Source organism: Aedes albopictus, chromosome 2 (assembly GCF_035046485.1).
Source record: "Aedes albopictus strain Foshan chromosome 2, AalbF5, whole genome shotgun sequence".
In the NCBI taxonomy this organism is placed as follows: Eukaryota; Metazoa; Arthropoda; class Insecta; order Diptera; family Culicidae; genus Aedes; species Aedes albopictus.
Window position 1 is genome coordinate 244064281 of NC_085137.1, and position 72089 is coordinate 244136369.

Here is a 72089-nt window from a genome sequence, read left to right on the forward strand (position 1 = left end):
AGGTGGGCTGGTGCGTATGTCCTTTGACATTCCACGAGCCACCAGAGGTTTGCTTTAGGTGTCTGGAACCAGGACACAAGTCGTGGGACTGTAAAGGCCCTGACAGGCGCAAACTGTGTCGGCGATGCGGCGCTGAAGGTCATAAGGCCCAAAGCTGCACGAGTCCACCCATCTGTATGATCTGTACCGGGAAATCCTCGAACAACAGACATCCAACGGGTGGTCCAAGGTGCCCGGCCTTCAAGAAAGCCGCAGTGAATAACAAATCACAGTGCAGGTAACGCAGCTGAACCTGAACCACTGTGACGCGGCTCAGCAACTGCTTTGTCAGGCGGTTTCTGAGTGGGAGACGGATATCGCCATCATTTCGGACCCATACCGAGTACCCGCCGGCAACGGCAACTGGGTCTCGGATGGGACCAGGAAAATGGCGGCGATATGGACGACGGGCAAATACCCCGTGCAGGAGTTGGTGTCTGCTACCTATGAGCGCTTCGTGGTCGCCAAAGTAAACGGGGTCTTCTTCTGTAGCTGTTATGCGCCTCCGCGGTGGCCGATCGAGCGGTTCACGCAAATGCTGGACGGCCTAACGACCGTGCTAACAGGGCGAAGGCCGGTGGTAATAGCGGGCGACTTCAATGCCTGGGCTGTGGAATGGGGAAGCCGTTTCACGAACCAGCGGGGTCAGATCCTGCTAGAAACACTGGCCATCTTAGATGTCGACTTTGCTAACGTCGGTACCAAGAGTACCTATAGTCGAAACAGAGCGGAGTCAATTATTGACGTGACCTTTTGTAGTCCTGGCCTAACAAGTAGTTCGAACTGGAGAGTAGATGATGGCTACACTCACAGCGACCACCTGGCGGTTCGCTACAGTATCGACTACAACAACAGCAGACAGCGGATAGAAGAAGAGGCGGCTAGGCCAAGGCCAAGCCCTCGTAGGTGGAAGACATCATACTTCGACGAAGAGGTATTTAGGGAAGCGCTCCGCCGTGAGCGAAACTTAATCGGTTTAGACGGCGACGAGCTGGTAGCGGTGCTCTCACGTGCGTGTGATGCGACCATGCCTAGGCGAGTCCACCCTAGAAATGGGAGGCCACCGGCTTACTGGTGGACCGACGCGATTGCGGACCTGCGCCGCGCCTGCCTACGGGCTAGGCGGCGAATGCAGCGAGCACGATCAGAGGAAGAGCGAAACGAACGGCGGGTGGTGTTCGCCGCTGCAAAAGCCGCGCTCAAGACCGAGATAAGAGCAAACAAAAAGGCCTGTTTCGAGGGTCTCTGTCAGAGTTCCAATTCGAACCCGTGGAGTGACGCCACGGTCTGCTATGCAGAAATGCCTGGACGAGGGAGTTTTCCCAGAAGCTTGGAAGAGGCAGAGGCTGGTACTATTGCAAAGGCGGGGAAACCACCCGGAGACCCGTCGGCATATAGACCAATATGCTTGATTGAAACGGCGGGGAAGGTGCTCGAAAAGATCATCCTCAATAGAATGTTGAGGTTCACCGAGGGCGAAAATGGTCTTTCGAGTAACCAGTACGGCTTCCGGAAGGGGAAGTCCACCGTAGACGCTATCTTGTCGGTTACAAAAACCGCTGAGAAAGCACTCGAGCCTAAGAGGAGGGGAATTCGCTTTTGCGCAGTAGTGACTCTGGATGTTAGGAATGCGTTTAATAGCGCCAGCTGGTCTGCTATTGCCGATGCGCTCTTGCGTCTGGGGATACCGGAGTACCTGTACAAGATTCTCGGAAGTTACTTTCAGAATCGTGTACTAGTCTACGACACGGAGGTGGGTCGGAAGAGCTTTCACATAACCTAAGGAGTCCCGCAAGGTTCCATCCTGGGTCCGGTGTTATGGAATGTCATGTACGACGAGGTGTTGAGGTTAGAGTACCCAGTGGGAGTGGTGATTGTCGAATTTGCCGACTACATTACGCTCGAAGTCTACGGTGAAACGATCGAGGAGGTAAAGTTGACTACCAACCACTCGATCAAGGTTGTGGAGGCGTGGATGCGGTCCAGGAAACTGGACCTGGCTCACCACAAGACAGAGGTGACGGTTGTTAACAACCTGAAGTCGGAGCAGCAGACGGAGATCAGTGTAGGAGAGTGCACTATCCTGTCAAAGCGCTCCGTCAAACACTTGGGCGTGATGATCGACGATAAGCTTACCTTCGGTAGCCACGTCGATTATGCCTGTAAAAGAGCCTACACAGCTATTGCGGCACTGTCCCGGATGATGTCCAATAGCTCTGCGGTGTACGCCAGTAAGCGCAAGCTTCTGGCTAGTGTTGCTACGTCCGTACTTAGGTATGGCGGCCCGGCGTGGGGCACCGCGCTAAGTACTATATCCTACCGACGGAAGCTGGAAAGTACTTACAGGCTTATGTGCCTGAGGGTTGCGAGCGCGTACCGTACCGTGTCACACGACGCGCTCTGCGTCATCACTGGTATGGTGCCTATCAGCATTCTTATCAGTGAGGACATGGAGTGCTTCAAAATGCGCGGCACAAGAGGCATACGCAGGACTGCCAGGATGGCCTCTATGGTCAAATGGCAGCGCGCGTGGAACAGTTCCACCAAAGAAAGGTGGACCCATAGGTTGATACCGAGGGTAGATAGTTGGATTAATAGGCGCCATGGGGAAGTTACATTCCACCTGACACAGGTCCTTACAGGTCATGGTTGCTTCCGACCTAGCTTCCGACAGTATCTACACCGTTTCGTTCATGCGGATTCTCCCGAATGCCCAGTGTGCAATGGTTTAGAGGAAACGGCGGAACACGTTTTGTTCGTGTGCCCGCGTTTTCGCACAATGCGTGACCGCATGCTTGCCACATGCGGGGAGGACACAAACCCGGACAACTTGGTCCAGAGGATGTGTAGGGATGAGTTTGGCTGGAACGCCGTTTCAACGGCTATCACCCATATCGTCTGGGAGCTACAGAGGAGGTGGTGCGTGGACTCGGAGAGTGGCTAGTCCAGATGCAGTACAAGAGGTGGTCCAGGGGTTCGGAGTCGGCTTCGTAGGTCATACCGGTGCCCTGCGGTCGAGATCGACCCTTACAACGATTATGTGGCCGCGGAGAGGAAGTCCCGGTAGCGGTGCTGTCGTGGCGTCAGTCTACTGGGTTGGATCTGAGCCCGCGGTTGGAAAGGGGTCCCCGGCAAGGGTCGGGGTAGGTGAGACCCTGCTGTCTGCAACCTACGGATGCATCTGATAGGGCCTGAAGGGTAGTGATACCCTTCCTTTGCGGGCAGGTCAGATCGGGTTGCATGTGGGCATCAGTTCTTGATGTCCGCTCAGCAGTAGGGCGCGGGCGGGATTGACCCTGCCCGCCTTCCGAGGACAAAGGGAGTGGCGAGGACCACTTGGGAAACTGGCTAAGCGCCAGCATGCTACCGTGATGCACTCTTAAAAGCGAGTCATCGATGTTCGTTGCTGCAGGCTACGCAGCTAACCTTGTGGGTGCGATGTGCACTAGCCCCTCTCTGAAGCAATACCTTCTTGGTGGTTCCGGAGAGACGTAGGGTTTGGCGACCATAGGAATGGTTAAGTGGATACGAGGAGAGAGTAGTCCTGGATTTTACTTTTGTTGTAGAAGACGGCCTGTCAGACCTACACTACCCTAACCTTCTGCACGCAAAAACGGCTACGCTCAAAAATGTGTTCGGCCTGCACATTTTTAGTAAACATCAATGCCGCACATGACTGTGTTGGAAACACACATTTTTTTAAAATTGCTCGTACGCTCACATGAGCATGTATTTTGCAATAATTTCGACATGGCAACCTCACTGGGTTTATAAACCACCTTCAAATACCGAAAAAATATAGATATTTTGCAAAAATGTGAGCGTACGAGCAATTTAAAAAAATGTGTGTTTCCAACACAGTCCCTGTGCGGCATGGGCGCTACTCAAAAATGAGAGCTTTTATTTTAGAGAGTGTTAGGGTGTCTGTTGAGCAGATTATCCCCCTATGGTTTAGAAGGAAAAAAAAACAAGGCTCCTCCGCTTGTCCGGAGTGTGCAGGCTGCGATGAGACCACGCAGCATGTGCTCTTTGAATTCCCACGTTTCGTGAAGCAAACCCGACTAGATGGACATTACAAAATTATAACAAGCTGTGTTATTTTGTTACAATAAATTTTTATAACAAGGGTTGTTATAAAACATGTACCGTTAGTAGTTAAAATAACAAAAATTCGAACAAAGTTCCCATATGAAAAGAACAAAAATGTAATAACTTTTGTTATGATCATAACAAAAATATTACAAAACCTGTTCCATGAAATATGGTAGAATTTAACAAAATTATAACAAATTGTGTTATAATTCCTTGGCTACCTTTCAGGGTAAAAACTAATTTTTATACTCATTTTTTGGGTAATTTTTTTTAAGTGTACTATTCTATTTTTAGAAGAAGTAGGTAACATAAAAATAAGTTTCCAGTACGTTATAAAATTTTCAGAGCCGAACGGGATTTGAACCAAGACACCAACCATCGGTAGCAATCTGACGCCTCTGCCAATGAGGCCATCACAACACTTGAAGAGGGCGGTGGTAGAAGCTCTACTGGTTCTACGTATTGCCAGCTTCCTCATTCAAGTCCTTGTTTGTCAGACGCACACGAGCGGGATAGTATGACGCCACATTGAGTTCGTTGACGTATAATATACTTGATTTGTGGTTAGTGATTTTGTTTTAATCTATCACAATTATATCATAAGCAGATATGATAATAGCTGTAGACATAATTTAGTTATATTCCACTTTTTTTTTAATATTAAGCAATGAAATGGAATCTATCACATAAGGGGTCATCCATTAAATTTATCGTCACGTATGGAGGAGGCAGGGAGTTTCAAATTTTAGCGTTACGTACTTAATAGATGTTCCCTAAGGTTGAAGCAAAATAGTAGAATAAACAAATTCCATGTTATAATTATTTAGTTCCAGTTTTGCTTTCTCCATGTTAACATTTACATTCATCACTTAGTGTACTTTTTGGCGAAATGAGAACAGCAGTACTATTTTGGTATTTATTGTAATCGATCTAAAACGATCGCGTGTAGAGATACGTCATTTGTGTAAAATTCAACTTAAAAGTATTGCAAGTCCGGTTACTTTCAGAAACGCTATTACAGTAGACGTTCGGTCAGTGCAAGCGGTTTAACTGCAATACTTTTTAAATGCAAGTCTGGTAAGTGCAACAAATTTGCAGTTATCGCACCGCCAAATGTCAAAATGGTGCGCCATGTTAGCCAAAATGAACAGACGTTCACTTAACGTCAGTTGATGGTTTGTTTATACTGTCAGGCGTTCCAGTTATCGGATTTTTGTTCGCTAAGGGCCGATTTCTTCACCTCGGCTTAACTGGTAAGCCAGGCTTACCCATATAGTTAAACCTGGTTTAACGCTTAAGCCAGGATAAAGAAATCGCCCCTAAGTGAAACGTTAACATGTTGCAGTTATCGAACGTCTACTGTATCTTTGACATCCTACTAAAATTTAAAAACGGTCTGATAAAAAGTTGCAAACCTTTTTTTATGTTGTTTACCCGACTATCTATCGCGTAAGAAAACAAAACTAAGGTTAACAGAGAAGAAAGAAAAGCTAATGGTGTGATGAAGGGGAAGTTTGTCAATGTTTACTTGTTGTGTTTCACACCAGACAAGACATTACAATGGATCACTAAAATAACTAAAACGGCCACTATGAAATGAACAGATAGCACCACCGTAGCCTTGTGTGTTTGACGTAACTCGACTGCTGTCACTGTGTTATCGTCCATATACGGAGGCGCTTTTGTTTTGATGTGGTGAGTATTGGAAAAGTCGGCTTCATTGATCCATTGTGCCACAAAACTAACCCAACAGCATCTAGAAAATACTGTGCTGTTGCGTCAACAGGTTCTTCGCCACAGCTTCCAGCAGAAAGAATGTTCTTTAAATCGCTACAAAGCTCTGCAACAGTATCAAAACGTACCAAACGTATTCTATGAAAGCAGCTGTTTTGTTGGTGAGGATTCTTATTCGATTGACACATTACCGGGAACTATTCCGGTTTTGGATTAGAGTTCAATAAAAGAACCCCGAAAAAATAGAAAAAAAAGATAGCTGTGAAGTATTTGATTTCCACCTATATTCCAGCTTACAGTTAGTATTAATAATAATGTTTACATTCGACAAGCCAAGGTGATATCACAACAGTTATTTTTTTAAAACACCTTCCAGCTGTAATGACATCGCATAACGATATTAGCTTTAAAGCACTGCTGGTTTGGGAAGAATTTGGTAGATTATAACTAAATTTTAACAAGTTGTTCTGTTACATGTTTTTTAACAAATATGACGCCGTTACCAAATTACGCGTCGCTCAAGGGAGAGGGGAAAGTACATCCAAGTGTTACGGTCCATACAAAAATTTTAGGAGTTTCATACAAAAAAGCGTTCTTCAATTACGCTTTACGGGGGTTTTAACATGACGACTTAAGCGTTTCGTTCTAAATGAATGCTATAAGTTGTGTTTTATGGATTTTGGTTCGAGTGATCAATATTACAATAATTGTCAAACTATTTCGCGTCAATACAAAAAACCCAACAAATTTTGAAATTATTTTGTTACAAAAATGTAGCAAAAACTACAATAAATGTGTTACGAAATTTTGTTATAGGCAATTATTTTAATATGCATAATGTAACAAATGCTGTTATATATCTGTTTGAATAAATAATACAAGTTTTGTTATAGTTTTGTGAATAAAATAATAACAAATTTTGTTTCAATTTTGTTATGGTTATTCACATATACGAATATTTACAACAAAATTATATCAAATTGTGTTATTTCTAACAACGGTTGTAATAATTTTGTTACAATCTTGTTAGGAGCATCTGGTCGGGAAGGTCGAGTATGCAGGAGGTATGCGGTTGAGTTATCACGCCTGACAACATTGTTTGAAGAATGTATGCGGGGGCGGACAAGTACGATTCCGTTACTTCCAACAGATAGCTGGATTGCACCGCACCCCCTACACCTACCCCCCCCCCCCCCCCCCAACTATATTGAAAGTTATGCCGTTTGAACCAATCGTCTTATTAACGACTAAATTGCAACCAAAAAAGCGCAAGAGGTGGAGCCAATATAAAACATCCATTCGTGATATGAACGGTTTTAATACGCAACCGATTTATAACCAAGATACAACTTATAGTCGACCTAAAAAATGGTGACCGATTCGACAACTAGTCAGCTAGTCATTACATTCGTCACTGCCAATAATAATGCTTCAACAGTTTCGTGCATGTGATTAATAAATTGTGTGCTTAAATATACCGCAGATAAGGCTGACCGAGAACGTCAGTTTGAGTGCCGTTCCAGATTTATCGGTAAGTTACGCATTTTAGCTCCGTATTCTCAACGCCTTAGTCTACTCATCATTTTGCGAGTGAAAATTTAGGCATTTATGGTAAAAATTAACTCGCCATATTGCTTCGACGGAGTGCATTTCTGCAGCTTATTTGATGCACCCGTAAAATGCTGAAAATTAATTTTAGAATTTAGAAAGATACTATTTGCTAAATCATGTCTATGGGAATGGGTATTGACAAAGTACAAAAATGCTGCACGCGGTACACGGAGCCGCCAAACTACCCAAAATTGGATGCTTTTGACGCAATCCCATAGTTCGGCCCAATAAGTCAACATTTGAGTGAATCGATTAAACTCACGCATGGTAAATTGCCTTTACCTCCAGCTAAAAAATATACTCAAGAGTAGGTAAATTCAACCCAAGACCCCCTTTATTCAACCCAAGTTTGGGTTAATCTACATTTACCCATAATTGGCTTATTGGCCTCAAGAACCCCTGTTGGATAGACGCATCTCTGTTTATTTACGACAACATCTGTGGGGGAGAGAGGAAAAACAACCTAATTTTGGGTAACTAATCCATTTAATATACTCATTTTAGTGCAGGGCATAAACAACCAAAAAAGCAGACACTTGGACGTGTACTTCCCATTTACGTCGACATGAGGCTGTCCATTTATTACATAACGAAAATTTCACGTTTTTTGTAAAAAATGTAAACCCATTGTAAAATTTTTCGTGGGAAACTCCTAATATAAGATTTTTCAAAACCCCATATATACAAATTTTAATATTATACTTCCAACAAGATTTTTTTCAATTTTACCACTTTAATTTTATAAAATTTGGAATATATCGATAAATTTAGAAAGAAAATGTTACATTTTATTTGTACATGATTTCGTTATTTTTCAAACATTTTGGTTTTTTATAGTGCATTTTATATTTTTCATGATCACAAAAACATTTTGCCGCACATTTTGGAACATCTACCTCTCCTGTCAAAATTGTTCGTTATGTTCTAAATAAGTTCCAGGTGCAACATGTTTATAACAATCAGAATCAATGTTTTGGTTGATTTGGTTTGTAAACGGTTGTAACTAAGATTCGTTGAAACAATCAGATTATACTTCAGTTACAAATTGGTTTCGCAAGTTTCGACTAATGATGACGTTTGTTTTCATTTTGCTAGTTGTTATAAAACTGTTACACCTCAGTTTGGCATTAACACCAGGATTTTAATAGGTTTTAATTTTGTTTGTTTCATGAAAACTCAGTTGCAACATGTTTGCAACGATGATCATTGCCATTTTAGTTGCAGGTGCTACTTGGGCCCCCCTCCCCCTTTACCATCCAGGAGCATGAGTTCAACAGGTTGTCTAAGTACTAGGGGAACTGGGGGTAAGACGCCCACGTTAAGGAAGAGTCCAATTTTAACCACGAAACATTTTATAATACACATTTTTTTGGCACTAACATGAAGCACCAACATGTTTTCTTCCAAATGGAAGAAACCACAAACCAGTTTTATGTTTTACTACTGAAAAATTCAAATTTGAAAAAAAGTTTGATTTTCACAACCCCTCCGTAACTTGACAGATGAGCTCAGTTTCGCGTACCTACTTACAAATCGTAGATGTCGCTACTGTTCGTAAACAACGGGTCCATCCTTCACTGACGCAACAATTTTTGTCCATGCGAAAACATCTTTTTGTTTCGTGATGAGTGGAAGCCAACAAGAGGCTAGCGTTTCGTATCAAAAGGACGTATTCAACAGAAGCGCAAAAACTAATGTTCATTAAATTGAAATTATTTTGATTTTTCTTTTTGTTGTAAGAAATGTAATAAAATCACATGTTTAAACGGTCTTCCATATTAATTGGTGACTGCGCATTCTAGACCAAACCGCAGATCAAACTCGAAAAAAAAACATCTGCAAACGATTGTTTTTAACTTCCATTTTGACTTGGCCACCAGATATGTAGCTGTAAAATGTTAACATAAGTAACCTAATTTATTACTTGCTGGTGCTTAATAACCGCACTAGAAGAAAACATGAGTTTCTTATTAATTTTATGAAAGCCGATTACTTTGCCTTTACTTGTTTTATAGATATAATTTTCGCTTCTAGTAAACAAATTCATTATGCCGCACTTAATTTGCATTTATATACCACAAAAAAAGCGAAAACAACAAATAAAGGTTTCTGTTCAATGTTTTAATATTTTTTGTTCGGTTTGCTATTGTCGGTTTTCGTCCTTTTCAAAAGTAGCGCTTGTCGCTTTGAATCTGACAGTACCACCCGGACCAAAATTTTTAGGTACGCTGACGTTGTTCGGCAGCTGTCAAGAAGCTCCCGGGTTGGATTTTCAGAACTTTAGTTTTAATGTGGGGTAAAACGCGCCACTAGCCACAGCTAACGTCAGGATGGCAAATTGTGTACATATACTTGCACGCCTGGTTTATTGTCAACTGTTATTGTTCGTGAATGGTATATGGTCATTACATAATTATGGATCACCTGTAATTATGGGTCAATTCCATGTAAACGTCATAGTGAGCTATTTTATCAGTAATTACTACAAAATAATGCATGGCCGTGTGATTAGTGAACTTATTTATAGTAAAAATGTGCCGTTGCTTGGTTCCAACTTGTATTCAACATAATTTGTGACAGAATTTGGATCTAAATGGCTATTTTAATGTAAATAACTAGGGGTGGGCATTTTACCCCACACATACCTCAGAAGTTTGGACCCTTGTAAAAAAATTGTAAGGGTCAAATTCGATACTTTTTCCGCTTGGTACACAAATAATGGGAGTGTGCAAAACAGTTTGTGGGGATAGCGGAAAAAAAAATTCTTTTAAATGATGTAAAAAAGTGCAAACATTCGACAGGCTAAAATTACATCAAAAGTAACCAAAATCTTTTTTAGAAGTTTTTGTACATTTTTTGTAGTAAAAATATGTAAACTCAAATGTAAAGAAGCCTTTTTATACTTATTATAGCAATTGCAATTGAAAAAAGTACTGAAAATAACGTGGTTTGCCTAAAACATAGGTGGCGCAACTTGCCCCCTATGGACGTTATGGCCGCAGTTCCCCTAACCAGGACCTGAGCTTCCAGGGGGGAGTGAACAACTTAAGGCGGTAGCTGGTGGAACACTTATTAGAGTGCTCATGTACGCCCCCCCCCCCCCCTTCTCGAAGTCATTCCTAACGGACGTTTTTAGTGGGTCGATCCTCATTCCTCACATAACCCGAGCAACCACCTCTTGGGATCTGATCAGCAGATTTTCTCAACCTTAAAAAAAAGGTTCGTGAGTTACTTCTGTCATAGGTACCATGCGTCTCCATCAGTGCCGGTGTTCGAATGTTATTTGTACGTTCATTATCGTGCTTTTGTATCTTTGCGTTGAGAGCAACACTCAAATAAAAACCTTGCATTCTACCTGCATAGTACGTCGTTAAATCTACGGCTCCAAAGCTCTTCACAAAGCACCGATGAAGGCATTACTGCTACGAGCAACACTGGACTCGTTCACTTTTCCTACATCCAGCAAGCAAGTTGTTCACATCCACTCGTCATGAAACTAAAACCATACAGTACTGTTGAACTAAAATTACAGGATCTTTTAAAGGCCATGCGTTTTGCTTGGGTTTACAGAGCAATAAATGCTGGCCATGTGTCAATAATGTTGACTCAGTATACTGATAAATTTGGAGAAATTTAATGTAAATTGCTCCCACAAATGCTTTGAAGTTCTGTCGTTTTAGCAAACAGAATCGAAAAAGTGCATCTCCCCGCCACTTTAATCACTCTCGAGATGTAACAACTCATTCTGTGCCGTTCGGTGTCTCATCATCATCATCATCATCGTCCTCGTCGCTGTCCCGAGTTTAAATTGAATGTGGTTTTTGCGGGTAGCCCCGTGAGTAAATGTTGCCAATGACAGGATCTGGCGAAACGCTTGGCGAACCGCAGCTCGACACATTTCACGCTGCAGTTTGCAATCAGTTCAGTGGGGGGTTTATTGATTTCAGCATTCATATTCTCGGTCCATCAGGAGGGGGTGGCATTGTTGCGCTGTACGTATACGATGATGATGCTTTGCACGCTGTCTCTTATCCTGATTACCTATCTGCGTTTCGACAAAAAACATGAGTAGTAAATGGATGTGGTTTTATTGCGACGGAACGAAATTAAGCCATTGCCAATTGTTGAGGATCATTCATTTTTTCGAATGAGAAGAATGGAAATAATCCCAATGGAAAATTTTATAATTTGATGCCTACAATGGCTGTGCTTGTATTTTCTTCGAATTTCGTTTTGGAGTAGATATATCCAGCATATACGGTTTATCGTTTCAAACTGTTACTACAGTGGAGGAGAACCACGATTGTGCTCGCAGTTGATATCGTGAAAAGTTTCGAGTGACGTCAGCTAGAATGAACAGGGGACGTGCCCCATTTTAAAGTTGAGAATTAAAGTAGGAAAATTAAAAAAACGTAATTACTGAGAAGATGATTTCTGTCCTAAGCTCAATTTTATAATTTAAACATAAGCCTATTACAATTGATACTTCTAAGGAACAGGTCACTTCAAGTGTTTCAGGATTTGGCTGACCCAATTTCCTACAATATGCAGAGTATTGTAGGAAATTGATATGCTACTCCGATTTTGGAAAATACTCAATTCGTATAGAAACATCACATACAGGTGCTCAAAAATGCGTAAATTATTCTAGTGTATCTTTACTGGCCCAACAGTTAACATGCCGTCATCTGGTTGAGAGTTTCTACTTTTTTCTTCGCACTGTTTTTATCGACTTTGGATTCCTCAGTTTTAACAAGAGAAGTTTTGCAACCATGCATGTAAGCCAAGAACTGTCGGAAAAAGTGTTTCTCTGTTCTGCTGACATGCTACCAGCTCTCATTCGATAGAAATAAGAAAAAAAAAAACTTGCAAAAGTTACTGTTGCTGCAAGCACTCACCGACCGGCGGATACCATTTTGAAAACCCAGCGAAACGAACTTTGCAGCCAACTCGAGTGCTATTTGCTCTACTTTCGAACAAACTAAATTCAAAAGAACGTTCGCCGAGTGCTGGATCTGCTGCACACATACGGGTTCGTTCGTGAGTAATGGGCAAATGTTTGTGTGGGTGTGGGTGTATGTGGGTACGGTGGACGTGTGGCTTATCTCTGGACCAGCCAGGCACCCACCCGAAGACATAATCCAATTAATTTGCACTGCTCTCGGCTACGGTGCCCCAAGGAAACTTGGTTGTTGATGCGATCCAGTTAGCTGTAATAAAGTGTTCGTATGTGTGCCTTAGTCATGAGCGAAAATGGATGGAAGTTGGTGTTTAGTATGTTGTTTCTTGAAACATGCAAGTTTTATACGCAGCAATAAAGCATATCGTGACAAATACCATATTGGCGCATTCATTAAGGACAGACTTGTTAGAATCCCAAAATGGCCGCCGCAATGGCCGACTCTGGCACCTTCTCACGATTTCGAAAGCACAAATCTCTTCGTAAACAAAACCAGCGCACCTGAGCTCCTTATTTTAAGCTTATTACAAGTGAGCAAGAACAGAATAATAAAATGCACTGTTGTTTGAAGCTTGCTTTTTGAGATTTGTGCGTCTGAAGTTCTGATGCACTGCTGAAGCTGGATATCAAGACGTTTGTCCTTAAAATGTCTGTTGCGTAATTTTTGAGAACATTTAACAAACTCAGAATGCATACGATGCAGATAAAGTAAAGTTTATGAGAGAAAACTTTTCACTGTTAGGAGTTTAATCATTAACTGCATTAGCATAGATAAGCATAGAATGTCTAAGGGTATGCGGTATAGCTAATGATTTCGCCAAATACACCTCGAAATGAAACTTCGCGGAACTCCACGGAATTCAACTATTTTGAATTTCGTTTCGTTTCGTCAAATCATAAATATTTCGCCCTCAAAAATTATATTTTGACGAAAGAAAGCGGAGTTCCGCGAATACATCTCGAGTATCGCGTGAGAATATTCGGAAATTAAGCGACCCCCTGACGTGGGTGATCGATTGTTTGCTTTCCGCATTTTAGGCATTATAAAACGAAGGTAATATTACTTATCAAAGAGAATCCCGACCCAACAACACCTTCCTGCAGCTCTGCTCAACAGACACCCGAACAGCCGTCTTTTACAACAGAAGTTAAATCCAGGACTACTCGCTCCTCGACCCACTAAACACATTCTTATGATCGTCAGGCCCTTCGTCTCTCCGCAACCACCAAGCAGGCATTGCTTCAGAGAGGGGCTAGTGCACATCTCACCCTCAAGGTTAGCTGCGTAGTCTGTAGCAACGAACATCGATGACTCGCTTTGGAGAGTCCATCACGGTAGCATACTGGTGCTTAGCCAGTTTAACGAGTGGTCCTCACTACTTTGTCCTCGGAAGGCAGGCAGGGTCAACACCACGCCCGCGCCCAACTGATGCCTACATGTAAACCCGATCTGACCTGCCCGTATGGAAGGGTATCACTACCCTTCAGGCCCTATCAGATGCACCCGAAGGTTGCAGACAGCAGGGTCTGACCTACCCCGACCCTTGCCGGGGATCCCATTCCCCATCCCTATCCCCAATGACGCAGAGAGCGTCGTGTGACACGGTACGGTACGCGCTCGCAACCCTCCCCGACCAGATGCTCCTAACAAGATTGTAACAAAATTATTACAACCGTTGTTAGAAATAACACAATTTGATATAATTTTGTTGTAAATATTCGTATATGTGAATAACCATAACAAAATTGAAACAAAATTTGTTATTATTTTAATTACAAAACTATAACAAAACTTGTATTATTTATTCAAACAGATATATAACAGCATTTGTTACATTATGCATATTAAAATAATTGCCTATAACAAAATTTCGTAACACATTTATTGTAGTTTTTGCTACATTTTTGTAACAAAATAATTTCAAAATTTGTTGGGTTTTTTGTATTGACGCGAAATAGTTTGACAATTATTGTAATATTGATCACTCGAACCAAAATCCATAAAACACAACTTATAGCATTCATTTAGAACGAAACGCTTAAGTCGTCATGTTAAAACCCCCGTAAAGCGTAATTGAAGAACGCTTTTTTGTATGAAACTCCTAAAATTTTTGTATGGACCGTAACACTTGGATGTACTTTCCCCTCTCCCTTGAGCGACGCGTAATTTGGTAACGGCGTCATATTTGTTAAAAAACATGTAACAGAACAACTTGTTAAAATTTAGTTATAATCTACCAAATTCTTCCCAAACCAGCAGTGCTTTAAAGCTAATATCGTTATGCGATGTCATTACAGCTGGAAGGTGTTTTAAAAAAATAACTGTTGTGATATCACCTTGGCTTGTCGAATGTAAACATTATTATTAATACTAACTGTAAGCTGGAATATAGGTGGAAATCAAATACTTCACAGCTATCTTTTTTTCTATTTTTTCGGGGTTCTTTTATTGAACTCTAATCCAAAACCGGAATAGTTCCCGGTAATGTGTCAATCGAATAAGAATCCTCACCAACAAAACAGCTGCTTTCATAGAATACGTTTGGTACGTTTTGATACTGTTGCAGAGCTTTGTAGCGATTTAAAGAACATTCTTTCTGCTGGAAGCTGTGGCGAAGAACCTGTTGACGCAACAGCACAGTATTTTCTAGATGCTGTTGGGTTAGTTTTGTGGCACAATGGATCAATGAAGCCGACTTTTCCAATACTCACCACATCAAAACAAAAGCGCCTCCGTATATGGACGATAACACAGTGACAGCAGTCGAGTTACGTCAAACACACAAGGCTACGGTGGTGCTATCTGTTCATTTCATAGTGGCCGTTTTAGTTATTTTAGTGATCCATTGTAATGTCTTGTCTGGTGTGAAACACAACAAGTAAACATTGACAAACTTCCCCTTCATCACACCATTAGCTTTTCTTTCTTCTCTGTTAACCTTAGTTTTGTTTTCTTACGCGATAGATAGTCGGGTAAACAACATAAAAAAAGGTTTGCAACTTTTTATCAGACCGTTTTTAAATTTTAGTAGGATGTCAAAGATACAGTAGACGTTCGATAACTGCAACATGTTAACGTTTCACTTAGGGGCGATTTCTTTATCCTGGCTTAAGCGTTAAACCAGGTTTAACTATATGGGTAAGCCTGGCTTACCAGTTAAGCCGAGGTGAAGAAATCGGCCCTTAGCGAACAAAAATCCGATAACTGGAACGCCTGACAGTATAAACAAACCATCAACTGACGTTAAGTGAACGTCTGTTCATTTTGGCTAACATGGCGCACCATTTTGACATTTGGCGGTGCGATAACTGCAAATTTGTTGCACTTACCAGACTTGCATTTAAAAAGTATTGCAGTTAAACCGCTTGCACTGACCGAACGTCTACTGTAATAGCGTTTCTGAAAGTAACCGGACTTGCAATACTTTTAAGTTGAATTTTACACAAATGACGTATCTCTACACGCGATCGTTTTAGATCGATTACAATAAATACCAAAATAGTACTGCTGTTCTCATTTCGCCAAAAAGTACACTAAGTGATGAATGTAAATGTTAACATGGAGAAAGCAAAACTGGAACTAAATAATTATAACATGGAATTTGTTTATTCTACTATTTTGCTTCAACCTTAGGGAACATCTATTAAGTACGTAACGCTAAAATTTGAAACTCCCTGCCTCCTCCATACGTGACGATAAATTTAATGGATGACCCCTTATGTGATAGATTCCATTTCATTGCTTAATATTAAAAAAAAAGTGGAATATAACTAAATTATGTCTACAGCTATTATCATATCTGCTTATGATATAATTGTGATAGATTAAAACAAAATCACTAACCACAAATCAAGTATATTATACGTCAACGAACTCAATGTGGCGTCATACTATCCCGCTCGTGTGCGTCTGACAAACAAGGACTTGAATGAGGAAGCTGGCAATACGTAGAACCAGTAGAGCTTCTACCACCGCCCTCTTCAAGTGTTGTGATGGCCTCATTGGCAGAGGCGTCAGATTGCTACCGATGGTTGGTGTCTTGGTTCAAATCCCGTTCGGCTCTGAAAATTTTATAACGTACTGGAAACTTATTTTTATGTTACCTACTTCTTCTAAAAATAGAATAGTACACTTAAAAAAATTTACCCAAAAAATGAGTATAAAAATTAGTTTTTACCCTGAAAGGTAGCCAAGGAATTATAACACAATTTGTTATAATTTTGTTAAATTCTACCATATTTCATGGAACAGGTTTTGTAATATTTTTGTTATGATCATAACAAAAGTTATTACATTTTTGTTCTTTTCATATGGGAACTTTGTTCGAATTTTTGTTATTTTAACTACTAACGGTACATGTTTTATAACAACCCTTGTTATAAAAATTTATTGTAACAAAATAACACAGCTTGTTATAATTTTGTAATGTCCATCTAGTCGGGTCAGGCGCATAAGCCTGTAAGTACTTTCCAGCTTCCGTCGGTAGCATTCAGTACTTAATGCGGTGCCCCACGCCGGGCCGCCATAGCTAAGTATGGACGTAGCAACACTAGCCAGAAGCTTGCGCTTACTGGCGTACACCGCAGAGCTATTGGACATCATCCGGGACAGTGCCGCAATAGCTGTGGAGGCTTTTTTACAGGCATAATCGACGTGGCTACCGAAGGTAAGCTTATCGTCGATCATCACGCCCAAGTGTTTGGCGGAGCACTTTGACAGGATAGTGCACTCTCCTACACTGATCTCCGTCTGCTGCTCCGACTTCCGGTTGTTAACAACCGTCACCTCTGTCTTGTGGTGAGCCAGCTCCAGTTTCCTGGACCGCATCCACGCCTTCAAACCTTGATCGAGTGGTCGGTAGTCAGCTTCACCTCCTCGATCGTTTCACCGTAGACTTCGAGCGTAATGTCGCCGGCAAATCCGACAATCTCCACTCCCACTGGGTACTCTAACCTCAACACCTCGTCGTACATGACATTCCATAACACCGTACCCAGGATGGAACCTTGCGGGACTCCTGAGGTTATGTGAAAGCACTTCCGACCCACCTCCGTGTCGTAGACTAGTACACGATTCTGAAAGTAACTTCCGAGAATCTCCGGTACTCCGGTATCCCCAGACGCAAGAGTGCATCGGCAATAGAAGACCAGCTGGCGCTAATAAACGCATTCCTTACATCCAGAGTCACTACCGCGCAAAAGCGAATTCCCCTTCTCTTAGGCTCGAGTGCTTTCTCGGCGGTTTTTGTAACCGACAAGATGGCGTCTACGGTGGACCGCCTCTTCCGGAAGCCGTACTGGTTGCTCGGAAGACCATTTTCGCCCTCGGTGAACCTCAACATTCTGTTGAGAATTATCTTTTCGAGCACCTTCCTCGCCGTGTCAATCAAGCATATTGGTCTATATGCCGACGGGTCTCCGGGTGGTTTCCCCGCCTTTGGCAATAGTACCAGGCTCTGCCTCTTCCAAGCTTCTGGGAAAACTCCCACGTCCAAGCATTTCTGCATAGCAGACCTGAACATCTCGGGAGCCTCTGCAATAGCTACTTTTAAGGCCAGGTTCGGAACTCCGTCCGGACCTGGGGCCTTACCTACGCTAAGGGACTTAGCTATCCCCGCAAGTTCCACATCGGTGACCCTCTCCTTATCGCCAGCCCCAGTTCACCGGCTGTCCTACGAAAGGAAGCCAAGGACTAGGATCATGATGCGGAAAAAGCCCCTCGATGATCCCCTCCAACATCTCTGGAGATTGCTCTGTAGGAGAAGCCATTGTCTTCCACCTGCGAGGGCTTGGCCTTGGCCTCTACCCGTTGCCTGCAAGGAATTGGCATCCCTATCCCATCAATGCAATGTTTTCGTAGCCAACATAACTGCGGCTCAAGCGTGAGGCTCAAGCTGTGAAGCTCAAGCAGTGCGGCTCAAGAGTGAGGCTCAAGCTGTGAGGCTCAAGCGTGAAGCTCAAGCATAGTTTTAATGCTGGGTAAGAAAACAAGAAGACCTTAACAGTCCCTTGGTTGCCTGTTGTTGTTGTAGTCGATACTGTAGCGAACCGCCAGGTGATCGCTGTGAGTGTAGCTATCGTCTACTCTCCAGTTCGAACTACTTGCTAGGCCAGGACTACAAAAAGTAACGTCAATTATCATCTCCGCACCGTTCCGACTTATGGAAGGGGGGTGGGGGTAAGACGGACATGCTTAGGAAACACTCTATTTTGACAGTGTAAACAATGCGATAATTAAAATTTTACTATTTACTTCAACTAAGGTGTTTTACAGTCGGCAAGCCGATTTTGCAATAATTGATTTTCCATGACTTTTGAGATAGGTAATTAAAAAGTGATCTCCGAATGTATGTTTTTCTACAGTGTCGGTAAGACGGACCAGTAGGGTGGGTAAAACGGACACGTTTGGAAAATTAGCTAATACGCCATTAATTGTGTTAAATGATGTTTATGGCCGTTTATATTCGGTAGATCAATCATAGTAGAATCTAAATTTGGCTTTGAATCTCTTAGCGAAACGTGTTTTTGCAAATTAAAATCTATTTTGTAAATTGGAAACCCTCATACACTGATAAACGCCTAACAGTATGCAATGCTCTGTTAATTTTACGAAGTTATTACTGTGCCAACAACAAAAATTCTAATAGGTAGGTATAATGAATGTTCAAACAAAAAATCAATATGAAATGTTTTACACGGCTTTGACCATCATTTTTGTACTCCATAGATTTCAATATGTGAACAATGTGTGGGTTTTAATGTGTTTCTCATGGCACTATCAAAGTAACCCCAAGTAACTGTCCGTCTTACCCATCCTCAAGGCGGACCGTCTTACCCCCACACAACGCAAAATATTCATTCCCCCACCGTTATTAATAATCCATGAAATTTACCTGAATTTCATTGTGTATTGGACGAAACAGTTTTAAACAACTGGGAAACTCAACATAAAATGCGAAAGCTCTGCAATTTAATTTTGAAAAAGCTTATTTATTGCCGCCTCAAAATTAGATCCCATCACAAAAACGTGTAGCCAGGTAAATGATTGTGTATATTTTGCTCTTTTGGCATATCTATTCTCTCGTGGAGTGGTTCAATAATCATCAACTGATAAGAAGATAGAGTGAATCTTAAAAGAAAGTAAATTTTTCGCTCTTAAGTGACAGAATTAGTTAATAATCCGTCTTACCCGCCCCCCTCCTTCCTACATATTGCGTTTTTCAGAGAAAAACAAAGGACACCGATTATCCATCATTTACTCAAGCCCCCGTCGAACTATCGATATTATCGTGCGACATTATTTTCCGACACTTGTAGGTACAACTCTAAAAATTAAACATACATGGTATATTTCTTGTTTGTTGATTTTTTCGGTTGTTTCACCGAAAAAAATCAACAAACAAGAAATATAAAACTCAACGGTGACCGAAACCCCATAAAGTAAACATACATGGGTCTAAAGGATTCGTTTTCGATTATACTGCAATACTCACTACCGTAATCCGGGGTAACATTGATCAGAATTTTCGATCTTTCTTGAATAATTCTCTTGTTAAAGCAAATGTTACATGTTTTATATTTTTAAAAGAAGTACTGGCCCTCTAAATTTGTGTTAAGCTACTCGAAAAAGTATTGTATAACTTTAAAACATGTTTAAATAGCTTTTTAAATCTAATTTTTGATTGTGTTGATTTGGGGTAACATTGATCATGTCAGTGATCAATGTTCATTTGTGTTGAAAATACCCTTACTTACTAAATTCGGGGTTGCTGATTTCGAATATGTTGTCCAAATTCCTACAAATAATGTACTTTTTAAGTTATTTTAGGATTAAAATCCTCTAAACCACGAATAACGCCTAAAGGTATGCAATGACTTAAGGAATTGATAGCCGACTTTTAATAAATCGTATATTTTACTGAAAACTAGCATTTTCATAAAAGTTTCGTTTATTAAATCCAACTCTAGGATATCATATTGAAGTAATACAGTGATTTCGAACCTCATATTATATCTAGTATTCACGCCAAGCATGAATGTTTGACAGTGTATCTCATTGCATTACGAAACACAGTTATGGAAAAACCGATTTAATTTAATGTTTATGAAATTCAATCTTCATAAATTGCATGTCATTTAATAGCTAAATGATAGCAGATTACGATATACCATTCCATAGTAGAAACTGATTCAATGTAAAATGCTTGTTTGAACATTTCATGAGGTGGGTCAAGCCGATCAATGTTACCCCGCTGATCAATGATACCCCGGATTACGGTACTTATAGGAGCGATGCATGCACAGCAAAGAACAACACAATACTCCTAATTCCTAAGGAAACTCTGAATTTTCATGAAACACTATGCGCAGTATGAGGAAAAATGGGAACTTGTAAAGGATTAAAGTAAGTTTAAAGAATTTTAGGTGTCGAGGTTCTTTTGAAGGAATGCTAAGTATTCCTAAGCAATAGTTGGTAATTTCATTAAAAACAGGGAGCAGGATGAGTATGCTTTCTCTCGATCTGACTTTCTGTAATGTTCACTTTCTCTCAATTTCACCTCAATCTCTTATTTCTACTTATCTTAATCTCATTTTTTCACAATCTCGCTTTCTCCTACTCTCACGATTTTGCTGTATATTACTCGCAGCTGATCAAAAAGCCCACCATTTTCCTGTACACAATACAGAGCACGTCGCCTCATTTCTATTGATTTCCCCGCCGTTTCAGATATGCGAGCAATTAACTGCTCTTTGGTATTTATTGGAATATCATAAACAAACCTCCTGAAAACGCCTCGTCCAGATATTGCCAAACTGGTAGGGTGAAGTGTAAGGGAGCACCGTCCTGTTTAAAAATCAATTTGTTCTAAACGTTTTCAAAAACGCCTTCCAACAGTACAGAAAGTTTCTCGCGCAAGAATTCCAAATACATTCGTCCATCAAGAGTAATGGGAACGCAACATTTGAAGACCAACAATAGCAGCCCAAACATTAACGGAGAACCGCCTTTGCATGTTCGTTGCCCTGACCTCACGTGGGTTTTCAACGGACCACGTGTGTGTATTGTGGGTATTGAAAATACCATTTATGGTAAATGTTGATTCGTGTGTCCACAGTACACCGTCAAGGAACGAGTTTGTCTTCCATGCCTCAATCCAGGAGCAAGCGACAAAACTCGGCCTTTCGAGGTATGTCGCCCACAACGAGTTCGTGAACTTGAAGTGTGTGATAAGAGTGCATTCTTTCATCGTGCAACACCGTCCAATGCGACACACCTAGAAGAAAGCCGATTCTTCTCGTGCTTATCTCAGGATGCTGTTGAACTAGGTGCCGCAAGAATTTGCTCTTCAGTCTGAGGATTGATGTTTCTGGCTGGCCTTGTGGCTGGCTGATTATAACGCCTCGAAGCGTTCAGTTCAAGTAGTTCCTGGATCCTGCGATGTGAGTCGATGAAGGTTGCCGAAGTTGGAAGGCGACGGTCAGGGAACATTCGCCGATACTCAGCTTGAGCAGCTCTACCACTACCGCGACACAGGTCGTAAACACAATGGATATCCGTCAATACCTTTGGCGGGTACATTTCGTTTTAAATGAAAGGCAAATAAAAATGAACGTGCAAAAAGACGTAATAATGTTTGGAATTCGTCCAAACGATAGTAAATCGATGGGAGCGATACGATTCAAGACCATCGAAGCGAAGCTCGCTTTTCTGAATGGTTACAAAGAGTGTGGAACCTTATAAATGTGATTTTAGTTCATATTGCATACACTGATAAATAAAATTCACATGTAGTATGTGTCGGCACGGTAAAGGCGGGTATGCTGAGCAATTAAGATCCCATTGTGATCCACTAGCCTCTGCTCAGCAACTCCTATCCCTACCTCCTCGCGGTACCGGCCGGAAACTATGAGCAACCTTAGGGAAGATCGGGTAACCAACCCCGGTGGGAAATTTGGTCGTAGGCTGACAGAGAAGGGGGGGTTTGCTTCGGCAAACCTGAGCGTCTGTTCTCCAGGAGGAGCGGCTCACAACAGCGTCTGATTCCCATGTTAGGGGCGGCTGATCTACGTCCGAGGGCCAGGGAAGGACTCTAAGCTCGACTGTGCGCTATGGTCCTCCGGAAAGTAGGAGGTTGGTGTCAGACAGCCGTAAAAACCATTGTAACAGAAAATCAGCAACAGAATAATACGAACCGAGACTAACGGCAACGACCCCAGCGAACAAAAATGACTTGCGATAGGAAACGCGGTACGTGGAACTGCCGATCTCTTAACTTCATTGGGAGCACCCACATACTCGCCGATCTACTGAAGGACCGCGGGTTCGGCATCGTAGTTCTGCAGGAGGTATGTTGGACAGGATCCATGGTGCGAACGTTTAGAGGTAATTATACCAACTATCAGAGCTGCGGCAACACACGCGAGCTTTCATCGTGATGGGTGATTTTCATCAAGTGATCGGTTGGCGAGTGATCGGTTAGTGGCCGATCGACGAAAGAATGTGCAGGTTGAGGATCAAGGGCCGATTCTACAACATGTTGAAGTATAAACGTGCACAGCCCTCACTCCGGAAGCACGGATGATGATAAGAACGCATTTTACGCGCTGCTCGATCGCAAGTACGATCGCTGCCCCAGCCACGACGTCAAGATCATCATAGGAGATTTAAACGCTCAGGTAGGCCAGGAGGAGGAATTCAGACCGACGATTGGAAAATTCAGCGCCCACCAGCAGACGAACGGAAACGGCCTACGACTAATTTATTTCACCGCCTCCAAAAACATGGCCATACGTAGCACCTTTTCCCAACACAGCCTCTCTTATCGTTACACCTGGAGATCACCACAACAGACGGAATCGCAAACCGACCACGTTCTGATTGACGAACGGCACTTCTCCGACATTGTTGACGTCAGGACCTATCGTGGCGCCAACATCGACTCCGACCAGTATCTGGTGATGGTAAAACGACCGCGACGGTACAACCTAGAGCGACTAAAACAACCGGATGTCGCCTCGAGGCCGCGTTGCCAAACGAGGGCGAGCTCGATGTGGCCCTCTAGAAGACTACTGGAGTACAGTGAATGCAGCCATCTACGGCGCAGCCGAGAGCACCATCGGGTACGTGGGTCGGAATCGAATTGTTCGACGAAGAGTACATAACGGTTCTGGAGAAGAAGAACGCAGTGCGGACGGTAATGCTGCAGTAAGGGACCCGACAGAACTTGGAACGTTACAAACAGAAGCGGAAAAAAGCGCCGCCTGGAAGAAGCAGAGTACGAAGAAATTGAACTGCTGTGCCGTTCCCAAGAAAGACGGAAGTTCTATCAGAAGCTCAACGCATCCCGCAACGGCTTCATGCCGCGAACCGAAATGTGCAGGGATAAGGACGGAGACCTCTTAACTGACGGACGTGAGGTGATCGAAAGGTGGGAGCAGCACTTCGATCAGTACCTGAATGGCGTGGAGAACGTAGGCACGGGGGACCGCGGCAACGGAGGAAACGATGATGCCAGTGCAGCGGAGGACGGACATGAACCAACTCCCACGCAGAGGGAAGTTAAGGATGCCATCCATCAGCTCAAAACCAACAAAGCAGCTGGTGATGATGGTATCGCAGCGGAACTCATCAAGATGGGCCCAGAAAAGTTGGCCACCTGTGTGCATCGGCTGATAGTCAGGATCTGGGAAACTGAACAGCTACCGGAGGAGTGGAATGAAGTGGTAATCTGCCTCATTCACAAGAAAGGCGACCATTTGGAATGTGAGAACTTCAGAGTGATCACTATTTTGAATGCTGCCTACAAAGTGTTAGCCCAGATCATCTTCCGTCGTCTGTCACCTAAAACGAATGAGTTCGTAGGAAGTTATCAAGCCGGCTTAAACGACGGTCGGCCGGCAACAGATCAGAAATGCCGTAAATACCAGGTTCCAACGCATCACCTGTTCATCGACTTAAAAGCGGCATACGACAGTATCGACCACGCAGAGCTCTGGAGAATTATGGACGAAAACGGCTTTCCTGTGAAGACTGATTAAAGCAACGATGGACGGTGTGCAAAACTGCGTAAGGGTTTCGGGTGAACTTTCCGGTTCATTCGAATCTCGCCGGGGACTGCGACAAGGTGACGGACTCTCATGCCTACTCTTCAACATCGCTCTGGAAGGTGTGATGCGACGAGCCGGGCTCATCAACCGGGGAACGATTTTCACATAAAATCCGGACAATTTGTGTGCTTTGCGAACGACATGGACATTATCGCCAGAACATTTGGAATGGTGGCAGAGCTGTACACCCGCCTGAAACGAGAAGCAGCAATGGTCGGACGGGTGGTGAATGCCTCAAAAACAAAGTACGGCGTGTGGCAGCCACGAACCGTGTATTATAGAGAAACATTGTTGATTCAGTTTTATCTTCAATTCGATGTACTACTCAATAAATGAAAAATGAATCCTCCAAACTCCCTTTACTTTTTCTTATTTTCCCCGGAATGTAAGAAATGCACTTTTGAGGAATCCCAAATTTCCCTGAAGTTGCTGAAAATCTAATGAAAATCATAAACATTCTCTAAGAATCCCCAACATTTTTCCCTGAACACACCACTCACACACTACTATCAAAATCTCTGCACATTATACTCATTATTTCATTTTCTCAATAATGTTGTTCTGCACACAAAGGACATTTTCATCTTCAAAATCGCAAGACAAAATCTTATGAAGATGGGAAAGACAGCAAAAGTAATACGGCGTCTCGTATCACCTTATTCTTGAACATTTTCATGATTTTGATAAGACAGATTGATAAATCCATTACTTTGTAAGCCTAAATAAAGAAAATGAATTGTAGGATTAAAAAACAACAGCGTTTCAAATTGAAATTCATCACGATGGAAATCAAAAACAGATTACTATAGCCGTAAACCAGATTGAAAATCAATCACATGGAAATGCAGCCCAAACCGATGCCAATCAATCGTATTTGTCTGCTTTCTGCCATTTTATCCATAGAATCCAAATAAAACTTTGATTTTGCACAATAGCACTGCCCATCGCCGGCAAGTGCACTACAGAATAACAACAAACAGTCGAGAGCAGATAATAACGAAGTAAAAGTCAATAAATTTCGACACCAACTGTTGGCATAACAGGGAAGTGAGCTGGCTTTTTTTTACACCTTTTCCGGTAGTTAAGTCCGAGTCGGGTGAATACAGGAACCCAGTACGACGACAGACAGACGGGTTGCATGAGGCGGATTTCCATGAATCGGATTTGATTTGTGCGCCGGAACGTTAATAATAGTGATTCTTTTTTGGCCACCCTCCAGAAATCCCAATTGGGTCCAGTTCCCGCCATGGCAGTAGTGTAGGATGTGCCTACAACAATGCTTCATGTGGTGCTTTGTTTTTCTTTTTTGCTTCTATATTGTTCACTACCTACTAGACTGCCTTCCGGGCGGCTGTTGACGCCACAATTTCCAAACCACACACACCGGCACCTACGCATTGGCTTTGCTGTAAATTCGCACACGGTGGGCCTCTGCTCTCCATTATTTGGACATTTCATTCTTTTCATTGTGGAACGGAATCTACGATATCCTGCCATTCGCGGTTCGCGCCTGCAACTCTTAAATCTTCTGGGCGTTCCAATGCACACCTGATCAGTTGCAACCTGATTCGCCTACCACGTCCATCTCCCCTATATGGGAACACAGCCTTAAATGCACTGATGGGGTAAAATTGCCCAACTCAAGGGCGTAGCCAGCTTTTTGGTCAGTGGGGGTGGGGGTTGTGGTCCAGCACCCTTAGCGAATTTGTACCTACCTTAATAACTAAACGCAATACGCTGAAATTGAATATAATAACATTATGTTCTAAAAGTATTATTTAACCCTTTAGCAGTCACGGTGTTGTATATTATACAATACTTAAAAAAAGCTCGTACATACATTACATTTATTTGTTCAACATCATTAAGACAAGACATAATCAAAAATAGTACACCACAATACTCGGTTTGTGGCTGCCGCTCTCCATCCTCGGTCGCGCCCAATGCTCGACAAGTCACGCTCCACCTGGTCCGCCCATCGTGCTCTCTGCGCTCCACGCCTTCTTGTGCCAACCGGATCAGTTGCAAACACCAGCTTTGCATGGTTGTTGTCCGGCATTCTTGCAACATGCCCTGCCTACCGTATCCGGCTTTGGCCACCTTCTGGATGCTGGGTTCGCCGTAAAGTGCAGCGAGCTCGTGGTTCATCATTCTCCGCCACACACCGTTCTCCTGCACACCGCCGAAGATCGTCCTTAGCACGCGTCGCTCAAAAACTCCGAGTGCTTGCAGGTCCTCTTCGAGCATGGTCCATGTCTCGTGCCCGTAGAGGACCACCGGTCTTATTAGCGTTTTGTACATGGTGCATTTGGTGCGTGGGTGAATCTTTTTCGACTGCAGTTTCTTCTGGAGCCCGTAGCAGACCCGACTTCCGCTGATGATGCGCCTTCAAATTTCACGACTCACGTTGTTGTCAGCCGTCAGTAAGGATCCGAGGTAGACGAATTCCTCCACCACTTCGAAAGTATCCCCGTCTATCGTAACATTACTACCCAGACGGATCCGGTCGTGTTCGGTTCCGCCTACCAGCATGTACTTTGTTTTTGAGGCATTCACCACCAGTCCGACCTTTGCTGCTTCGCGTTTCAGGCGGGTGTACAGTTCTGCCACCGTTCCAAATGTTCTAGCGATAATGTCCATGTCGTCCGCAAAGCACACAAATTGACCGGATTTTGTGAAAATCGTTCCCCGGCTGTTGAGCCTGGCTCGTCGCATCACACCTTCCAGCGCGATGAAGAGTAGACATGAGAGTCCGTCACCTTGTCGCAGTTCCCGGCGAGATACGAATGAACTGGATAGTTCACCCGAAACCTTTACGCAGTTTTGCACACCGTCCATTGTTGCTTTGATCAAGTCAGCTTCCCAGAAAGCCGTTTTCGTCCATGATTCTCCATAGCTCTGCGCGGTCAATTCTATCGTATGCCGCTTTGAAGTCGATGAACAGGTGGTGCGTTGGGACCTGGTATTCACGGCATTTCTGGAGGATTTGCCGTACGGTAAAGATCTGGTCCGTTGTCGACCGGCCATCGATGAAGCCGGCTTGATAACTTCCCACGAACTCATTTGTTTTAGGTGACAGACGACGGAAGATGATCTGGGATAGCACTTTGTAGGCAGCATTCAAAATAGTGATCGCCCTGAAGTTCTCACATTCCAAATGGTCGCCTTTCTTGTGAATGGGGCAGATTACCACTTCCTTCCACTCCTCTGGTAGCTGTTCGGTTTCCCAGATCCTGACTATCAGCCGATGCAGACAGGTGGCCAACTTTTCCGGGCCCATCTTGATGAGTTCAGCTGCGATACCATCCTTACCAGCTGCTTTGTTGGTTTTGAGCTGGTGAATGGCATCCTTAACTTCCCTCAGCGTGGGAGTTGGTTCATTTCCGTCCTCCGCTGCACTGGCGTCGTCGTTCCTTCCGTTGCCGTGGGCTCCCGTGCCTACGTTCTCCACGCCGTTCAGGTGCTGATCGAAGTGCTGCTTCCACCTTTCGATCACCTCACGTCCGTCCGTCAAGAGGCCTCCGTCTTTATCCCTGCATATTTCGGCTCGCGGCATGAAGCCGTTGCGGGATGCGTTGAGCTTCTGATAGAACTTCCGTGTTTCTTGGGAACGGCACAGCAGTTCCATTTCTTCACACTCCGCTTCTTCCAGGCGGCGCTTTGTCTCCCAAAAGAGGCGGGTCTGCTGTTTTCGCTTCTGTTTGTAACGTTCCACGTTCTGTCGAGTCCCTTGCTGCAGCATTACCGCCCTCGTTGCGTTCTTCTCCTCCAAAACCGTTCTGCACTCTTCGTCGAACAATTCGTTCCGTCGATTCCGTTCCACGTACCCGATGGTGCTCTTGGCTGCGTCGTTGATGGCTGCTTTCACTGTACTCCAGCAGTCCTCTACAGGGGCCTCATCGAGCTCGCCCCCGTCTGGCAACGCGGCTTCGAGATTCTGCGCGTATGCTGAGGCGACATCCGGTTGCTTCAGTCGCTCTAGGTTGTACCGTGGCGGTCGCCGGTACCGTACATTGTTGATGACGGAGAGTTTTGGGCGCAGTTTGACCATCACCAGATAGTGGTCGGAGTCGATGTTGGCGCCACGATAGGTCCTGACGTCGATAATGTCGGTGGCCGATCGACGAAAAAAAAGCTCGTCTGCTCTACATAAATCAACATGGTGCTAGTAGCGGTGACCAATTTCTGGAAGATTAAGGATTTTTATTCACTCGTGCATTATTTTGTTCTTTGTTTTTTTTTTGATGATGTCTAAAAAACATTCATAAGATATTATAACTGAACTCTTTTGGAAATTATGAGTTCTTTTGAGGACTATCCTAGAATTTCCTGGTTCCTGTATAAGTCCTTCAAAAATTATGTTCCAATACTATTCGCTGGAGACATTCTTACAGAAATTCTTGAAATAATTTAACGAAATAATCAGGTAATCCTGGAGAAGTTCTTGGGTACATCCCTGAAAAGATGATTGAAGGATTAATGGAATTTCCGAAAGAACTCCCGAATGAATTTTTGAAGAGAACCTGAGAGGAATTTCTGAAGAAATCATTTGAGGAATTCCTGGAGCAACCCCTGGAAGATTTCCTGGATAAATCCCTAAAGAAACACCTGAGTGAATCCCTGGAGCAATTCCTACAGGAATGCCTGGTGGAAGCCCTGTAGAATCCCTGATGGAATTCCCGGAGCAATCCCTGGAAGAATTTCTTAAAGTCTACCTGAAGGAATTCCTGTAAAAATAATAGGAGGAATACCTAGAGAAATATCTAAAGACATCTCATGAGGAAATCCTAGAAGAAATCCTAGGTAAATTTCTGGAGGATTCCTTGGAGAATATGCTATAGAAATTTCTGGAGGAATTCTGAGAGGAATCCTTGGAAAAAATTCAGAAGAAATGTCTTGAGAAAATCTTAGAGAAATTTCAGAAGGAATCCTTTGAGGAATTCTTGGAGGAATCCCTGCAGGAATTGCTGGAGGAATCCCTGAAGCAATTAATGGGAAAATCTTTAGAAAGAATTCTGGAGAATCTTCTGAACAAATTGCTGGAAGAATTCTTGGATGAGACTCAGCACGAATTCCTTGAGAAATTTATTGGATGAATTCTTGAAGCAATCTTTGGAAAATTTCCTGGAGAAATCTCCAAAGGAATTCTGGGAGGAATTGCTGAAGAAATATCTAAAAAAATCTCTAGAGAAATTCCAGGATGAATTCTTGCAAGAACACTTGGAGGAATTTATGGAGGATTCCCTGGAAGAATCTCTGGGAATATCCCTGGAGAAATTCGTGGAGAAATCCTTGGGAGAATCTCTAAAGCGACTTCTGGACGAATCTCTGGAGGAATTCCTGCAGGAATGTCTGGAGGAATTCCTGAAAAATTCCTGAAAGTATTCCTGGAGAATTTCCCGGAAGAATCTCTGAAGAAATTTCTACAGGAATTACTGACATAGTTTCTGGAGGAGGCCCAGGTGCAATTTCTGGAGAAGTTTCAGGAAGAATTCCTGAAAAAAAAAAATATGTAGTCTTTTCTGGTGGAATTCCTGTAAAAGTTCCTGGAGAAATCCCTGCATAAAGTTCTGGAGGAATTCCTGGAGGGATTCCTAGAGGTATCCCTGTGGAAATTACTGGAGCAACTTCTAGAGGAATTCTTGAAAGAATTACTGGATGAACTTCTAGAAGAATCTCCAGAGGAATTCTTTTTCTATTTCTGTTATTTTTCTTTTTCAGGAAAAATCCCTTGAGAAATTCCTGGAGAAATCCTCGAAGGAATTCCTGGAGGATTTCTTTGGGGAATCCTTGAAGAAATTCGTGGAGAAATTCCTGGATCAAAACCTGGAGGAATTCCTAGAGGTATTCCTGTGGGAATTGCTGGAGGAAGCTATGATTAAATTTCTGGAGGAATTTCTGGGGGAAATCTTGACATAATTCCTGAATACATTTCTAGAGAAATCTCTACAGGAATTCTGGGAGATTTCTATCATTTTTCTATTCCTGAAAAACAAACCCCTTGAAAAATCCTGAAGGAATTTCTAGCGGAATTTCTGGAGGAATCCCTGAGGGAATCCTAAATGAAATTTGTGAAGAAACCTCTGGAGGAATCTCTAGAGGAATAACTGGGGGAATCCCTGACAAATTACTGAATGTATTCCTGGAAGAGTGGAAGAATTCCTTAGATGATCCTTAGATGAATTTCTGGAGGCATCCCTAAGAAAATCTCTGGAGAAATTCGAGGAGAAATCCCTGGAGGAATCCTTGAAGCAATTCATGAAGGAATCTCAGGTAAAATTCCTGGAGAAATGCCTGGAGGAATCCCTGAAAAAATCCTGAAAGTTTTCCTGGAGAACTTCCTGCAAGAATTTCTGAAAAAAATCCCCAGAAAATTTTGTGGAAAAATTCCTGACATAATTTCTGAATGATGTCCAGGGGCAATTCTTGGATAAATTTCTAGAGAAATTGATGGAGGAATTCCTGGAGAAATTCTTGGGGTATTTACTGGATAATTCCCTGGAGGAGTTCCTTTGGGAATTGCTGGAGGAATCCTTGAAGGAATTCCTGGAGGAATGCTTGCAACAATTACTGGATAATTTTCTAGGGGAATCTCTAGAGAAACTCTGTGAAAAATTTCTGAAAAATCCCCAGAGAAATTCCAGGAGAAATTTCTAGAGAAATTTCTGGTAAAATTCCAGGAGAATTCCTTGAAGGAATTTCTGAAAGAATCCCTGAGGGAATCCATGGAGAAATTCATAGAGTAATCCCTGGAAGAAGCTCCTTGAAGAATTTTTATCAAAATTCCTAGAGGAATCCCTGCAGTTCCTGGAGGAAAATCTGGAAGAATTCTTGGAGGAATTCATGAACAAATTCTAAAAGGTATTCCTAGAGATAATCCTGGAAGAACTTTTGAAGAGTTTTCTGGAGAAATTCTTGGATGAATTGCTGACCTAATTTATGATGGATTTTTTTTATTTGTTGCTGGTGAAATTCCTGGAGAAATCCCTGAAGAAATTCCTGGAGGAATTCCTAGGCGAGACCCTGGAGAGATTCCTGGATTAAATCCTGGAGGAATGCCTGCATGAATTTCTGGAGGTATCCCAGGAAGAATTCCTGAAGCAATCCCAGGAGAAACTCCTGCAGGAGTCCCTGAAGCATTTCCTGGAGGAATCTCTGCAAGAATCCAAGGAGGAATCACTGGAAGAAAACCTGTTTTTTTTTCTGGATGAATGCCTAGGGGAATTCCTGGTAGAATTTTTAAAGGATTCGGAAGTAATTTGTGGAGAAATCTTTGAAGGACTTCCTGTAGGAGTCTCTGGAAAAAATCCCATGAAGATTTCCTGGATAAATTTCTGTGGGAATCCCTAGTGGAATTCTTGGGGGAATTTTGGAAGCAATTACTGGAGGAATCTCTTGAGGAAGTTCTGAAGGAATACATTGAGGAAACCCTGGAGGAATCTCTGAAACAATTCGTGTAGGAATTCTTTGAGGGTTCCCTGGTAGATATACTATATGAATGCCTGTAGGAATTACTAAAATAATCACCAGAGGAACTCCTGGAGAAATCTCTAGAGGAATTTCTGGCGGAATTTTTAGAGGAATCTCCAGATGAACACCTGGAGGAATTTTCAGAGAATTCCTTTGAAAAATTCCATGAGGAATTAACAGTCCCTGGAGGAAGTACTGAATTAATTCCTGAAGGAGTTCCTTAAATAACACTAGTTTACAGCATTTTTGAACTCGGTAAGCTGATGATCGTTTTTGGTGTAGAATCATGCCCTGAGTTAGAAAACGTGAAGGAAAAAAATTACAGTAGAGCGGAAATTTTTTCGACTTTCCATACAAGGTTGATGATTTGAAATCGATTTTTGTTCTATTTTTAAGCAAAGTCGCTCACTTCACACATCTCATTCTCCGTAATCAATGCTCCGATTGAGCTGAATTTTTTACTGTAACTCACCTACATATAATATGTCAAATAAACGTTGAGAAAGAATTTTTTAATTGTTTTTTTCTTATTGAAAAAAATACATTTCTTCATATATTTTTGGAAAAATTGCTAAAATTTAAGGAGAACGTCCCCAAAACTCGCCAATATCTTGATTTTCATTAATATGACGCAAAACCTGCATTCAGATGATCGAATGGTATTATATTCAGCTTTTAATTTATGGAAAAAGATTTAAAATTGGTTGAACAAAACGCAAGATATTTGAATTTTAGTAAATTCCATATTTTAAAAAGTTGTAAAACTCGATATTGAGCTAAAACTCAAAAACTGTTCTACTTTAAATTTTTTGAAACACGGTTTCGAAATCAGCGCTAAATTATGCTTCAAAAATTTTGGTCGTTGACAGAAGTTCACGATTTTCGTTTTATTTTGTAAACTAGTGTAATACAAGGAGGAATTGCTGAAGGAATCCTAAGAAGAGTTCTTTGGAGGAATTTTCAAAATAAGTTGTTCCAGAAAGAAACACAGAAGGATTTCCCGAGTTATGCCCTGCCGAAATTATTGGAGGAATCCCTGGAGGATATTCTAGGGATTAACGGAGGAATCTCTAGAAACACTCCTGGAGGAGTCTCTAGAAGAATTCCTGGAGGAATATCTGGAGGATTCTTTAAAGGCTTTTCTGAAGGAATTCCTGGAATAATTCCTGGAGCAATCTCATAAGAAATTCGTGGAGGAACCCTTGAAAATTCCTGAAGGAATCGTAGGAATAATTCCAGAGGAAATTGCCGATAGAATCCTTGAAATAATCGTGTAAGAATTCTAAGAAGAGTTCGTGGAGGAACTCTTTGAGAAATCCCTGTAGTAGTCCCTGAAGGAATTCCGAAAACAGTTCCTAAAGGTACTCCTAAGGAAATCCCTAAACAGTCCCTTGAGGGAGAACTGAATTGATACCTGGAGGAATCCCTGAAAGAATTCCAAGAGGAACTCCTGAAAGAATTCTAAAAAGTGTTCCTGGGGGATTCCTTGAAAGATTTTTTTAAATAATCTCTAAAGTTGTTTCTGTAAGAATCACAGAAGAAATGCCCGGGTGAAGTCTGGAGGAATTCCTGAAGGAGAACCTGGAGGAATTTCCAAAGAAATCCCATGAGAAATTCCTCCTCTTAACAAATTCCTGGGAAAGTTTCTGTAGGAAAATATATAAAGGAATCCATGTCTGCAATAATTTTTGGGCAAATTATCGTTGGCATCTTTGTATGGACTCCCAAAAGAATGTATTGTACATACAATTTTTGTAAGGAACTCCTGGATTAATTTTTAGTCAATCTCTGGTAAAATTTTCTGTAAGGGTTTCTGGAAGATATTTCTACTGAAATACTTCGGATTATTCCAGATTAAATTACACTAGTTTACAGCATTTTTGAACTCGGTAAGCTGATGATCATTTTTGGTGTAGAATCATGCCCTGAGTTCGAAAACGCGAAAGAAAAAAATTACAGTAGAGCGGAAATTTTTTCGACTTTCCATACAAGGTTGATGATTTGAAATCGATTTTTGTTCTATTTTTAAGCAAAGTCGCTCACTTCAAACACCTCATTCTCCGTAATCAATGCTCCGATTGAGCTGAAATTTTTACTGTAACTCGCCTACATATGATATGTCGAATAAACGTCGAGAAAGAATTTTTAAGTTGGTTTTTTCTTATAGAAAAAAATACATTTCTTCAAAAAATTTTGGGAATTTTGCTAAAATTTAAGAAGATCGTCCCTAAAACTCGTCAATATCTTGAATTTCACCAATCTGACGCAAAACCTGTATTCAGATGATCGAATGGTATTATATTCAGCTTTTAATTTATGGAAAAATATTTAAAATTGGTTGAACAAAACGCAATATATTTGAATTTTAGTAAATTACATATTTTGAAAAGTTGAAAAACTCGATATTGAGCTAAAACTCAAAAACTGTTCTACTTAAAATTTTTTGAAGGTTGGTTTCGAAATCAGCACTAAATTGTGCTTCAAAAATTTTGGTCGTTGACAGAAGTTCACGACTTTCGTTTTATTTTGTAAACTTGTGTTATTGAAGCAATCTCTAGTGGAATTCTGGAAGGAATATATGGTGTAATCCCTGAAGAAATCTCGAAAGGAACACTTGCAAACAGCTTACACTATCCATGTTAGGAGTCAATCATCATTCAAATGAGAGATGGTCGGGTATCAGATTTACAGACCCGAACGCCGCAAGGCTGAACCGCTGTCATTTATGTACTGCCAAGTTTCGATCATTTCCGGTCGTGTTCCACCAGAGGCCGGGGTCAACAACGGAAGGTCTTGCTGCTTGCTGCTACATACATATCTGAACCATCCGACAGCTTATCTTCGGCGCTTTAAGCCTTCTACAACGACACGCTTGTGGCCTTTCAACTGTGTTTTGGCCACTCTCCAGTCGCCTGGAGTGCCACAGTAACTGCTGTGGCAGCTGGTCTCGGAGTCAAGAACAGACGTTGCCCTACAATCTCGGACCCATACAGCATTCCTCCCAATAACGGGCACTGGGTAGCGGATAAGGCCGAGCTAGTGGCAAACTGTACAACCAGTCGTTTTCCGGCCCAGGAAATAACTTCCACGTTGCACGGAGGATTTGCAATAGCGAAGATCTACAGAGTGTACTACTGCAGTTGTTATGTCCCTCCCAGGTGGCCGATAGACCAGTTCTCGTCTATGCTGGATTCGCTATCAAGCGCACTACTGAGATTGAGCCACGTGGTCATCGGTGGAGACTTCAATACCTGGGCCGCTCGACTAACGTGAGAGGCTGGGCTCGACTCGAAACTATGACTAGACTGAACGTGGATGTCGAGAACGATCCTACAGTAGGAACGGTGCAGAGTCCATCGTTGATGTGACTTTCTGGAGCCCGGGTCTAAACCCTAGCTCGGACTGGAGGGTCAACTATGGATACACGCACAGTGACCATCTGGTAATTCGATACGGGGTCGAACACGGATGAATACAGCCACAGCCGAAGGTCGTCGACCGGCATCGAAGATGACTGACCGCACGCTTCGATAAGCCGGCATTTGTGGAACGATTGCTTATGGACGGTAACATCGAAAATCTACCTAACGATGATCTAGTCGCCACCCTAAGCCGTGCATGTGACACCGCAATGCAAAGACGACCCCTACCCAGAAATATACGCAAACGGGTATTGCCCAGAAACCGCAGAACTCCGCACATCCTGCCTAAGAGGATGCAAGGAGCTTGCACCGATGAAGGTAGAATGGTACGAAGTGATGCCTACAGAGCGGCTAAACTTTAGGGGCAGCAGGGACGATAGTCCTGGGGCTTGACGCACCCCCCCCCCCCACCCGGCTGCGAGTGAGCCGCGTAGTCGCCGACTAAGAATAGGACTACTAACCCCAATTCAAGGTGTCAAGCGACCCGTGTTGAGGAATGAGTGATCGAGGGGGTGAAAAAGATGCTCGATCTTTAACGGAGCCTGTGGGGTACCTGGGCATCCCCCACAGCAAGCTGTCCCTTACCGCGCTAATGCAGGGCTCTGGCGTGGTGGACATTCTTTCCCGTGCGACTCATGGGATGTAAACATTATATCTAATAACAAAAATCAAAACACAGGTGGAAGTAGTGGTGCGATCAACCCCTTCGCAAGAAGATGAGGAGATAGGCGCTGGGAGCTGCGTACGCAGCTCAAGAGTGGGTGCTCCAGTTAACTTCCCGGCAAGGTGGAGGTTATGGACGGAGCGTGGTTGCTGAGGGCCGTCAACCACGAAAACAAAGGACGGTACGCAATAGAGGTGGATGAGCAGCAGCTTAGCAAAATCATTGACTTTGCGTCCACTAAGTCGAATATAAGCAAGGACCTGAAAACGGCCTTGCTTCGACTTAGGGCAGGGGTTCTCAAACTTTTCTAGCCTGCGACCCACTTTGGATTGTAATAGAATTTGGCGACCCACCAGTAAGTTTTTCCACAAAAAATGTCATTTTGGAACATTGGGACAGTTTTTTAAAATACATTTTAACGCTTTCGTTGTGAGATAAACTTATTTGTGTCAAAAGTGTCCAATTAAGGGTTGCGATAAGCCTGCGTTACGTAACATTTACTTTTAGACATTCCAAGCATTTTTAATTTTCTATGTTTACTCCACAGATTTTCAGGAGTTCTCAGGAGTTCTGTCACACATTTTAGGAAAAAAAAAAAACATACAATTTCCACAAAATCTTTGAAGATAGGATGGCAACTTTTGCGGAATTTGAAGGTGCAATGCGTTGTCATTTATATCACGTATTTTAGCGTGTTTTCTTGTGTACATCTTTTGAATACATTGAACAGATTGCGCAGCGAAGGCGACGCTACATTTACGCTGCGAATTTTCAGAATTATAGTACTGCTAGATTGTCATCTTAGTCCTTCTGGAAATTTTAATCTTCAATTTTAATTCTTCGCAAACACTTATTTTACTTATTTTCTTGGAGTAACATAGATTCTGATTTTCAAAAACGTTTATACAGTCGACTCTCCACATGTCGATGTTCTACATCTCGATATCTCTCCCTATATCGATGGTTTGGTCGGTCCCTTCAATCTGCATACATTTTACCTTTCTACATGTCGATATCTCCTTATCTCAATATCTCTCTATCTCGATGCGATCTCGTTCGTTTTTGTTCTAGATTTTCTCTCCATATGTCGATATGCCCGTTTTTACATGTTGCTAGATCTAGTTTCTTAGGTACAAAAAATTCTGAAAAGGTGAAGTGACATCTGTTTGTTGACGGTTTTTCCTAGTAACGGACGATTTTTCAATCTAGTGTGCATTACAAATTTGTTCTTGAGTTCGATCTCTCCCTATCTCGATGGTCCCTTCACTATCGAGATGTAGAGAGTCAACTGTATTACCGAATTTTACCATTTTGTTCAAAGTTAAGCTTCACGGAAAAATATACATATATTTCGGTAGACATTACCAAAAGTTTGATGGTTTGTTTTCGAAATTCAGTATTTTTCTGTCTGATTTTCGATATCCCAATTGTTTAAATTCGAACTATTGAACTTTGCATTGTAAAACTACCTAGGGTCTGTCCATAAACTACGTAGACTCTTATGGGGGGACGGGGGGGTCTGGCCAAAGTCTACGCTCCATACAAATTTTAAAAATTTTGTATGAATAAAAGTCTACGGAGGGGGAGGGGGGGTTCTGAGATGGCCCAAAACGAGTCTACGTAGTTTATGGACAGCGCCCTATTAATGAAAATTGTAAGCGCCAATCCAGACAATTTGATAAATTCTTAAACTTTACTAGAATCCTAAATATTCTAATAAGAAATTTCATCTATCCAGAATCGATTTTAGAATGCAGAATAGCTTCAATGTTTGTTTTGCTTCGGACTATGACTCATAATATAGAAGTTTGGGAATAAGAGTAGGAGGAAAACTCATTTCTAGAGTTTTTTTTAATCTTAAACAGAGTTTTTCATAAGTTTTCTGACATAAGTTAAAAAAGTTGAGGTAGATATTTATTACAATAACGCCTAAACTTTCACGACCCACAAAAAATCAGCCCGCAACCCACCAGTGGGTCGCGACCCATAGTTTGAGAAACGCTGACTTAGGGTGTCGATCGACGAGGCCAAGCAGTAGCACGCGGTACTCGCGTTGCTGACTGCTTTAGCAGCGGAGCCTGCATATGAGAAAGTGCCGAAGTTTACCCAAGCGGAGGCCTTATTCTCCTTCGCAGGAAGTCCGAAACAGGCGGGAGCGACAAACGGGGCAAGCAATCGCAGAAGCGGGCGAGGAGCTATCTGGCGGTGCCCGTAAAGCCAGGCGAATCATTACCCCGAAAGTCGGTAATAATGCCGGAAGGTCGGACCCCAGCCAGGGTTCCCGGAAAGCTGGGAAGGGTGGGCCTGAAAAGGCTGGCCCATCCCGGAACGATGGGAACAAGGGGTTGCGACCGCTGGTGGGCTCTCAGCAGCCACAGAGCAGGGCGATCCAAGGGGAGGACCCCTTGGACGAAGGTAGAACGGAAGAGGAAGAAGAAGGCGGATCCGTAGGTAGTAGCGCAGGACGCCAAGCCAAGGCGTAGGAGGGCAGGTGCCAAGCGCGAGAAAGGCGACGCGATCGTCATCAAGACGCAACAGTCCAAGTACTCGGACGTCTTGAGATGATGCGAAGCGACGCCAAGCTCTAGGGTCTTGGTGCCGACGTACGCAGTATTAGACGTACTCGTACGGGCGAGATGGTCCTGGAGCTGAAGAGCCAGAAGGAACACAAGGGCGCCGCCTACAAGAGGCTGGCAGAAGAGGTCCTTGGTGAGGGTGTGCAGGTGAGGGCTCTTACACATGAGGCGACTCTGAAGGTCAAGGACATTGATGAGATCACCGAAGTGGAAGAGCTCGTCACGGCACTGCGGCAACAGTGCGATGTGCAGGTGGCCGCCGCAGCTGTTAAGCTACGGGGAATGAGCCAGCAGGGACACAGATAGCTTTGGTTCAGCTACCTGTGGTGGACGTCAAAAAGTCCGTTAAAGTACGGAGCATAAAGGTGGGTTGGTGTGTATGTCACCTGACATCCCACGAGCCACCAGAGGTTTGCTTCAGGTGTCTGGAACCAGGACACAAGTCATGGGGCTGCAGAGGCCCTGCCAGGCGCAAACTGTGCAGGCGATGCGGCGCTGAAGGTCATAAGGCCCAAAGCTGCACGAGTCCGCCCATCTGCATGATCTGTACCGGGAAATCCTCGAACAACAGACATCCGATGGGTGGTCCAAAGTGCCCGGCCTTCAAGAAAGCCACAGTGAACAACAAATCACAGTGCAGATAACGCAGCTGAACCTGAACCACTGTGACGCGGCTCAGCAAATGCTTTGTCAGGCGGTTTCTGAGTGGGAGACGGATATCGCCATCATAGCGGACCCATACCGAGTACCCGCCGGCAACCGGCAACTGGGTCGCGGATGGGTCCAGAAAAATGGCGGCGATATGGACGACGGGTAAATACTCCATCCAGGAGTTGGTGTCTACTACCTATGAGGGCTTCGTGGTCGCCAAAGTAAACGGGGTCTTCTTCTGTAGCTGTTATGCGCCTCCGCGGTGGTCGATCGAGCATTTTACGCAGATGCAGGACTGTATGACGACCGTGCTAACAGGGCGATGGCCGATGGTAATAACAGGTGACTTTAATGCCTAGGCAGTGAAATGGGGAAGCCGATGGTGGTTCGCTGCAGTTTTGAATACAACAACAGCAGGCAGCGAGTAGAGGAAGAGGCGGCTAGGCCAAGGAAGCCGTTAGAGGTGGTCCACAACACCACATCACATGAGCCTCCTTTTAAGGTTTCTGTTAAGCAGATTCACCACGCTTAAGGAACACCGTGTCACTGCATGCATAGGTGCCATCGCCGTTGGTGGAGGATAGAAAAATTGATCACACTGCGGAAAAAAGCGCCTGTAAAAATGCCACCACCCACGATTACGGTTGGGGCAATATATTAGCTTGGATTGGTGAGACACTCTGACAGCGTATAGCAGCGCCGACGGTTGGCTAAGGCCCGAGCGACAGACTGAAGCCATTGTGGTTTGGACGCGAAGCCGGGTCCGGAGTGCTGTACCTACCCAATCGCATACCTAGCTCTAATTCTGCTGGTGGTTGTCAGACCAAATCTGGAAAGCAATTTTTTACTCAGGATGCTTTGAGTGGTGTCATCGGTGACAAGCGTTGCGGTTTGGTTTAGGTTTTAGTGGAAGTAGTATGTACAGTAAGGACCCGATTTTATCAGCCCCATTCAGCGACAAACTTTTTGCTCTCGTTATCTTACGGTCGAACTTAAACAAAATAACTAATGTTTATCATCAAACTACAGCTTAAATACAGAACATAAAAGGATAAAAAGTTTGAAAAACTGTTTAGGTTTTTTAGGAGAGCGGAAAATGTGTTCCGAAAAGGGGCTGACAAAATCGGGTCACTTATGTAGTTAAATCATGTTGCTAAGTAACAGTTATGCTTGCAAGAAAAATCAAGCGACCACGAACCAGTAGACTGCAGAATGCAATATTTTCTACTGTAATGCGGAGTTCACTACCGGAGTTGCTTGAATTTTCAAAAGCTTCAATGATGAGCAAAAGTACTATTGAACTGTGTAATCTCGATAAGTAAAAAATCCGACACTGATGGAAATAAGCTTATTATACACATTCTTTCATCTATAAACCGATTCGAATTGTCGGATCCCAAAAGCAACCTTCGTCACAATTGCACATTTTCCACTTTTTTGATCCCTGTCAATTTTCAGATTCAACGAACAAAACCGCGATTTCTCCACCCCATGCCCATGCCACGCCGCCGGCTTCAAAGTAGGTCCGGTCCACCTCCCGTGCCATAACGAGATTATCGCCGCTCAAAGAACCTGGCGAAGGTCATCGCCGTCCGCCCCGTCGTCGTCACGTCATCAATCGATTAAAATCAAATTCCATTTTTATCCAATTTGCCAATCAACCGAGAAACGATTGCTTTTGGCAGTAATCCGTTTGATCTGCTCGGGTTCATAGCGGCCGGTCGACGCCACGTTTTATCAGAAAGGATCGGATATGAAACCGGCGAAAAGCGAACATTGTGGAAAATCAATCTTTTATCTCGATGATGGCAGCAGGCACCAGAGCACCGCGCCTCGCCATAGCAAACAAAACGTTCTTCTGGGGCTTTGGGATTGGAATACGACACACAGCAAATCTTCAATTTGTTTTGTTCAAAAAATATCTGTAATGGCACGCGGCGCGGGTGGAGAGTTTACTACGGCGGGCAATGCACTGACTGTGTGAAAAATGTAGTGGAGATTGATGGTCTTTCCGCGATGGCACATTTTCCTACACTACATTTGTAACGACCGTAGACGAGGACTAGGCATTGGCGTAACTAGAGGGGGGGCCAGGGGGGCCAGGCCCCCCCCCATAATCCGCTAGGCCCCCCCAGAAATTTTTCATGACTTTATATATGGAAATTAGAAAAAATCTGAAAATCACTGTCGTTATGATAAACATTGATCTATAATAGACATTTATTTGGCATAATATGTGTTTAAATTGACAGTTATTGGAGACAATTCTCAACTTGTCAATCTTTACAAGATCATTGTGCAAAATGGTCTATGTAATTAGTTAGTTTTGTTTGGAAATATTATACATATAACCAGTATTATATAAAAAGCAATACTTTCTACATCTTTTTTTTTAAATCGCTGAGAAATTAAATCTAAATGATAATTTCCAGGAATTCCATGATGAGTATCTTTAAGAATCTTTGAATTTTCTAGCAGCATTACCGCAAAATATGATGAGTGCTTCTTTATGGAATTCAAGTATCATGTGGGAAAAAAAAATCTGGTTGAATTTGCAATGGAATTCCAGCAAAAGTTTTCCATTTCCTAGTGAGAATAGATGTTACATAATTAGAAATGATCCATTTATCTGAAGCGTAAACGCGAGTGTATTCATTAAAACCATGCTGGAGGTGATTTCTAGTCGGTTACTATTAATTTCTTTTATTTCGTGGGCCAGGGGTATTTTTGAGTCTATCAAACAACGCATAAATTGAAATGGTGATTGAGGAAGTTTTAGTATATACAAAAGCTGGTGCTGCAATGGGTAATCTTGAAGGTATTCATGATGGGACTTGTGAAAGACTTGGTATTCATGAGATAATTGTGAAAGAATTCCTAGATGACTTCTTGGAGAATTTCTTGGCTTCTGTGTCCCTCTAAAAGTATCTAAAAGAATTTCAATACAAATCGCTGGAGGAATTCCTCTAAACATCCTTCAAATTATTAAAAAAAATCTACAAGTAATCCTAAAAACAACGCTGGGGTGGATCCCTGAGAAACATTGTGAACGGGCTACTGAAATTTTTTTAACTCACCGCTGAATAAATTTTTGAAAAAAAATCCCTAGTGAAATTTTGGAAGAAATCATTACAAGAATTCTCGGAGCAATACCTGAAGGAATCTCTGGAGTAATTTCTGAAAGTATACCTGGAGGAATCCCTGGATGAATTCCTGGAGGAATCCAAAGAGCAATTATGCGAGGAATTTCAGGAAAAAAATCTATATAAATTTTCAATTTCCAGCAATCGTAAAATTCACCTCATTGAACATCTGGCCGATTTTTCATGAAATAAAACTATTTTTATTCGATTCAAAAATCGTTACTATAATGAAAGAAGATGTACTGAAAAACGAAGCAAGGGTGGTTAAATTTGAACTACGCGTCTTATTTTTAGAGCCTTGTAAAGTTGTCCATTTTATAAATTGAACAGTCCTTACTTTGGAAAATCATAACTCAAGAAGAAGCATCATAGGCACTTTTTTTTGTGAAATCATAAGCAAATTTTCTATGCAATTCCAAGATGTATTACTGGAGGAAATTCTAGAAAATGTTTTGGACAAATTCCTGGCGGATTCCCTGGAGAAGTTAATGGAGAAATTTCTGGATGAGGCATCCCTGGAGAAGTTTCTGGAGTAATGCCTGGAGTATTAGAGAAATTTCTGATGAAATTCCAAGATAAATTTCTGAAAGAATTAACCAAGGAATTTCTGGAGAAATTCCAGGAGGAATTTTTGGAGGAATTACTGGAGGAATCTCACGGAAGAATCCTTAGAGGAATCCCTGCAGGAATTTCTGGTATATTCTTGGAGGAATTTCTGGTGGAATTTCTAGAAGAACCCGTGAAATAACTCCTGAACGGATTTCTAGAGGAATCCCTGGTCTCCAGTTAGCCTAGTGGTTAAGCCTATGGATCGCCAATCCGGAGACGGCGGGTTCGATTCCCGTTACGGTCGAGAAAATTTTCTCAACTCTCTGGACCTAGTGTATCATTGTACTTGCCTCACAATATACAATTTCTTGCAATGGCAGGTAAAGAAAGCCCTTCAATTAATAACTGTGGAAGTGCTCAAAGAACACTAAGTTGAAGCGAGGCTGGCCAAGTCCCAGTTGGGACCAGTGTTAGTAAAAACTCAAATTCTCAAATCTCATGGTTGAGTTGTTTCACGCGCGATTCTTGACTCGCCAAACTCACCACCGAAAAAATCATGCATGAGTTGACTCGTGATTACACTCATTGCTGTTTTTCTTGGTGTTCCTATTATTTACATCGATGTTTTTAGGATTATATGATAGAACAAAAGCAAATCTAGTGTACAATAACATTGAACGCCGTTTAAATTGAAATGAATTCATTTTACAAGCGAACGAGATTTCGGCGCTTGACTCGTGAGAACGAGATTTTGCATGAAAATCTCGCGCGTGAGAAAATGATTCAGAATCGCGCGCGAGTTTGCTCACGCAGGAGCGGTTCATGAGTGTGCTTTGAGTGTGATTTTACCAACACTGGTTGGGACGTAGAGCCATAAAGAAGAAGAAGAAAAGAAGAGAATCCCTGGAGTTGAAATTCATGGATTAATTCCTGGAGGAATTGCAAAAATTTCCAGAGGAATCCCCTGGAAAAATTTCTATAGAATTTCCTGAAGAATATCCTGAAAGAATATCGGAAGCAATCTCTGAAGGATTTCCTGCAGAAATTCCTGGAGGAATGCTGCAGGAATTTCCGAAGAAATTTCTGGAGGGATTCCTTGATCAATTTCTGAAGAAATACCTGCGGTAAATCTTGGTAGAATTTCTGGAGGAGCCCCTGGAGACATTGCGGTAGTAGTTTCTGAGGAATTCCTATATGAATTCCTGATGGACTTTCTGAAGGAATTCCTGGGGTATTTCTGAAGAAACCTCTTGAGGAACTCCCGCAAAAACTCCTAGAGAAATTTCTACAGAAATGCTTGGAAAGAACCCTGGAGAAATCCCTGAAACAAATTTCTGGAGAAGCCTTAGGAGAAACTCCTGGAGGAACTTCCGGACAAGTTCCAGGCGGAATCTCAGGAGAAATTTCTGAACAAATCTCTATAGGAATTCTTGGGGAATTTCCATGGAACTATTCATGGAAGAATTCCACGAGGAATCCCTTAATCAATTCTTTGAGGAATCCTTCAATGAATTCCTGAAAGAATCTCTTGAGGAATTCTGGAAGGAATCCATGGAGAAATTTCTGAATAAATTCCTAAAAAAATTCCTAAAGGAATTCTGAGAGGAATTTCTAATGGAGTTCCAGGAGAAATTTCCAGAGGAATTTCTGGAGGAATAACAGGAGCAATCTCAAAAGAAATTTCTGGAAGAATTACTGGAGGAATCCATGAAAAAATTCCTGAAGGAATGTGTAGAGGAAACCGTGGAGAAGAAATTCTTGGATTAATTCTTGGAGGAAACCCTGGAAGGTTTTCTAGAGGAATTCCTGGAAGAATTCCTGGAAAAATTCCTGAAGGAATTGCAGTACGAATTTCCGAAGAAATTCCTGGAGGAATTCCTGGATCCATTCCTGAATAAATTCCCGGAGGTATTCCTGAAGAAATACCTGGGGTAATTTTTGGTGAAATTCGTGGTAGAACTCCTGGAGGAGTCCCTGGAGAAATGCCTGGATGAAATCCTGGAAGAATGGTAGGAGGAATACCTGGAATAATTCTTGAATAAATTCCGGAAAGAATTTCTGGGAAAATAAATCCCTTGAGGATTTCTTGGAGGATTCCTGAAAAAAATATTTGAAGGAATTCCTAGAGAAATCTCAGGAGGAATTCATTCAGTAATCCCAGGAAGAATTATTGGAATATTTCTTGGATAAACTCCGGGAGGAATTCTTGGGATTATTTCATAATAAATCCCTGGAGGATTTTCTAGTTAAATTATTGGATAAATTGCGGTAGTAATTTCTGAAGGAATCCTGGATGAATGCCTGGAGGAATCTCTATAGAAATCTCAGGAGGAATTTCTGGAGGAATGCCTGGAGGAACCCCTGGATAAATTCCTGGAGACATGCCTGTATCAATTCCTGGAGGAATCTCTCGAGAAATTCATCAAGAAATCCCTGGAGAAATTCTTGGACTAATGCCTGGAGTAATCGCTAGATAAATTTCTAGATGAGTTCCTGGTGGAGTTTTTAAGAAGAATTCTGGGAGGGACCTTTAGATGAACTTCCGGAGCAATCTCGAGATGAATTCCTGGAGAAATCCCGGGATGAGTCCACGGAGAAACTCCCAGGAGAAATTTCTGAAGAAACTTCTTGAAAAATTCCCAGAGGAATCCTTAGAGAAATTTCTAGAGAAATTCTTGGAAGAGTACCTGGGAAAATTCTTGGAAAAATCCCTGGAGGAATCCCTGAAGTAATTTCTGGAGAAACCTCAAGAGGAATGCCTGGAAAGTTCTGGACAAATTTCTGCAGCAAGTTCTGGACAAATTACTTGCGGAATACCAGGAAGAATTCTTGGATTAATTTGTAAAGGAATTTTTGAGAAAATTGCATGGAACTATGCCTGGAAGAATTCTTGAATGAATTCCTGGGGGAATCTCGAGAGAAATTCTGGAAGCAATCAATGGAGGAATTTCTCAAGCAATTCCAAAAGAAATTTCTGAAGAACTTCCAAGAGAAATTTCTGAAGAAACTCCAAGAGAAATTTCTGAAGAAATTCCAAGAGAAATTTCTAGAGGAATCCCCAGAGGAATTTTTGGAGGAATTGCGGTAGTAATTTCTGAAGGAATTCCTATGGGAGTTCCTGGAGGACTTTCTGAAGGGATTCTTGGGGTAATTCTTAAGAAACCTCTTGAGGAATTCCTGGAGGCATCCTTAGAGGAATTTCTAGAGAATTACTAGGAAGAATCCCTGGGGGAGTTCTTTAAAAGAAACCTGAAGGAATTCCTGAAACAATTTCTGGTAGAACCTCAGGAGGAATTCCTGGACAAATCTCTATAGGAAATCTTGGGAATATTTAGTGGAACTATTCATGGAAGAACTGCAGGAGGAATCCCTAAATGAATACCTTGAGAATTCCTGGAAGAATCTCTAGAGGAATTCTGAAAGGAATCCACGAAGAAATTTCTGATGGAATTCCTGGAGAAATTTTTAGATAAATTCAGAAAGGAATTTCTGGTGGAGTTCCTGGAGGATTTTCTGGAGGAATTACTGCAGGAATCATCGGTGGAATTTCTGGAGGGATCCATGAAATAAATCCTGGAGGAATGTGCAGAGGAAACCCTAGAGAAGAAATTCCTGGATTAATTCTTGGAGGAACCCCTGGAAGAATTTTCGGAGGAATTCATGGAAGAATTCCTGGATCCATTCTTTAATAAATTCCTGAAGTAATTCCTGGAGAAATTCTTGGTAGAACTCTTGCAGGAGTCTCTGGAGAAATGCCTGAATGAAATCCTAGAGGAATGCCAGGAGGAATACCTGGAATAATTCTTGAAAAAATAATCCGGAAGGAATTTCCGAAGGAATCCTTTGAGGAGTTCCTGGAGGAATCTCAAGATTTATTCCTGATGAAATCCAAAGTTCGATTTCTGAGGTAATTCCAGGAGGAGTTTCTGAAGAATTCCCAGGGGAAATACTGAAGAAACCGCTGAAATTCCTGAGGAAATCCTGAAATCCTGGATTAATTCCAGCAGGAGTTTCTGAAGGAATCCCAACAAAAGTTCTTGCAAAAATGTTTAAAATAATCTCGGAATTCGTTTTTGAAAGAATAAATGAAGAAATTTGCGGTGAATCCCTGGAGGAACTCTTGAAATAATTTCTGAAGAAACCCGATGAGGAATCCCGGAAGCAATCCCATGAGGAACTCTTTATGGAATCTCAGGAAAGCTTTCTTAGCGAATACCTGGAAGAATTTTTGCAGGAATATTCCTGGATAAAAAATTGAAGAAATCAATGTCTGCAGTAATTGTTGAAGGAATACTAGGAACCCTAAAGGTTTTTTGTACAACTTTTTCAAGCAAATCTTGGAGTATTTTTTAAGATTTTGTAAGTAAAATTTTCTAAAAGAATTTCTGGAATTCATTCCTGCAGAAATACTTCGAATCATTCCAGATGTAATTATTGGAGCAATCTCTAGTGGAATTCTGGAAGGCATATATGTAGAAATCTCTAAATTCCTGCAGAAATACCCTAAAGGATCTCTGGAGAATTTCCTGAAGGAAACTTAAAAAAAGCACTGGAACAATTACTGGAGGAACCTCTAAAGATATCCCAGGACAAATCCCCGAAAAAATGTCTAGTGGAATCCCTAGATGAATTCTTGATTGAATTTCTGGAAGAAGCCAAGATGGAATCACTAAAGCAAGCTATGGAATAAAAAATCTTGGAGGAATTGTTCGTACTCATATAGTTTACGAAACTATGAACAAATCTGAAACAGTCATTTTGATTACTCAAAACTACAATACCGATTTGCATATTCACATAACGGGCGCCCATCCCGCTTAAAATTCATCTCAAGTCAGGCCCCCCCTGGGCCCCCTCCAGGAAAAAATCCTAGTTACGCCAATGGGACTAGGTACGTTGTCGGTCGGTGACGTGACGACGGCGAAAACGGACAGAGCCGGGCATGCTGGGCTGGGACATGGGACTGATTTAGAGCTGCGAACCTTTTTTCCGCACTCGTTTTCAAGGCGACGGCAGATTTATGTGTTCTGCATGAATGTTCGCCTATCGTAGTTCGTGCAGTTATTTCAGTTTGAACTACTGCGAAGGATACAAGACCAGGTGTAGTTTGCTAGAGAGGGTGGACGTGAACACATTTTTATCGCTGGAAAGATTCTTTAAACGTGAAATTCTTGCACATAGATGCTATCCGATGTTGAAGGTATCCATCCACTTATTCAGTGAACGTGTGAAACTCTGACTTCATTTAAAGCTACAGTACAGACAGACTGTTTCCAACAAAAATAAAACTGCCTTTTGCTTCGAGAATTTCGAAATATTATTTTAAACCTACTCAAGAGAAGAAATTCGTTTTCGCATAATTGGGTTTCTAATTGAAATTAAAACGTCCCCTACGTCTCTCGGGAGCCACCATGCAGGAATTGCTTCTGAGGTTAGCTGCGTAGCCTGCAGCAACGAACATCGATGACTCGCTTTGGAGAGTCCACCCCTCTCATTTTCCATGCTCCATTGGGCAAATCTGGCTGAGATATCGATTTTTGTGAATCGATTCGAATCGGATCAGCTGAATCGATTCACCGATTAAATCGAATGCTTTGCATCGATGTTTTCACATCGATTCGATATTATAAAATATTACAAAACTATAAAATGTTTCGTTTGTTGCATGTAGTTCAAGTTCATGGCATGTTTTATTTGTCGAAATAAATTCAATATCAAAATATGAGATTGCACATCGAACATTTCGCGACGCTGATTCGAAAATGAAAATAACGTTGAGATAGTGCATTCTGCAAAAAATGAAATTTAATATTTTTGAATCGAACGAAAAATCCTGAGATCCTGAGATTCCCCAGAACTCTGAGAGGTATTCCCATATAGTACTGAGATAAATTCTCGCAGACTGCTGAGAGAAATTCCCCCAAAATCTTTAAAGAGACTTCTCCAGAATTCCGAAAGGAGTTCCTCGTGAATTATGAAAGAGATTTCTTCAGAATGCTGAAAATGATTACCCCAGAATCCTGAGCGATATTAGCTAGAAAAGAAAGCAAGACTCTTCCGGTATCTTGGTAGGAATTCTCTCTGTGTCGCGACGAGACCCCTCGTCACAGATCAACTGTGGCCGGTCAATGCGATGGTCACAACCGTGCTCATCGGAGCGGTCATCAGCGCAAAGAAAGATAGAACAAAAACAAACCCGCACACTACGTAGAATGGCAAAAACGATGATTAGGCAATTTTGAGATTATATGTGAAGTTAGCGAGAATTTAATCCACTGAAGTTAGACTTAAATAAGCTTGAAGTTTGTTTCTAGATTTGGAATTACAGCTCAGTGCACCCATAAATTCATGCAGCATAGTTGATTTGTTGTATTTTGCGATTATAAGTGAATTTCCTTATCCTAAATAGTACGGTGAGTCATACTTCATGCAATCGACACGAACTGATCTTAAAATTAGTTTGTACTTAATAGAATTATTCTTAAATCTAGGACTAAACACAAACATCTCATTTGGGGTACACGTTGAATTGAAAACAGGGATAGTAGACGAACAATAACTGTAAGTAAAGTTGAATTTGCATAAACCTTTTCTAGTGAACTTAAACCTGTTACATCATACAGACAGTAAACCCTGTAACGAATACCGATTGAGGCGTGATACGATCCTCGAAATTGAAGTCACCAAAATTGTAAGTAGGACAGGAACTATAAATAAGAAGCACGAAATTTAACTTCAATATATTTGCAGCTTAAAGCTGACCACCAGTAAATCTGAGGTTTGCTAGTAGATTTGACAGTCCCCACAACACTCTGAATTAAGGATTTTCCTAGAAACCTGAGATAGATTACTCCATATCTATGAGACAGATTGACTCAGAATCCCAAGAGGAATTCTCCCACAAATTTATGATAGCTTGTCTCAGAATCCTAAGAAAAGCTATTCCTTAGGATAATCTCAAAATTTTCCAGAATCAAAAGATGGATTATCCCATAACCCTAAGATGAATTCTGCCATAGTTCTGTGAGGAATTCCAAGAGCGATTCTTCCACATTCTTGAGATAAATTCATCTAGAATACTGAGAGAGAATCTCACAAAAGATTTTCGGAATTCTAAGATGAATTCCCCAAGAAACTTAGAAGATATGACCCAGAATCCTGAAAAGGGTAGCTTAGAACCCGAAGAAGGATTACTCCAGAATCCTGAGAAAGGATGCCTCAAAATACTGGGCGGGATTGCCAAGAATCCTAAGATATACTCTCACAATTCTGGGAGATAGGTTTCCCTGAGAATCCTGAGAAGAATTCCTCCAGAGTCTTTTTAAGAATTCTCCCAGAATTCCTCAGAATCTCAAGAGAATCTGTCCATAATCTTGTCAGAGATTTTCCATGATTACTAAGAGGGACTCCCTTTCAGGATTCTGGAATCAGCTGCTCAAGAATGCAGAAAAAATAATTCTACTGGGATCCTCGTAGAATGCAGAGTAAACATTCTTCCGAACCCTAAGAAGAATCACAAAATCTATGCGAGGGATTCTCCAAAATCCAAATTTCTCATCATCTGATTCATCAATAATTAATAATTCTGGAAGAAAGTGCCCTAGAATCTTGAAAAATATAGCCCCAGAATCCCAAGGATTTCTCCAGAATCATGAAACAAATTTCCCAGAATCTTGAGAAAAATTTCCCCAAAATCCTGACGGGGATTACCCCAGAAAGCCTAATTTTCAGAGAATCTTGGGAGAAGTACCCGAAGAAGGATACCATTGGAATCCTGTGTGGGATTCCCCCAGATTTCAAAGAAATATTCCTCCAGAATTCTGAGAGGAATTTCGCCACAATTCTGAGAATGCTGAGTATGATTCTTCAAGAAGGTTGAGAGGAGTTCCTAAGAATGCTGAGAAAGGTTTCCTCGGAATTCTGAGTGGGATCCTAAGTGAGGGTCTTCCAGAATCCTTAGAGGAATCAACCCAGATCAACCAGAAATTTCTTAGAATTCTCAAAGGGATTTCACCCTTGGTAGGAAATACCCCAAAATCCTGAAATGAATTCCATTAGAAGCCGAGGATTCCCTAGAATTCTAATAGGTATTCCCATATAATACTGCTGAGAAAAATTCCTCCAAAATTGTTTAAGGGAATCTTTCATAGCTTCCATAGCATAGCTGAAAATTATCACACCAGCATCCTGAGAGACCATATCCCAGAAAAGAATGAATGAGTCTTCCAATAGGAATTCTTCCTGAATTCTATTAAGGATTTACCTAGAAGGGAGAGATTACTCCAGTTTTCTAAGATGCTTTCTCTCAGAATGTTTAGAGGAATCCTTCCAGAATCCTGAGGGATTTCCTCAGATTTCCGAGATGGATTCTCCCTGAATCCTGTGACGGATTGCCTTAAAATCCTGAGAGAAATTTTTCCTCGGGATTCTTCCAGAATGCTTCGACGGATATCCCCAGAACGCACTGGTGGATTCTTCCAGAACCCTCAGAGGGATTCTCCTAGAATCCTGAGAGAAATTCTCCAGCAACATTGAAAGACATCCCATGAAAATCCTGAAAGATATTGCCCCAGAACCCTGAGATGAATTAAGAGAAATTCATCTAGAATCCTGAGAAGGAATCTCAATTAAAAATTCGGAATCCAGAGATGAACCGACCTAGAATCCTGAGAAGGATGCGCTAGAACCCTGAAAGGTACTCTCTAGACCATATGGATTCCTCCAGAATCCTGAGAAAGATTCACTTACACTTCTGGAAGGAATTGCCCAAGAAACCAGAGATACAGGTATGTCTCGATTTAGTAAACGCTAGATTATATAGACCCTCGATTGTATGTACATTATTCTTACTTCGATTATATGTACATTTTTCAATGGTTAAATTCTACAGTTAGTTAATATTTTTGAATCGAAAGAAAAATTGAATGTAAAAAATCGATTCGGTCGATTTCGTGGGGCTTCAACATCGATTTAAAAAATCGATTAATCGAAACAAAAACATCGATGTTGCGAACATCGATTTAAAATTGCCCAACGCTACTCCATACACAAGGAGCCCCTCTACTTTTTGTAGGAATTGGGAAAAAAACCCTCCCTTGGCGCCACTTCTGTACACGGGCCTGCAGGAAGTGGTAAGCCAATTCCAGCTTCCTGGATCAGTAATCAATTCCAATTACATATTTGATCGATTCAGTAGACATCCAGCAAAATGTCATCAGCAAAGCGCAGCCGAAGATCTCCACCCCTACAGGGAACTCCAACCTCAACACCTCGTTGTACATGACATTCCATAACACCGGACCCAGGATGGACCCTTGCGGGACTCCTGAGGTTATGTGAAAGCAATTCCGACCCACCGCCGTATCGTAAACTAGTACTCAATTCTAGAAGTAACTTCCGAGAATCTTGTACAGGCGTTTCTTACATCCATAGTCACTACTGCACAGTAGCGAATCCCCCTTCTCTTACACTCGACCGCTTTTCCGGCGGTTTTTGTATCCGACAGGATGACATCCTTCTGGGAAGACTCCCTCGTCCAGGCATTTCTGCATAGCAGACCTCGGGGCCTTACATACGCTAAGGGACTTTGCTATTCCCGCAAGTTCCACATCGGTGACTCTCTCCTCATTGCCAGCCCCAGACCCCGGCTGTCCTACGAAAGGAGGCCAAGTACTAGGGTCATGATGCGGAGAAGCCCCTTGATGATCGCCTCCAACACCTCTGGAAATGGCTCAGCAGGAGCCATTACACCTCTCGTCTTGGCCATCACGATCCTGTAGGCATCACTCCATGGATTCGCATTGGTACTCTGACAAACACCCTCAATGCAGGCCTTTTTGCTTGCCCTTATCTCAGTCTTCAGCGCAGTTTTTGTAGCGGCGAGCACCATCCGTCGTTCGCTTCGCTTTCTTCAGATCGTGCTGCATCCGTCGCCTAGCCCGTAAGCAGACGAGGCGCAGATCCGGAATCGCTTGAGTCCATTAGTAAACCGGTAGTCTCCCATTTCTAGAGTGGAATCGCCTAGGCATGGTCGCATCACACGCACGTGAGGGTACTGTTACTACCTCGTCATCGATGAATGATGTCTTCCACCTGAGAGGGCTTGATCTAGTCGCCTTCTCTTCTAGCTCCTGACTGCTGTTGTTGCAGTCGGTATTGTAGCGAACCGCCAGGTGATCGTTGCGAGTGTTGCCATCGTCTACCCAATAGTTCGAACTACTTGTTAGACCAGGACTACAAAAAAGTATCGTCGATAATCGACTTCACTCCGTTCCGACTAATGGTACTTTTAGTACCGACATATGCCAGGTCGACATCTAGTATAGCCAGTGCCTCTAGCAGGAACTGACCTGCTGGTTCGTAATACGGCTTCCCAATTCCACGGCCCGGGAATTGAAATTACATGCTATCACCACCGGCCTTCGCCCTGTTAGCACGGTCGTCATACAGTCCAGCATCTGTGTAAACTGCTCCATCGACCAACTGCGGAGGCGCACAACTGCTACAGAAGACCACGTTTTCTTTGGCGATCATGAAGCCCTCGTAGGTAGTAGACACCAACTCCTAGACAAGGTATTAACTCCTCGTCCATATGGCCGCCATTTTTCTGAACCCATCCGCTACCCAATTGCTGTTACCAACGGGTACTTGGTATGGGTCCGCTATGATGGTGATATTTTCCCCACTCAGAAACTGCCAGACAAAGCAGTTGTTGGGCTGCGTTCTAGTGGTTTAGATTCAGCTGCGCTACCTGCGCTGTGATTGTCAGCTGTGGTTTCCCTGAAGGCCGACACCTTCGAACTCCCATTTGGTGCTTACTGTTCACGGATTTCCAGGAACAAATCAAATACTTGGGTGGACTCGTGCATCCTTGTGCCTTGGGGCTTCAACCGCCACATCATCTACACAGTTTGCTCCTGTCAGGGCCTTTGCATCATCAATACTTGGGTCCTGGTTTTAGCCACCTGAAGCAAGTCTCCGGTGGCTCGTGCAAGGTCAGCTGGCATGCTGATCATGCTTCCTTGAGTTTCCCTACTTTAACGGACTTGTTGGCATCTACCACAGGTTGCTGTACCAAAGCTACCTGTGTGCCAGTCGTGCCTTTCCGTAGCCTAACGACTGGGGTGGCCACTTGCACTGTTGCCGCAGTGCCGTGTCTCAGTCTTCAGCGCAGTTTTTGTAGCGGCGAGCACCATCCGTCGTTCGCTTCGCTTTCTTCAGATCGTGCTGCATCCGTCGCCTAGCCCGTAAGCAGACGAGGCGCAGATCCGGAATCGCTTGAGTCCATTAGTAAACCGGTAGTCTCCCATTTCTAGAGTGGAATCGCCTAGGCATGGTCGCATCACACGCACGTGAGGGTACTGTTACTACCTCGTCATCGATGAATGATGTCTTCCACCTGAGAGGGCTTGATCTAGTCGCCTTCTCTTCTAGCTCCTGACTGCTGTTGTTGCAGTCGGTATTGTAGCGAACCGCCAGGTGATCGTTGCGAGTGTTGCCATCGTCTACCCAATAGTTCGAACTACTTGTTAGACCAGGACTACAAAAAAGTATCGTCGATAATCGACTTCACTCCGTTCCGACTAATGGTACTTTTAGTACCGACATATGCCAGGTCGACATCTAGTATAGCCAGTGCCTCTAGCAGGAACTGACCTGCTGGTTCGTAATACGGCTTCCCAATTCCACGGCCCGGGAATTGAAATTACATGCTATCACCACCGGCCTTCGCCCTGTTAGCACGGTCGTCATACAGTCCAGCATCTGTGTAAACTGCTCCATCGACCAACTGCGGAGGCGCACAACTGCTACAGAAGACCACGTTTTCTTTGGCGATCATGAAGCCCTCGTAGGTAGTAGACACCAACTCCTAGACAAGGTATTAACTCCTCGTCCATATGGCCGCCATTTTTCTGGACCCATCCGCTACCCAATTGCTGTTACCAACGGGTACTTGGTATGGGTCCGCTATGATGGTGATATTTTCCCCACTCAGAAACTGCCAGACAAAGCAGTTGTTGGGCTGCGTTCTAGTGGTTTAGATTCAGCTGCGCTACCTGCGCTGTGATTGTCAGCTGTGGTTTCCCTGAAGGCCGACACCTTCGAACTCCCATTTGGTGCTTACTGTTCACGGATTTCCAGGAACAAATCAAATACTTGGGTGGACTCGTGCATCCTTGTGCCTTGGGGCTTCAACCGCCACATCATCTACACAGTTTGCTCCTGTCAGGGCCTTTGCATCATCAATACTTGGGTCCTGGTTTTAGCCACCTGAAGCAAGTCTCCGGTGGCTCGTGCAAGGTCAGCTGGCATGCTGATCATGCTTCCTTGAGTTTCCCTACTTTAACGGACTTGTTGGCATCTACCACAGGTTGCTGTACCAAAGCTACCTGTGTGCCAGTCGTGCCTTTCCGTAGCCTAACGACTGGGGTGGCCACTTGCACTGTTGCCGCAGTGCCGTGTCGAACTCTTCCACGTCAGTCGCGCTCAAGCATTGTCCATTTAGAATCCGGACGCAGATATTTACTTATATCCCAGAGGTGGAATAATATACAGAAAAGGTAAAGCCCTCAAAACAAAGATAATTTTTATAGTTTCATGGAAAAATATCAGTGAAATTATTTGATTTAGTTTTCCATACATTTCCCCATTTTTTCCATATAAACTTTCTTAAAAATCTGCACAATGGTAGTAAGTTTTAGCATCAACCCATTCGGCGTATTTGTCTCACAATTGGGTCATCTCTGTAGTGTCCTGAGACCTTCTACCAGTCTGATTAGGATTCCAAAGAAACTTTGCCAAACATTTCATTTCTTGTGAAGTTAAGGGCAATTCAGTGAATTCCGAAGAGGCGGAATTTGAGTGTTTTTTCGTGAAGGGACGCGCGCCGTTGTAAAAAGTACAACACAGTACAACACAGTGCGACCGCGGTGCAGTTTCAGCTGCTTGATGACGCGCGTCCTGAAAGGTTAATAGGGTAATTGATCCGATCATGGAGGAGTTAAGCACTGGGTTCATGTTTAAACCACAATTGTATCGCCCCAAACTTTTTACATGGATTGAATTGAAAATAATAAAATTCATCCTTAATCTACGGAAAAATAACGAAATATTGCCACTTTGATGCACATTTAAAAAATTGTACCGAACTCGGTTGAATTTCAACCGAGTTTTTATCTGCTGAACGCTCGGTAGTCCACTCGGTTCAAAAAGAGATAACCGAGTATTCGGTAAACTTTTATTTTCTGCCCATCTGTCAAACTTACCGACAAAACTCGGTAGTAAGAAACCTTAATGGATATTTCTAACCGAACTTCGGTTTAATAAAATTTTACCGAATGCTGTCAAACAAACCGAACAATTCGTTTGATGCGAATCTTTTCGCATTCGATTCCAGCTCATATAATAAATTCAGATTCCGGATAAAGATGATTCTACGGTGATTTTGTGTTGATGCGTTTATTAACAAAATCTATGTATTGAGTGAGCTATAGCTAAATGTATACATTTCATTAAATTGATTCTTTGGAACCAAAAAGATCTAAGATTTTGTCGGCGACACAAATGCAAAAAGATAAACCAAAAATTTCTGCACCTTTTTTAGACCGAATATGGAAAGAATCCTTGTTCCAATTCCATTTGGATGGACTGGACGCCTTGACCACTGTTGATACCCAATATACGGTGGAATCGGACGGGTCTTCCAAAAAACGGTCTTCTGTAGCCCGATACTGTCGATCTGACATTGGTGGATATGTTGTCCGTAAACTGTAAATACACACTAGGAAGCTTTATTTTATGTAAAATTTATTTTAGATTTATTCCTCACGTTTTTATACTGGATCAAGTTGCTCGATAATTACGCTGCAAATTATGCACACCAACAGACGTTCCGAACTCAAAATGGCTGACTACAACAGTGAAAACCGAGTGTTCGGTAATAATTTCCGACGTGGAGTTCAACGGCTGTCAAACGTCATTTATTAGCGATTTTCGGTATAACAAACCGAGTTTTCTCGGGTTTCGCGTACCGAATTCGTATATTTTGCTGTCTTACTGAACTATTCGGTTCATATGGCATTGTAATCTGTCAAATATGGTAACTGAAACCGATTGTTCGTTTATTTATCAAAACATAAGCCAAGAACCACACAATTCTACCGATTTTTTCGGTTTATCTGAAGAAACCGATATAACTTGGTAAGAAATTAAACCGATCGGAAGTCGACTTCGGTATTATATTCTAAGTGTGTGTTGTTATGAGCATTTTATTCGTTTTTTATCTGAAAGAACATTGAAAAACAAATATCTACTATTTACATATTTTACGAATACTGCATTTTACTCTGCATTCTCGGTATGCAAATGATAGTATGAAGTGTTGTTTTTTTTTTTATTCTTATCAAAGTACAAATGTAAGACGCATGTGAGAAATCCCTCCTTATAAGTCAAACTTATTCGTTCACCTGATACACGATTGCAGGAAAAGCAAATGCCAATGCCAAAGCTATCGACAGTTGGTAAGCAATAGCTTCAGGCATCTTACAAATTTAGTAGGTACACCCTCGTCGGTACCTACTATAAGGATGCATTCGACAGAAGAAAACGACATTGCTGCTATCCAATTACGGCAAATGGAAATTGGATAAATCTCTCTTATCTTTGGTATGTTCTTCCGTTCGATGGAAGAGATTTGCAGCAAAGAAACTATTTCGAAGAAAGTCTCTAAATTCTAAACCCTTCCTTAACCCTTGGCATCTTGCTTGTAAAGACGAAGCTGTTCTTAATCAAGTGGTTCCTGCAGGGTACGAATGCTGTGTTTTCAGACTGGTCTTGTTTCTTTTGAATTTGAGTAAGTCTTTGCCTTGTAGCCATAGCTTAATTGAGTTCATCAGGTAATGTAATGAATATAAGATCAATGCTGCCTATCGTGGAAGTAATCTTATTTCGCAGAATTGACGAAGAATGAGTTCAAGACATACTTATGTTTTCCATACTATGATACGTAAATCTTCTTGGCATCCGACAGTAGATTTCTTCGAGCATCAAATTATAGGAATAGTTTTATAAATATCTTTAGGAGAGAAACCTTTTTCATTATTTCACTGGCCTAGGGGTCATACTCTCCCTTCGATAAGCGAAAACGAAATAAATGAGCCTTAAACTTCTAACAACGCAGTGTTTTTCTTCAATCAGCATCCTTCAATGAGGTTAAATCGCTAACGAAATGCAAATATCTATCTCAGCAAGCATTCAGCTGAAATCTATCAGTGAATAGATCAAACACAACTTCAACGCTTTTTCTATCGTGAATCAAACTTCCGGCATTCAAATTTTCTCTAAGTACATTGCAATACCATCCATCATCCATTGAATCTAAATTGATACTGCAAAGAGCAGCAAAATTCCATAAGCTGATTTCCAAGTGGGAAAATGAACAACCTAATCTCAGCTGGGTTTCCAAAGAAACAGAAACAAAACATCCCGTGCTGGCTAACGCCAATGCAAATATCCAGCGGAACCCAATTTCCTCCAAGGAAACGATATTTTTCGATGATCTTCCTTCCACAAGGGAAACAACAGAAAATTTGAAAGGAACCGTTGGTAATGGTCACGTAGCAAGGCTAAAATATGAAACATTTGCTTTGGAACGTGCCGAGGAAAGTTATGTTTTTCTTGTGGGTTCTTGCTAGGGCGGCGTCGGTCGGTTAGTATTCAATTCCCCATTTCGACAGCCTGGTATGGTGGTGGTACGAAAATATGATTGTGGCTAATAGAAAAGATGGTCGATAAAAGTGTTATTCATTCTCCAAATGTTTATGGGGACGAGAAGTGGTCGTGTCGTTTTCTTGATGGTAGGTAGCTGTAAAATCTATAGGGAAACAGGTGGCACTCGAACTGGAGCCCCTCTTCAAAATATCGGTCAGGTGATTGGTGTTTTATTTGTTTGCAGGTTTGGGCTGCAAAACGGTGAGTCGAGCGTCCAACATAGTTCTGGTCCTCACAAGTTCCTACCTCATGCTTCCACGGATCAAGCGATGACAAAGACCGCTAGCTAAGAGTTGTTTGCTTAGCTGATAGTGCAGCCGAGGCACTGTTGTCCTTCTGACTTCAGCTAGATTGAGGAGGTACGACCCAAGGGTCTGTTCACCAAGGAGGTGCGGCTCAAACAGTGTCTGTTCTGGCATCCCGCGGCTGAGTAAGAAACGCTGCATCACGCCCTGCCAGAACCAAGGTGGCAGCCCCATCAGCGTGGTCATCCCAGTGTTGTTTGGGATGTTAAACAGAACTGGCACGATGGCCCTCCGGTGAGACAGGAGTGTTGGCGAGAGCCCAATAAGCCACCCATAAAAATCCCCATTGCGAATAACATAGAAGAATAGAATCAAATACTGTCTTGTCGTAATCCAGTCAATCTATACTGGGTTCCTGGTCACTGCGGATTTGAAGGTAACGAAAGAGCAGATATGTTAGCTAGGCTCGGATCGTCACACCAATTTATAGGACCAGAACCCTTTTGTGGGCCTTCTACTGCATCTCTTAAAATGGAGCTGAAGGAATGGGAATTATCAAAAGTGGATGCCAATTGGAAAAACACTTCAATAGCGAGGCAGGCGAAACGTTTCATTAATCCAAACGTTAAAATGACTCGCAAAATATTGGAACTCTCCAAGAAAGATATTAGTATGTATACTGGTCTTATGACAGGTCATTGTCCGAGCTGATATCATTTGAAGCTAATCGGAAAGCTTCAAAATGATCTGTGTCGTTTTTGCAACACAGAAAAGGAAGACTCGGAATAAGGTTCTTCAATAAGGGGCTACTCGAACCCTTTGAAATCTGGAGAACAAATCCCAGTACGGTAGTGCACTTCATCCGAAATGTAGTGCCGTGCTGGGGAAATGCTTTATGTCAATCGATGACGACCACTCCTGATAGTGATACGTTATCCGGACAAAGCTAAACAAAAATGGGGAATATGTCACCATAGATCAAAACAATGGTCGCAGTGATGATAATACCCAACACGGAATAAAAAAATAAAAAAAAACATAGAAGAAATTAGACTTGATACAATCGGCAAAGACCGACGCGAGGAAAAGGAAACTTGGCACTTGGAATTGCAAGTCACTAGGTTTCGCAGGATGTGACAGGATAATCTACGACGAACTACTTCCTCGCAACTTCGACATCGCAGCGTTGCAGGAATTTTGTTGGACTGAACAGAAAGTGTGGAAAAGCGGGCATCGAGCAACCTTCTACCAAAGCTGTGGCATCACCAATGAACTGGGAACAGGATTTATAGTGTTTGGCAAGATGCGACAACGTGTGATCGGGTGGCAGCCGATCAACGCAAGGACGTGCATGTTAAGAGTTAAGGGCCGTTTCTTCAACTACAGCATCATCAACGTCCACTGCCCACACGAAGGGAGACCTGATGACGAGAAAGAAGCATTCTACGCACAGTTAGAGCAAACATTTATGATGGTTGCTCGCCGCGTGACGTGAAAATCGTTGTCGTCGACATGAATGCGCAGGTAGGAAGGGAGGAAATGTACAGACCGGTAATCGGGCGAAACAGCCTGCACGCCGTATCGAATGATAACGGCCAGCGATGCGTAAACTTTGCAGCCTCCCGTGGTATGGTAGTCCGAAGCACCTTCTTCCTCCGCAAAGATATCCACAAAGCCTGGAGATCACCCGACCATCAAACAGAAAACCAAATCGACCACGTTCTAATCGACGGTAAATTCTTCTCGGATATAACCAATGTCCGCACATACCGCAGTGCGAATATAGATTCGGATCACTACCTAGTCGTTGTGTGCATGCGCTCAAAACCTTCGACGGTTATTATACCACGCGTCGAAGTCGAACACCGCGGCTCAACATCGAGCAGCTGCGCAACGTAGAATTGGCTCAAGACTACGCGCAGCAGTTAGCAGTGGCCCTACCAACGGAAAAGCAGCTTAGCGCAACCACACTTGAAGATGGCTGGAGGGACATCAGATCCGCCAAAGGTAGTACCTCGGCTGCAGCACTAGCTTTCGCGATAAAGAATCACAGAAACGACGGGTGCGACGGCGAACGTAAACATTTGAGGCACGTTATAGACAGGCGCGGAATAGGCAGGAAGAAGCGCCAGCAGGAAGAACGAGATCGCAAAGCGATGGAAGAGTTGTACAGCGCTGATGACACACGGAAATTCTACGAGAAGCTGAACCGTTCGCGCAGAGGCTTTGTGTCACAAGCCGACGAGTGCTGAGACAATCACGGGAATCTTTTCACGAGTGAGCGTGAGGTGGTCGACAGGGGGCGGCAGCATTATGATGAGCCCTTCAATGGCGACGTTGCAAGCACCGAAGGTAGCGTGGTAGCAGATCTAGGAGTACGTACGCAGGACGAAAGATTTGCAGCCCCCAACCTCATAAAGATTAACTGATAGCACTACAGTGCGTCATTGTCAAGATTTGGGAGGAGGAAGCATTACCGAAGGAATGGATGAATTGAAATGGACCGTGTGTCCCATCTACAAAAAGAGCGACAAGTTGAATTGGAACTATCGCTCAATCACACTATTGAGCGCTGCCTACCAGTAGTCTCTCATATCTTATGCCAACGCCTATCACCGATTACAAGAGAGTTCGTAAAGCATTATCAGGCTGGGTTCATGGGTAAACGCGCCACAATAGACCAGATATCTGCCATCCGCCAGGTGTTGCAGAAATGCCGCGAATACAACGTGCCCACACATCACTTGTTCATCGATTTCAAATCGGCGTATGATACAATCGATCGAGAACAGCTATGGCAGATTATGCACGAATACGGATTCCCGGATAAACTGATACGATTGATCAAGGCGACGATGGATCGTGTAATGTGCATCGTTCCAGTATCAGGAACGCTCTCGAGTCCCTTAGAATCTTGCAGAGGGTTGCGGCATGGTTATAGTCTTTCAAGCTTGCTGTTTAACTTTGTTCTAAGGGTTTAATAAGGAAAGTGGGGATTAACACGAGTGGAAAGATTTTCACGAAGTCGGTTCAGCTACTTGGTTTCGCTGATGATGTTAATATTTGAGACGATGGTGGAAACGTACTTCCGACTGAAGAATTAAGTCAGGTGAATCGGATTAGTCATTATTGTGACAATGACAAAGTACATTTTTTTTTTCCTCCCCTGTTGGGGAAATTAAGCCACTGCGTCCAATAGGCTGAACTTTTGTGGCATAGTCATTATTGTGACAATGACAAAGTACATACATGATGCCGAAAGGCCCTGAATTTCTATGAATGGTGATGAAATCGAGGCGGTTGAAGAATTCGTGTACTTGGGCTCACTGGTGACCGCCGACAACGACAACAGGAGAAATATTCAGAGACGCATTGTGACAGGAATGGTAGAATTGTAGAATGGTACTTTGGACTCCGCAGAACTCTATGATTGAATAAAGCTCGCCGTCACAAAAAGTTAACAATCTACAAAACGCTGATTAGACCGGTAGTTCTCAATAGGCACGAAACATGGACCCTGCGTGCAGAGGACCTACGCATCTTTGGAGTTTTAGAACGGAAGGTGTTGAGTACCATCTACGGCGGAGTGCAGATGGAAGACGAGATTTGGAGAAGGCGAATGAAGCACGAGCTGCATCAGCTGCTGAGAGAACCGACCATCGTCCATACCACGAAAATTGGGAGGCTACGGTGGGCGGGTCACGTCATCAGGATGTCGGATAGCAACCCGACTAAAATGGTTCTCGAGAGTCATCCGAACGGTACAAGAAGACGTTGTACGCAGCGAGCTAGGTGGGTCGATGAAGTGGAGGACGAATTGCGGACCCTTCGCATAGTGCAGAACTAGAGACACACAGCCTGGGATCGAGTAGAATGGAGACGACTCCTATGTACCGCTGTTATAAGGGCTGCCTCCTTCCCGTCCGAACCAAAGCACCAAGATTTGGGGCTAATCTCTGACTCTTAGACAAGACTAACGCAATCCTCCAATGGTCGAGAATTGTCCTGGCCACGACGTTAGGTTTGAATTTCAATTTGTGCACAAAAACATTACCACTGCTAATATAATGAACTGACGAATAAAAGCGAAATTTATTTCCTGAATTGAAAGATGACGGAAAGGAATCCTGCGACAATACTTTCGAATGGGTATTAGCTTATCTTGGTTGATTAATTTCAAATGTCCGGAGCTTCCTGAAATAATCATTTAAATAAATCAGGCACAACTTTGATTTATACATTAAACACCGCTTGGTTACAAAACACTCCAAATAAATTTCCGTTTCGTGCGCTTGATCTGCTTGAAGAAAATTTACACCCACCGAATCATACTTGTTGTATTCTAGGGCGATCGCATAAATCATATCTCCTGCTGGGAAATGTTATTCAAAAATTGGATCAGCAACGAAAAAAAATCCCAACAAATCGTAATGTTTCTCCCCCCTTTGCTCTCATCGTGGTGATGCGAAGAAAAAAAAAAGTCCACCATAATAGAAGAAACCTCGACGCCGAGCACGAGAATAAAATAAATATAAATCACTGCTGTCTCCATTTGCAAGCAGCGCGAAAAATTCTGACGAGCTATATTTTTTTGCGCCAAAGTCCAGGCGAAAAAAAAATTATTTGTCTGATAGCTTATTTACACTTTACCGGGCAGCGTTGATTACATCGTCCAGAATCTGGGTTTTTGAGATGATGATGCTAATCCCATCAGACAGAACTTGTGAAGACAGAGGAAAATCCTGGTTCGTGATTGCCTGATTACTGGTGAAATTTAACAATGACGATGAAAATTTCTCAAGAGGTTGTTAAAAAAAGGAAAATTATCAGATTTGGAATCGATATCCTGTGTTCCTTCAACTACATTTTACGAAAAGGACCAATAACTCCAGGCTCATACTCTTCCCAATACCGTGTTCATCATTTTTTTACTCTTCAATTCGATGTTCTAATGTGTCGACTCGTTGTACATCAGTCAAGTATCCTTTAACAAAGTGGAAAATTCATCACTCAACCATCAACGGTCTGCTGTTCTGGCCTTCCACCATCCCATACTGAAGGGTTTTCCTTTTTGCCATCCCCATTAAAAAAGTTAATCTACGGAACAAACCGCTTGACTGACACCGAATTAATCTGCCGTCTCATCATCATCGTCGTCGTCGAGCCTCCTGCATCAACTCAAATGAAAGCAACCAAAGCATCAACAATCCTTTCATCTCGTGCTGGACAAGGGTACCTACATTGATTTCCGGTTCCATTAAAAAAAAAAATGCTCCATTCGGCGAAGGGAAATGACGAACGGGAACAACGGCTAAATGGGCAATAAGCATTTTTATACGATATCAAAAAAAGATTATCATGTCCTGACCATCCATCCAAATTGATAATGTACAAGAGGAAAGGCTTCAGGAATCATTTACTTACTAGGATATTTGGAGGACTACAATTCGACGCGTTGAATCCACGCCGAATGAAATATCTTTTTCTACTATTATCGAGCGTCATAAGCCTAATTTCGGGGCACGTTATCATCCATTTTAAACAGCAGAGGATCGATCCACGATAGACTAGTCAGCTACTTCGCCACTACAGGAGATGACTATTTGGTGATATGACTCCAAACTATTCCAATATTGTTGTTGCTTAGTTGCAGTCCAGGAATAATTCCAAAGCTTCACCCAACACTTTGACAAAGGAATAGCTGGCTCTGAACCTAACGAAGTACATACCTACACACATTTATTTGTTCAACATCACATTTGAGACAAGACATAATCAACAATATTACGCCACAATACTCGGTTTGTGGCTGCCGTTCTCCATCCTCGGTCGCGCCCAATGCTCACCAGGTCACACTCCATCTGGTCCGCCCATCGTGCTCTCTGCGCTCCACGTCTTCTTGTGGTAACCAGATTAATAGCAAACACCAGCTTTGCAGGGTTGTTTTCCGGCATTCTTGCAACATGCCCTGCCCACCGTATCCTTCCGGCTTTGGCCACCTTCTGTATGTTGGGTTCACCTTAGAGTGCAGCGAGCTCGTGGTTCATGCTTCTCTGCCACACACCGTTTTCCTGCACACATCCAAAGATCGTCCTTAGCACGCGTCGCTTGAAAACTTCGAGTGCTTGCAGGTCCTCCTCGAGCCTGGTTCATGTCTCGTGTCCGTAGAGGACTACCGGTCCTAATTAGCGTTTTGTACATGGTGCATTTATTGGATATTATTGCTAGGACATTTGGAACGGTGGCAGAACAGTACACCCGCCTGAAACGTGAAGCAGCAAAGGTCGACTGGTGGTGAATGCGGCTAAGACAAAGTACATGCTGGTAGGTGGGACTGAGCGAGACAGGACAAGCCTTGGCAGCAATGTTACGATAGACGGGGATACTTTCGAGGTGGTAGAAGAATTCGTCTACCTCGGTTCCTTGCTAACGGCTGACAATAACGTGAGCCGTGAAATACGAAGGCGCATCATCAGTGGAAGTCGTGCCTATTATGGGCTTCAGAAGAAACTGCGGTCAAAAAAGATTCACCCCCGCACCAAATGTACCATGTACAAGACGTTAATAAGACCGGTGGTTCTCTACGGGCACGAGACGTGGACGATGCTCGAGGAGGACATGCAAGCACTCGGAGTTTTCGAGCGACGGGTGCTAAGGACGATCTTCGGCGGCGTGCAGGAGAACGGTGTGTGGCGGAGAAGGATGAACCACGAGCTCGCTGCACTTTATGGCGAACCCAGCATCCAGAAGGTAGCCAAAGCCAGAAGGATACGGTGGGCAGGGCATGTTGCAAGAATGCCGGACAACAACCCTGCAAAGTTGGTGTTTGCTAACCATCCGGTTGGTACAAGAAGGCGTGGAACGCAGAGAGCACGATGGGCGAACCAGGAGGAGCGTGATCTGGCGAGTGTTGGGCGTGACCGACGTTGGAGAGCTGCAGCTGCAAATCGAGTATTATGGCGACAAATTGTTGATTCAGTATTATCATGAATTTCATGTTAACTAAATAAATGAACATGGTGCATTTGGTGCGTGTGTGAATCTCTTTCGACCACAGTTTCTTCTGGAGCCCGAAGTAGGCCCGACTTCCGCTGATGATGCGCCCCCGAATTTCACTTTGTTGTCAGCCTCCAGTAAGGATCTGAGGTAGACAAATTCCTCCACCACCTCGAAAGTATCCCTGTCTATCGTAACATTACTACCCAGACGGATCCGGTCGTTTTCGGTTCCACCTACCAGCATGTACTTTGTTTTGGTCGCATTCCCCACCAGTCCGACCTTTGCTGCTTCGCGATTCAGGCGGGTGTACAGCTCTGCCACCGTTCCAAATGTTCTGGCAATAATGTCCATGTCGTCCGCAAAGCACACAAATTGACCGAATTTTGTGAAAATCGTTTCCCGGCTGTTGAGCCCGGCTCGTCGCATAACACCTTCCAGAGCGATGTTGAAGAGTAGGCATGAGAGTCCGTCACCTTGTCGCAGTCCCCGGCGAGATTCGAATGAACTGGATAGTTCACCCGGAACCCTTACGCAGTTTTGCACAGCGTCCATCGTTGCTTTAATCAGTCTAGTCAGCTTCCCAGGAAAGCCGTTTTCGTCCGTGATTCTTCATAGCTCTGCGCGGTCGATACTGCCGTATGCCGTTTTGAAGTCGATGAACAGGTGATGCGTTGGGATCTGGTATTCACAGCATTTCTGGAGGATTTGCCGTACGGTAAAGATCTGGTCCGTTGTCGACCGGCCGTCGATGAAGCCGGCTTGATAACTTCCCACGAACTCATTCGTTTTAGGTAAAAGACGACGGAAGATGATCTGGGATAGCACTTTGTAGGCAGCATTCAAAATAGTGATCGCCCTGAAGTTCTCACATTCCATGTGAATGGGGCAGATTACCCCTTCCTTCCACTCCTCCGGTAGCTGTTCGATTTCCCAGATCCTGACTATCAGCCGATGCAGACAGGTGGCCAACTTTTCTGGGCCCATCTTGATGAGTTCCGCTGCGATACCATTCTTACCAGCTGCTTTGTTGCTTTTGAGCTGACGAATGGCATCCTTAACTTCCCTCAGCGTGGGAGTTGGTTCATGTCCGTCCTCCGCTGCACTGGCGTCGTCGTTTCCTCCCTTGGCGTGGGCTCCCGTGCCTCCATCCTTATCGTTGGCGTCGAATAATTGTTGCCCATATAACTCTTTTAAAAAAATGTACCTTCACTTCGCAGGTACAGGATCATACATACTGTACCGTCGTAACTAACTCGGACGATTCGGACTGTTGACAAGTAATAACACGCGTCTACTCTGTCGATCGTCTGCAATACAACTGACTCTTTTCTTTATTTCCGCTTTCGCCAAATACAACATACACGGAACTGTAAATCAACCCAAATTTAAGTTGTTTTGACGCAATCCCGGTCTTCCGTGGAATAACTCAAATTTGCGTCAAACAGCGAAAGTGGTGAGTGAGTAGTTCTCGTTTGAGAGCGGCAAAAAAATTAACCCACTGGTAAGTTATTTTCACCCAACGGAGGCCTCAAATGACGCAAATTTGGGTTAACTCAAGAAAACCCAAATTTGGCTTCTTCCACGGAAGAGCAGCGGATGCGTCGGTGCTTCTCTCTTTGTTTTTGACAACATTGCGGTGGGGCGAGGGAGAAAACAACCCAACTTTGAGTTAAAACTAAAAGCAGTTTAGCCAAATTTGAGTTTTTAAAACTTATTCTTTGGGTTTTAATATTTTTCCGTGTACAGGGTAGGTAGACAGGAACACAAAGGTATGACGCACATGATAGGTGAGCACAACTATAAAGGTAGGGAGTGAATTCACAAGGTTTATATAATCGCGTAGGATACTACACTCCTCTTTTTCTTTACATTAAATTATTGCGACATTTGCACCCATTTAGACTCGGCTGAAATTCATTATCATCACAGTCGAATTTCGCACACGACTTCGCAGCGGCTGGCATACACAAGTTCGGTTGAGTTCATGACAGGGGCGTCGGATGCACGACAGGTTAACAAAATAAGCTTGATTAATGTGAAATTTCGCTTGGAAATGATGATTCAGTGGATTTTCAAATTATCACAGTAGTCTAAACATTAATGAGAAACCCAATATTGTGTTCATAGAATAATCATCGAGGTGTGCTGGCCGTTTCATTTGCCGTCTTGGTCGCGAACTAGCTCCTACGGTCACTCTTTCCGGAGTTGGTGCTGGATCCTCGGGCTGTTGAGTTCCTGGACTTTTTCCGGCCTCGCTAGTTTCGTTGGTTTCCTTTTGTACAGTTTCACCTGTGTGGAGTTTCTTCAGATGGGAGATATTGCGATGTATGATTCGTCCCGATTCCGTTGACTTAATTGTTACGTCAGAACCTTCTCGACCGATGACGATGAACTCCTCCGAATCGAATGTCGTTGATAATTTATTATCTTTTTGGATACGTTTCGTTACTACCTTATCCCCTTCTTGAAGATCATCCGGCTTGGCTCCACGACGTTCATCACTGTACTTCGCCTCCTTCATCTTTTTAACATGATCACGATCTCGGATTTCCTCAAGTATATGTTCGTTCTTCATTATTAATCCCGGCAGTTTATCTTTGAGCTTTCTTCCGAAAAGCATGCTCGATGGAGCAACTCCAGTCGTCGAATGAGGCGTTGAATTATACATTAGAACAAATGTTCTGAGGTCCCACTGCCAATCTGATCCTGCTGTTTCCTGACTAATTTTTAATCTTTTGCCAATCGAGCGGTTCAGCCTTTCTACTTCCCCATTGCCTTGTGGCCAATAGGGAGTAGTCTTCACGTGATCGATGCCGAATTGTTTACAGAGATCGTGAAATTCAGAGCTAATGAACTGTGGTCCGTTATCTGTTTTGATAGATTCCGGCATTCCAAATCGACAAAACGTTTCGTGTAGGGCCCTTACAGTGAGGTTTGCTGTGATTTGTTTCATTATAATCACCTCAGCGAAACGGCTAAAATAATCAATTATTACGAGCAGATTATGAGCTGACGGTAACGGCCCAACAAAATCAACCGCTAGATCAGCCCAGGGTTTCGTAGGGATCTTGGTACGAGCCATCGGCACTGGAGGATCACAGGTAGCTACAAGCGTACAGGCCTTACATTTCTTTACGTAACTCTCCACTTGTTTGTCCAACTTAGGCCACCATACTTTTTGTCGAAGTCTTCGTTTCATGGTAACCATTCCCGGATGTGATTCATGAGCTACTTCAATCACGCGATCTCTTAACTTTTCCGGAATTATCAGCCGGTCCCCTCTCAACAGCAAATTTGCAGCTACACACAGTTCTGAGCTGAATGGTTTGTACTCTTTTGCTTTTTCAACCCATTCTCCGGATTCCAACCCTTTGATAACGCTTTGAATGACTTCATCGTTGAGAACCGCTTCCTCTACTTCTTGAATCGTAACAGCTTTTGGATATCCTGCCAAAACCAACTGGTAAATGCAAGCCTCATCTGCACTCCTGAACTCAACAGGGTTTACTACTGACATTCTTGAAAGGGCATCGGCTAGGTTACCGGACCCCGGTTGGTACAGCACATCGTAGGAATAGCTCTGCAAACGCAAAACCCATCGTTCTATTCTAGCACAAGGCTTTGCCCGTTCTTTGAATAGAAAATGTAACGGTTTGCAGTCAGTTACAAGGTTGAAACGCTTACCCAGCAGGTAAAGTTGAAATCTGTCAACCGCCCAAACCAGAGCCAGCGCTTCCTTTTCGGTGTGGAAATATTTTCTTTCAGTATCCGTTAAAGCTTTGCTAGCAAACGAAATGATTCTTTTTGAACCGTTCTTGTCTTCCTGCAATAGCACGGCGCCCGGACCCGTTGGACTCGCATCAGCAATGACAATGCACAGATCCTGGGGGTCGTAGTACCCCAAAAATGGCGTCTCACATATCGATGATTTGATGTCGTTGAAAGCTCGTGCTTGTTCAGCTTGCCATTTGAACCTTTCTCCGGTCCGTAGAAGGTTTCGAAGTGGCTCTGTCTTATCCGCCAGTTTTAGTATAAATCTCCCCACATACGTTACTAATCCCAAAAAGCTTCGTAGTTCACTGACGTTGTTTGGTTCTCTAAATGATCCGATTGCTGCAATCTTGCTCTCTGTTGGCCTGACCCCTTCGCTCGACATGACCCAAAAATTCCAGTCGTGTTGCATTAAAAACGCACTTGTCTTCATTCAGAAGAATATCGAACTGTCTTAAGCGAGCCATGACTTGAGCCAATCTTTCGTCATGTTCTTGCTGAGTTCGTCCAGTCACCATAATATCGTCTAGGTAGACCACTACTCCATCGAGTCCTGCGACGATTGATTCCATGACTTTTTGGAATAACTCGGGAGCGCAACTTATTCCAAACATCAACCGTTTGAATCTGAAAAGACCTTGCTTTGTAATGAAAGTCGTGATTCCCCTTGATCGCTCGGATATTTCGACCTGGTGGTACGCCTCTTTGATGTCGAGTTTTGAGAATCGTGTCGCTCCAGTGATTCCTCCAAACAATTCTTCAACGATTGGCAGCGGATGCGTTTCTCTGATGACGGCTTGATTTGCACGACGCATATCCACGCAGAGCCGAACCTCTCCATTGTCCTTCAAAATAGGGACAGTGGGAGATACCCAGGCAGACGGTTCTTCCACACGCTCGATGATGTCTTGGCTCAGTAAGTACTGCAGCTTTTCAGCAACCTTATCCTCCAAAGCAAAAGGTGCCCGCCGATACGGCTGTTGTACCGGCTTAACGTTTGGATCAATCGGAATCTCAACCAATACGCCCTTTATTTTAGGAAAAGTCGGATCCACCAGCATCGATGCTACGCCATAACCAATTTTCAGCACTTTAAGTTGCTTTGCTGTCTCGTCTCCTAGCAAACATTGCTTCCCGTTTTCAGCAATGTAAAACACCGCTTCCGCTTTTTGATCTTCTGCCTCAATTTCTGCTGTAAACATTCCAGTTATGTTCAAAGGGCGATCTGAGCCATACGCCTTAAACGAACGATCGGGATGTTGGCTGAACCTTACATTTGCTCCACCTTTCTGAAGTTTAATCCAAGTCTGATGATCAATCAGATTCGCAGCTGCACCCGAGTCTATGGTCATCAGGATTCCAATACCGCCCACCTTGAACCGAAACCGATTTTCTCCCATCACACAGCAAATGTCTTTGTTGGTCTCACGAGCTGCTCGATCTTCGAAATGGTTGGTCTGTTCCTCGGAGTCACAGACAGCTTTAATGCGTTTCGATGCCGGTGGGTTTTCTGCTACATCTTCGATCGGTCGCTTTGTACACCACTTAGCAAAATGACCCAAATTTCTGCATCGCAGACATTGTGCATTAGTATGGGACAAACATCAAATTCTCGCTCCAGTCGACTTTTTTGATTCCATTTAGGTCCCATATGATCTGTACAAAATTTCAGCGCAATCGGTGAAACTATAATTTAGCGCAACCGGTTCAAAATTTGCATAGGATTTACTATGGGAAAAGTTACATTTTCAAACAAAAAATCCCAGAGGTCACCCTTTGTCTCCTTAATTCAAATCGATCAACGTTTCTTGTAGAAAAATCATTTATGAAACTTCCCCTCGAAGACCGCAAATTGATTGGAAGCTTGTGAAAAAAGTTATTAATTTATTACCGATTAGTGATCAAACGAACGGCTTTTTGTTTCGTTTTATTAGCAGCACTGTAGCTGCTGCCTTGGCTGCTGCTGTTTCTGGGGGTGGTGATGCCTCCCGCCACCCCATGCAACAACGGCAGCAGCAGTGCTGCTGATAAAACAAAACAAAAAGCCGTTCGTTAGATCACTAATCAGTAATAAATCAATAACTTTTTCCATAAGCTTCCAATCGTTTTGCGGTCTTCGAAGGAAAGTTTCATAAATGATTTTTCTACAAGAAACGTTAATTGATTTGAATTAAGGAGACAAAAGGTGACCTCTGGGATTTTTTGTTTGAAAATGTAACTTTTCCCATAGTAAATCCTATGCAAACTTTGAACCGGTTGCGCTAAATTATAGTTTCACCGATTGCGC